Source organism: Hyperolius riggenbachi, chromosome 8 (assembly GCF_040937935.1).
Source record: "Hyperolius riggenbachi isolate aHypRig1 chromosome 8, aHypRig1.pri, whole genome shotgun sequence".
NCBI lineage: Eukaryota > Metazoa > Chordata > Amphibia > Anura > Hyperoliidae > Hyperolius > Hyperolius riggenbachi.
The window spans coordinates 31,499,230-31,571,318 of NC_090653.1; the positions used below are offsets into that span (position 1 = coordinate 31,499,230).

General features: G+C 44.2%; 3 protein-coding genes across 3 annotated transcripts; all 3 read left to right on the top strand.

The window, feature by feature from the left end:
- The first annotated feature begins 25,587 nt into the window (after positions 1–25,587).
- On the top strand, positions 25,588–27,452 carry LOC137527268 (olfactory receptor 1L6-like). Its single transcript, XM_068247773.1, has 3 exons — positions 25,588–25,609; positions 26,346–26,371; positions 26,688–27,452. Exons 1-3 carry the CDS (start codon positions 25,588–25,590, stop codon positions 27,450–27,452), a joined length of 813 nt encoding a protein of 270 aa, XP_068103874.1.
- Positions 27,453–37,902: 10,450 nt separating this feature from the next.
- Positions 37,903–38,871, top strand: LOC137527269 (olfactory receptor 1L4-like). Its single transcript, XM_068247774.1, has one exon. It carries the CDS (start codon positions 37,903–37,905, stop codon positions 38,869–38,871), a length of 969 nt encoding a protein of 322 aa, XP_068103875.1.
- Positions 38,872–60,037: 21,166 nt separating this feature from the next.
- LOC137527270 (olfactory receptor 1L4-like) lies at positions 60,038–61,003 on the top strand. The gene has a single exon (XM_068247775.1). It carries the CDS (start codon positions 60,038–60,040, stop codon positions 61,001–61,003), a length of 966 nt encoding a protein of 321 aa, XP_068103876.1.
- The last annotated feature ends 11,086 nt before the right edge of the window (positions 61,004–72,089 follow it).

Below are 72,089 nucleotides of genomic sequence, written 5' to 3' on the forward strand. Positions count from 1 at the left end.
ACTTTAACATAAATATTTGTTTTTGGAGCAATATTATTGACATTTAATGTGGCTGATTGTTGTTTTTTTTTTTTTTATACTGGCAATATACATTAATTGCTAATGAGTCACGTCAGAAGATTTACCTTACTGACGCCAAATCAGCATAATCCATTTCATTGTAGGAGGCATCTGACGTTTGTCGTTTTTCCGTTTGTTCCCCCCCCCCCCCCCCCTCTGGTCCGCTCAGTTAGGATTATTCCAACTGTAACTGCACACTTTGTGCAGTTACTAACATCTGTGCAGCCGCAGTACAGCGCAGAACACAGCAATATCCCTTGTGTCTGCAATACTTACGCAGCGGCTGTCCGTGCAGAGTGCGCACTTCAGAAGCCGATGGCTGGTTACCACAGCAACGGACAACAATAGGTGTCCGTCGCTGTTCCAGCTTCAAATTAGGGGTCCTCAGCGTGAAAGAATAGAGCCGTACGGCGCCGTTCTGCGCTGTACGGCGGCTGCACAGATGTCAGTAACTGCACAAAGTGTGCAGTTACAGTTGGAATAATCCTAACTGAGCGGACCAGAGGGGGGGGGGGGGGGGGGAAACAAATGGAAAAACGACAAACGTCAGATGCCTCCTACAATGAAATGGATTATGCTGATTTGGCATCAGTAAGGTAAATCTTCTGACGTGACTCATTAGGAATAAATGTATATTGCCAGTGTAAAAAATAAAAACAATCAGCCACATTAACCACTTCCCGACCGCCGTATGTACAATTGGCGGCCGGGAAGTGCACCCCGCAAGGACCGCCGTATTGACAAATGGCGGTGGTCCTTGTAGGGGCATGGGCGGAGCGATCGCGTCATCCGTGACGCGATCCTCCGCCTCCGCCTGGCGCCGCTCACCCGCCGCAACATCCCGCCGGCCATACGGAAGCGCCGGCGGGATGTTAACCCGACGATCGCCGCATACAAAGTGTATAATACACTTTGTAATGTTTACAAAGTGTATTATACAGGCTGCCTCCTGCCCTGGTGGTCCCAGTGTCCGAGGGACCACCAGGGCAGGCTGCAGCCACCCTAGTCTGCACCAAGCACACTGATTTTGTACCCCCCCTGCCCCAGATCGCCCACAGCACCCATCAGACCCCCCCCCCCTGCCCACCCCCCAGACCCCTGTTTGCACCCAATCACCCCCCTAATCACCCATCAATCACTCCCTGTCACTATCTGTCAACGCTATTTTTTTTTTATCCCCCCCCTGCTCCCTGCCCCCTCCTGATCACCCCCCACCCCTCAGATTCTCCCCAGACCCCCCCCCCCAGACCACCCCCCCTGTTTACTGTATGCATCTATCCCCCTGATCACCTGTCAATCACCTGTCAATCACCTGTCAATCACCTGTCAATCACCCATCAATCACCCCCTGTCACTGCCACCCATCAATCAGCCCCTAACCTGCCCCTTGCGGGCAATCTGATCATCCCCCCACACCAATAGATCGCCCGCAGATCCGACATCAGATCACCTCCCAAATCCATTGTTTACATCTATTCTCTCCTCTAAACACCCACTAATTACCCATCAATCACCCATCAATCACCCCCTATCACCACCTGTCACTTTTACCTATCAGATCAGATCCTAATCTGCCCCTTGCGGGCACCCAATCACCCGCCCACACGCTCAGATTGCCCTCTGACCCCCCCTTATCAATTCACCAGTGCATTAATTACATCTGTTCTTCCCTGTAATAACCCACTGATCACCTGTCAATCACCTGCCAATCACCTATCACCCATCAATCACCCCCTGTCACCCCCTGTCACTGCCACCCATCAATCAGCCCCTAACCTGCCCCTTGCGGGCAATCTGATCACCCACCCACACCATTAGATCGTCCGCAAACCCGCCGTCAGATTACCTCCCAAATGTATCGTTTACATCTGTTATCTTCTCTAAACACCCACTAATTACCCATCAATCACCCATCAATCACCCCCTATCACCACCTGTCACTGTTACCTATCAGATCAGACCCTAATCTGCCCCTTGCGGGAACCCAATCACCCGCCCACACGCTCAGATTGCCCTCAGACCCCCCCCCCCCTTATCAATTCGCCAGTGCATTAATTACATCTGTCCTTCCCTGTAATAACCCACTGATCACCTGTCAATAACCTGCCAATCACCTATCACCCATCAATCACCCCCTGTCACTGCCACCCAACAATCAGCCCCTAACCTGCCCCTTGCGGGCAATCTGATCACCCACCCACACAAATAGATCGCCCGCAGATCCGACATCAGATCACCACCCAAGCGCAGCGTTTACATCTATTCTCTCCTCTAAACACCCACTAATTACCCATCGATCACCCCCTATCACCACCTGTCACTGTTACTCATCAGATCAGACCCTAATATGCCCCTTGCGGGCTCCCAATCACCCGCCTACACGCTCAGATTGCCCTCAGACCCCCCCTTATCAATTCGCCAGTGCAATATTTACATCTGTCCTTCCCTGTAATAACCCACTGATCACCTGTCAATCACCTGCCAATCACCTATCACCCATCAATCACCCCCTGTCACTGCCACCCATCAATCACCCCCTGTCACTGCCACCCATCAATCACCCGCTGTCACTGCCACCCATCAATCAGCCCCTAACCTGCCCCTTGCGGGCAAACTGATCACCCACACCAATAGATCGCCCGCAGATCCGACATCAGATCACCACCCAAGCGCAGTGTTTCCATCTATTCTCTACCCTAAACACCCACTAATTACCCATCAATCACCCCCTGTCACTGCTACCTATCTGATTAGACTCCTATCTGCCCCTAGGGCACTCAATCACCCGCCCACACCCTCAGAATGCCTTCAGACCCCAGCCCTGATCACCTCGCCAGTGCATTGCTTGCATCTATTCCCCCCTCTAATCACACCTTGAGACACCCATCAATCACCTCCTGTCACCCCCTAGCACACCTACCCATCAGATCAGGCCCCAATTTGCCCCGTGTGGGCTCCTGATCACTCGGCCAAACCCTCAGATCCCCCTCAGACCCCCTTCCGATCACCTCCCCAGTGCATTGATTGCATCTATTTTCCCCTCTAACCACCCCCTGAGACACCCATCAATCACCTCCTGTCACCCCCCTAGCACTCCTATCCATCAGATCAGGCCCAATACAACCTGTCATCTAAAAGGCCACCCTGCTTATGACCGGTTCCACAAAATTCGCCCCCTCATAGACCACCTGTCATCAAAATTTGCAGATGCTTATACCCCTGAACAGTCATTTTGAGACATTTGGTTTCCAGACTACTCACGGTTTTGGGCCTGTAAAATGCCAGGGCGGTATAGGAACCCCACAAGTGACCCCATTTTAGAAAAAAAGACACCCCAAGGTATTTTGTTAGGTGTATGACGAGTTCATAGAAGATTTTATTTTTTGTTAAAAGTTAGCGGAAATTAATTTTTATTGGTTTTTTTTCACAAAGTGTCATTTTTCACTAACTTGTGACAAAAAATAAAATCTTCTATGAACTCGCCATACACCTAACAGAATACCTTGGGGTGTCTTCTTTCTAAAATGGGGTCACTTGTGGGGTTCCTATACTGCCCTGGCATTTTAGGGCCCCTAAACTGCGAAGAGTAGTCTACAAAACAAATGCTTCAAAATGATCTGTGAATAGGACGTTGGGCCCCTTAGCGCACCTAGGCTGCAAAAAAGTGTCACACATGTGGTACCGCCGTACTCAGGAAAAGTAGTATAATGTGTTTTGGGGTGTATTTTTACACATACCCATGCTGGGTGGGAGAAATTTCTATGTAAATGGACAATTGTGTGTAAAAAAATCAAACAATTGTCATTTACAGAGATATTTCTCCCACTTAGCATGGGTATGTGTAAAAATACACCCCAAAACGCATTATACTACTTCTCCTGAGTACGGCGGTACCACATGTGTGGCACTTTTTTACACCCTAAGTACGCTAAGGGGCCCAAAGTCCAATGAGTACCTTTAGGATTTCACAGGTCATTTTGCGACATTTGGTTTCAAGACTACTCCTCACGGTTTAGGGCCCCTAAAATGCCAGGGCAGTATAGGAACCCCACAAATGACCCCATTCTAGAAAGAAGACACCCAAAGGTATTCCGTACGGAGTATGGTGAGTTCATAGAAGATTTTATTTTTTGTCACAAGTTAGCGGAAAATGACACTTTGTGAAAAAAAACTATTAAAATCAATGTCCGCTACCTTGTGACAAAAAAATAAAAACTTCTATGAACTCACCATACTCCTAACGGAATACCTTGGGGTGTCTTCTTTCTAAAATGGGGTCATTAGTGGGGTTCCTATACTGCCCTGGCATTTTAGGGGCCCTAAACCGCGAGGAGTAGTCTTGAAACAAAAATGACCTGTGAAATCCTAAAGTTACTCATTGGACTTTGGGCCCCTTAGTGCAGTTAGGGTGCAAAAAAGTGCCACACATGTGGTATCGCCGTACTCGGGAGAAGTAGTATAATGTGTTTTGGGGTGTATTTTTACACATACCCATGCTGGGTGGGAGAAATGACTCTGTAAATGACAATCTTTTGATTTTTTTACACACAATTGTCCATTTACAGAGGTATTTCTCCCACCCAGCATGGGTATGTGTAAAAATACACCCCAAAACACATTGTACTACTTCTCCCGAGTATGGCGATACCACATGTGTGGCACTTTTTTGCACCCTAACTGCGCTAAAGGGCCCAAAGTCCAATGAGTACCTTTAGGATTTCACAGGTCATTTTGAGAAATTTCGTTTCAAGACTACTCCTCACGGTTTAGGGCCCCTAAAATGCCAGGGCAGTATAGGAACCCCACAAATGACCCCATTTTAGAAAGAAGACACCCCAAGGTATTCCGTTAGTAGTATGGCGAGTTCATAGAAGATTTTATTTTTTGTCACAAGTTAGCGGAAATTGATTTTAATTGTGTTTTTTCACAAAGTGTCTTTTTCCGCTAACTTTTGACAAAAAATAAAATCTTCTATGAACTCACCATACTCCTAACGGAATACCTTGGGGTGTCTTCTTTCTAAAATGGGGTCATTTGTGGGGTTCCTATACTGCCCTGGCATTTTAGGGGCCCTAAACCGTGAGGAGTAGTCTTGAAACGAAATTTCTCAAAATGACCTGTGAAATCCTAAAGGTACTCATTGGATTTTGGGCCCTTTAGCGCAGTTAGGGTGCAAAAAAGTGCCACACATGTGGTATCGCCGTACTCAGGAGAAGTAGTATAATGTGTTTTGTGGTGTATTTTTACACATACCCATGCTGAGTGGGAGAAAGATCTCTGTAAATGGACAATTGTGTGTTATAAAAATTAACAAATTGTCATTTACAGAGATATTTCTCCCACCCAGCATGGGTATGTGTAAAAATACACCCCAAAACACATTATACTACTTCTCCTGAGTACGGCAATACCACATGTGTGGCACTTTTTTGCAGCCTAACTGCGCTAAGGGGTCCAAAGTCCAATGAGCACCTTTAGGCTTTACAGGGGTGCTTACAATTTAGCACCCACCAAAATGTCAGGACAGTAAACACACCCCACAAATGACCCCATTTTGGAAAGTAGACCCTTCAAGGTATTCAGAGAGGGGCATGGTGAGTCCGTGGCAGATTTCATTTTTTTTTGTCGCAAGTTAGAAGAAATGGAAACTTTTTTTTTTTTTTCTCACAAAGTGTCATTTTCCGCTTACTTGTGACAAAAAATAATATCTTCTATGAACTCACTATGCCTCTCAGTGAATACTTTGGGATGTCTTCTTTCCAAAATGGGGTCATTTGGGGGGTATTTATACTATCCTGGAATTCTAGCCCCTCATGAAACATGACAGGGGGTCAGAAAAGTCAGAGATGCTTGAAAATGGGAAAATTCACTTTTTGCACCATAGTTTGTAAACGCTATAACTTTTACCCAAACCAATAAATATACACTGAATGGGTTTTTTTTTATCCAAAACATGTTTGTCCACATTTTTCGCGCTGCATGTATACAGAAATTTTACTTTATTTGAAAAATGTCAGCACAGAAAGTTAAAAAAATCATTTTTTTGCCAAAATTCATGTCTTTTTTGATGAATATAATAAAAAGTAAAAATCGCAGGAGCAATCAAATAGTACCAAAAGAAAGCTTTATTAGTGACAAGAAAAGGAGCCAAAATTCATTTAGGTGGTAGGTTGTATGAGCGAGCAATAAACCGTGAAAGCTGCAGTGGTCTGAATGGAAAAAAAGTGGCCGGTCCTTAAGGGGTAGAAAGCCCTAGGTCCTCAAGTGGTTAACATTGCTCCAAAAACAAATATTTATGTTAAAGTGACGAAAATAGAAGAATTTAGCCATAGTGCCCCTTTAATCTGAGTGTAGAGACTGTGCAAAATCACAATTCCATGAAATCCTCAAAAGCGATTGTCATTGGATTAGTTTCTTGTAAAAGCCACACAAAGAAAGGTTGGGGGAAGCCAACATATGGCAATGATTCTGTTAGGGCTTGTATGATAATAAATATTCCTCTATGGCTCCTCTTCAGAGCAATGACACGCCCTCCTCCAGCTCATATGTTTGCCATTGTGTAGCAACAACTAATCACATAGCGGCAGCTCAGCACAGAGTCTCCTACAGAGTAGGAGCGAGAGAGGGCTCCTGGTCCTCACAGTAACTTTATGAGGCGGCTCATGCGCTGCATAACTCGCTCTGCTGTGAGGGGAGCATCAAAATAGAATAAACCACAGCTGTACTCAGCAAGAGGATTCCCCTCTTGCATAATGGACTGCCCCAATTCCCCGTCACCATCAGTTTGCTCAGGGGACGCCGACAGTAAGTTAGATAAAGACAAAGACACGCTGCACAGCTAAAACATATGCTGTGCTCATTCTTACTGTTGTTGGCAAATTGATTTATAGTGCTTACAGAAATAGTAAAAGTTTGCTAGAATACCTTTAAGCGCTGGCAATTTTAGAAATTACTCTAAAAGCGCTTGTGCAATGACTGCCTATGAGAGTGTTCACATAAGAGCAGTTTGATTACAATCCACTTCCAAAAGTGCTGCCTGTACCATTTTCTGAGCGCTTTGGCTCAATGGAAGGTATAGGGAAATCGCAAAACGCTTGAAAAAGCGCTTTGTATAGTGATTTCCCGAGCGCTTTTAAGAATAAATACATTGTATTTATTATTTTCCGAGACAAAGAGTTCACTTCCTGACTGACGTCAGGAAGTGAAAAAACTAATCGCTGATCAAAAGTGCTTAGAAAAGAGTTTACACAAAATCGGCCAATGCTCAGAAAACACTGGAAATCGCTATAAAAAAAATTGTGCACAAAACTGCTCCACGCTTGCGATCATGCTTGTGATTTATAATGTGAACATAGCTTAAAGAGACTCTCTAACAACATTTTGAGCCTTATTTCTTCTATCCTATAAGTTCCTATGCCTGTTCTAATGTGGTCTGTCTTATTGCAGCCTTTAGTAGTTGCACTGTCTCTGTAATAAATCTTATCTCCTTTCATCTGTCGTGTCTGTCGGGCTGAGGCTGGAATGTGTGGAATGTGCAGCACTGCTTGTCATTGGCAGAAGCTTTACACACACTCTTCAAGCTCTGCATGAGTCACACAGTAAGCTAGTTCTCAGCCTATGATACTCTGGTTAGAAGCCAGTCTTTTGTTTGTAAACACTGCCTAAAACTGTTAATTACAAGCCAGGATTGCAGCAGGGAGTGGCAGAAACAGCACAGAGGGGACCAGGAGAACATAATAAAGAGAATGGTATGCTTTTTTTTTTTTTTAAGAATTTTAAAGTACAGATTCTCTTTAAGTTATGGTGAAAGTCTTGTTTAAATTTTTAATTTATACTGTTTTACTGTAACTGTTTTTGGATTGTGGAACAACTCACCTGAGTTTTCTTTAATTCTTATGGGGAAATTTGCTTTGATACAAGAGTGCTTTGGATTACAAGCATGTTTCCGGAACGATTTATGCAAACCGAGGTTCCACTGTATTTAAACATTTCACAGCAGAAATCAACAAACTGTATACTATCTGTCCCAAAAAGGGCACTACCTGGATTCAAGAGTGAAAATAGGTAAAAGCCTCTCATTGGATTATTGCTGTGTGGATGATTATGTTTCCCAAAGAACGAGCTCAGCTGAATATGCTGACTGAGCATGTTATTCCATTAGTGAATATCTTCTTCCCAGGTACAGACAGACATTTTCCTCCCTCAAAGTAAACCTATAACTTAAAAGAATACATATTTGAAAAAGTGCTCGGAGTTCTTCTTTGACCACCATGAGGGCTCCTGGTCCAGATCCTATTGTTATGGTAAGTGGAAGGACAGTCTCGCACATGTCCCAATGGTCTTATAGTCTCAGACTTGGAGGGTTAGCAGGAAACCTTTCAACACAGATCACAACATGTCAGTACTGAGCTAAAATTCTAGATATTTGAGTCTTTTCCACTCACTTGGAGTTGCCATGTTTATTTCAATAAAATCACGATCTACTCATTCTCGGCTCTCTGCTCTAGAGAAATTAAATTAGTGTTGAGCCAAAATTTGCGTAATTTTGCATTTCCTTAATTACGGACGCTAATTTTGCCACTATGACGCAAATTCGTAATTTTGTAATTGCCAATCAAAATGTAATTTGTAATTCCGTAATCGTAATTTCCATCCCTTAATTTTGCGTTTCCCCGCAGATTGGCGTTTAATGCGAAATGTTGTGATTTTGTGTTTTCTATAGAAACAAAAGTATTTTAATTGCAAGAATGGACGTAATTTTGTTTTTAATAGTAATTATGCAAATATAAGTAATAACTAAACTCAGGAAAGTCACTCATTGATTGCATTTACTAGTAATACAAAAGCCCCTAAACATGCTGTTGCTTTAAATGTATCAAGAGGCTCTACCTGCAGCCACGTCTAAGACAGGTGCTCTTTGCCAAGGTGCATTTAGTGGTCATGCATGCCAAGACCCTTGGTTTTGGGCCTTGCAATATCTGATAATGCAAAGGTCCGCTGCACGTGCTGTCGCTTTAAATGTATCAGGAGTCTCTACCTGCAGCCACTTCTAAGACAGGTGCTCTTTGTCAAGGAGCACTTAGCGGTCATGCTGAGACACTTGGTTTTGGGCCTTGCAGTATCTGATAATGCAAAGGTCCCTGCACGTGTTGTCGCTTTAAATGTATCAGGAGGCAGCAGCCACTTTTAAGACAGGTGAATCTTAGGGAAGAGCAGGAAAATGTTCCTAACAAGCAAACCCCCTCCTATCCAGGGAGAAAATTAAATTGTAGGACACCTGAAGTAAAAGTTAGATACTTAAACCTCAGTAGCGTAAAAGCTCCGGATGGTCCAGAGGGTTGTCCTATAGCTCACCATTCCAGCGTACGGATACCTATTTGGCTCAGAAAGTCATATTAGTTTCTTCTGGCTGCCAGTCATGGGCATGTGCGATTTAGGTCCGCACATGCACAGTAGAACGCAGCCCTCGTGCATTGAAGAAAAAAGCAACATATGAGCTGCTTTGTTCTACTAGGCATGGGCAGACCTTACGTGCGCATGCCCAGTCCAGATACACTTGTCCACACAGCTGGTAGTGTGACAAGCAGAGGAAGAGGGACACTTTGCTGGAGCAGTGCAGTGATGAGTGAAAATGCTGATTTTTTTATGCATTAAAAATAAATGATTTCACATTTTTCATAAATGTTCACAATAAAAATACAGATTTTTCATGTTTTGGCAAATTTTCGATCTGAAAGAAAAATTTGTTTCCTTTGACCAAAAATGCAATGTATTTTTGCAAATATTTTTTCAAAATAAACAGTGGGCTCTATTTTAAGTTATTATTATTTAGTATTTATATAATACTGACATCTTCCACACTGCTGACTTAGAGATTCTTAACCAGTAGCTGACTGATAGTAGTTTTAAAATGTCAAGTTTGTTCCTCTTAATTGACCAAATGACGTTTTAAAACATCAATTGTTGCTAACATCGCCGTGCACACAAGTCGGACTCAGAGATCCGCAATTGTTGAAAGGGAACAAGTGTCCCCTGTGCGATTCACAGTGCCTGTAAGGAAAAATGATTACTTCAATGAGAAGCCAATGATCTTTCCTGTAACAACACTGCCCTGTGTGCTTTGAACTCTGTTTAAGGCACACAGAATAGTGTGTGTGGGGACATCTAGTGGTAAAAAATAAAAAATACAAATACAAATTTTACATTTCATTTTACTCGTTATACATTAAATAAAAATAAATTAATTCCCCCTCCCCTTGCCCCCATATCTACCAAAATAAAACACTTGTTATAAAAAAAAATGCAACATTATTTGAAAAAAGCATAAATAGTTATGTTTGGGACTTGAGGGTATAGTACTGTTATTTTTGCAAATACAGGCTTGGAATTATTGATCGGGTACACAAAAATCAAAACAGAAAAAATACAAAATCCAAAAAATTTGCTTCAAAATAGTATATTGTCAACATACTGTACATTGCACTAGGGACATAATTTAAGTATTGTAATAACTGTGACAAATAGGCAGGTAAAATGTGTGGGTTTTATTTTGTAACGATTGTGGAATTCTCTCCGTGATCAGCGCACAAGACGTGCGCTGACACTGCGGAAATCCTCCACAAGCGTATAATTTGAGGGAACCCAGCAAAAGGTGCAATGCACCTGTAGAGGGAAATTCCTGTCGGCAGGTGGAGCTGTGGAGTGCAGAGGAACAGCTTCTCTGCCCTGCCACACACGCCAGACAGGAATTGCACGAAGGGAAGAAACGCAGGGCAAGATAGCCCTGAAAGAGAGAGATCAAAGCGACAGAGGGTATGTGTGTCCACCAATCTAGTCGCCACCCTGCGACGATGAACACACAACCATGAAGAACAGGTGAGAAGGCAATCGCTAGAGATGGCGATTGCTAACAGTGACACAAGACTTAATAAGCACAGATGAGGAATGTATGTATGTCCACCAATCTAGTCGCCACCCTGCGACGGCGGACACACAACAGAGGAAACCAAGTGAGAACGCAATCGTAAGAGAAGCGATTGCGAAGAGATTGAGCAAAGGGACAGATTTTATGTGTGTGCACCAAACTAGGCGCCAACCCGCGACGATGCATACACAACAGCAGATATGAAGTAGGAACGCAATCGCGGGAGAGGCTATTGCCAGAGGTGACACAAGGCTACAGCAAGGCAGAGCACGAGAGTAGCAAAGGCACAGCAAATCATACAATGAGAAGATAAGGAAAATAACAAACGCTAACTAAACGCGAACACCGCACTCATTCGCAACAGTGCACGCGTTTATGCGCGGTCTCCGCGTGTTAAGCACAGCAGAGACAAGCACGTCTAACTAACCAACGACAGACAAACATGAAACAGAGGACGCGAGCGCTTGCTTAACGGTTACCCCACCGAGCCTCCAGCAAGCGTTCGTAGCAGACAAGACAGATACACGAAAACAGAAATAAGTGAGAGAGACGGATCCACAGCACTAGCGCAAGGTGAGTGCGATCCAGGCAAGACAGATTAGATGAGATAGCTGGTAGCAACCGCTGCTCCAGCTATACTCCAAGAACAAAGGCTCAGAAAGACTTCCTGTCGACCACTGCTGGGACAGAACAATCGCAACAGACAAACAAAACATATATGCAATCCTAACTGCACTAGGGAATCTGCCTAGTACAGTCCCAGGAATTACTCTAAGCTAATCTTTAAACAATGAGCAAGGCTGACACTTCAGGAGTGTTTCACAGGACTAACCCTTATGACCAGCCCAGGTCTGTGATATCACATGGTATTTATAGAGCAAGCCTACAAAGGATGTGGCTAGGCAATCTGCATGACAAACGTATGCAAATTCCTCAGCAGCAAGCTGCAAAACTGACAAAAGGTCTCTCTTCCGGAGACCTGCAGAATGCAGACCTGAACAGTGGTCAAAAAGCTGCCTGCCTGCGCAGGCAGCCGAGCGGATCCTCACATGTTTATAGTACCATTATTTCATTTACAATTATAGGGGATGGAATTGGAGACATAGTGTAATTTTTAGTCATTTTTTTCATATGTTTTCCCTTTAAAATTAATAGAAAATAAAGTAATTACTGAAAACAAATATCACCCCCAAAAAAGCCTAATTAGGGGCAAAATAAAAACAAGATATAGATCATTTTGTTGTGATTATTAGTGATAAAGTTATTGGCAAATGAAAGGGAGGAGCTCTGACAGGTGAAAATTACTCTGGTCAATTTTGGTAAAAACCCCTTGGTGGTGAATTGGTTAATATAGAATACAGGATCTTATCAATCTCTCCTCCCGATCCTCTGATGCCACTCCTTTCTGTTAATCCCTCCATTAGCTACCAATCCCTCAAAGGATCAAGTTCTTCAAACTCCTAACAGTATCATACAAAGCTATACATAGGCTAACCATACATTTCTTCATTAATCTCCGGATATTATCCCGAGCAGAACCTTTGCTTCTCCCAAGAGACCCTCTTTTTGTCCATCCTGGTCAACTGTCCTCTCCCTCTCGCATCCAGGACTTCTCACAAGTGTCACCTTTCCTTTGGAACTCTCTCCCACAGCCTATCCATGATCCTAGCCTGGAAATTTTCAAACGTACCCTCAAGACCTATAATGTGCTATAGCTACAATTGAAAGCTCACTGCCTCGTCATCCACCAATAAAATAAACAAAATAGGGCGCCCCCCCCCCCCCTCATATACTCTGCCAAAAAGTTAGTTTGGGGGATGTTTTGGGGAGTCAATTACACAGTATAGTAAATAACAGTATGAATCTTCCATGCTTTAGATATAGATTATAGTATTTACATCAGGTGTACAAGGCATAAATCCAACTCACAAGTAAAACACCAACAGCCTGATATGTGTTTCACGGCCAAAAGCCGCTTCTCCACAGGTATACGTTATGCATAAAATCACAAGCGCACCCAGATAGGACCAACCAGTCTGTGATACCAGGAAGACTAATCTGTTTACAGGAACTCGCGCCTCCGTTTTCCGGGAAACTAGTCTTCCTGCTACCCCAAACTTGTTGGTGTATCTGGGTGCGCTTGTGATTTTATGCATACTGTACGCCTCTGAAGAAGCGGCTTTCAGCTGTGAAACGTGTCAGGCTGTTGGTGTTTTGTTTGTGAATTAGATTTCTGCCATGTACACCTGATGTCAATTTTACAATCTGTATCCAAAACAAGGAAGATTCAAGAGTAAAGATTGATACAGTTATTTACTAATACTATACTGTATGATTGGCTCCACAAAAAAGCCCCCAAACAAATGGATTTTTGACTATCTCATGTGCTATCACCTTCATCTTTTCCTCCAGTGTCTACACCTCAATACCCTCTAGATTGTAAGCTCACGAGGGCAGGGACCCACCTTTTCTTTCCTGTTTCTCTGCAATTTATTAAATGAACATTTGTAAGCTTTGGTGATCGGTACTTGTGTCGCTGGTTGTCCTGATTGTACAGGGTGTTGAACTGCTCATGTTTGTATGCTGCCCATTGTTGTAGGTTTTTGTACATTTTACATTGTGCAAAAGGTGGATCAGCGCAACACCAGGCCGCCTCCAAATGGCCTCCATCAGAGATGCGCTGAGCCCCCCCAGGAACTACAAACGCACCTTGAACCCAAACGGAAGCTCTGCATATACACCAAAAGCATGGCTTCTAAGTGGGAGCAGCTGACCAAAAATGAATGAAATTAGTACATAGCAAAGAAATGAACAGCACTACTTAAAAACAGACAAGTGCCTACCTGCAAGAGAGTGCAAGCCCCACTTGTGGGATATAATACACATCTAGCATACACGTATGGGGGGGCTCAGCACACCTCTGATTGGAGGCCATTCGGTGGCGGCCTGGTGTTGCGCTGATCCACCTTTTTCAATTTTCGATTTTATTTGGTAGCGCACCCAGGCAATGCATATGCATAGGTTAGGATTTAGTTAGTGTTAGGTCCCCTCCTATAGGGGGATGACTTCTCCGCAGTGGGAGGGACGAGTACTTAGTAGGTTGCATGCAAGCTGTTACAGGAAACCAACATCCTCCAGTGGTAGACAGGTCATGTGTATGCTCGGTGTGTATTATATCCCACAAGTGGGGCTTGCACTCTTTTGCAGGTAGACACTTATCTGTTTTTAAGTAGCGCTGTTAATTTCTTTGCTATGTACATCTTACAGCTCTACGGAAGATGATGGTGCTATATAAATAAATAAATAAATAGAGATGGCCGGAAATGCCTATTTGTGATTCTGTGGAAAGTCAGATTTCTGCCAATGCCAATTTTCATTTTTTCTGAATTTCCATCTCTCTTTTTTTTTTTTTCAGTTCTTTAGATTTCCAATTCTTTAGATTTCCAATTTTCGAGTATTTTGTTAGTATTTTTTTTTTTTTTTACACCAGAGAATGCAAAAAAAGAAAAAAAAAATGGAAATCAGAAAGAAGGAAATCGGAAAACGTCTTGCGATTAGTCTAAAATTACCGAGGTGATCCGATTTTTGCAGACAAATTCTGCGTTTTCTGATTGGTCCAATGCTTCCGAGTTCTGTAATTGGGCTAAAATTACCAAGTTGTGGTAAATTGGATTTCTGCAGAATTCCCATTTCCTGTTTACCGATTTTTTTCATTCCGATCGGAAATTTGGAAATTTCAATTTCTTGGAATCCGATGGAGCAGTCCTATAAATAAGTAAATAATAATAATATGTTATTACAGCTCTTTAATCAAAATAAGTTTATAATAAACAAAGTTGTTTTTGATAAGCTTTAACACCTCCAGGCATAATATCTGTTTCAGAGTTTAAGGGATTTTACTCCTTGTGAAAATAAGATATGTATGATAATTAACATGAATATAACATTTAAAAAAAAAGCTTGCATTTGTGCTAATCACATTATTACTCCCTTTCCCGGCATATGTTATGGTCAGGTTTTATAATTATACCATGTGGGAGATGAGGGCATCTCCAAGGACCCCTACCTGTCTATAAATAGCAAAGCTCCGCAATGCTCTATAATAGGAGCTGGAATTACACAGAGGTGTGTAGGCACCATCGCTGGCCTGATACGTACCTCTATATGTGTATCTGCAGAAGTCTGGGAGTAACTCACCTTACAGTGCAACATCTATGTTATAATGAGTGACAGGTAAGTGGCCATCAGCTTGTCCTGAGGCCGTCACACACAGAAAAACACAACTCGACATCATTTCATTTCTTTACAGAGTTAAAAGGCCAATTTCTTAAAGGACCACTATCTCCAAAAATTGTAATTTTTAGAATACATGTAAAAACATACAAATAAGTAGTATCTTTCTTCAATGAGCTATAAATTACTTTGATCCTATGCGGCATTCACTTACAGTAGGTAGTAAAAATCAGACGGAACTGAAAAGTTTTTGATTAGTCCCTCTCCTCATGGGGGATTTTCAGTATTTAATTTATTCTTTACAAAAGCAATCCCTGGAAAGGATCTCTACAAAGAAGCAGGACACCCCCACCTGTTTGCACACTATTCTGGCAGTTGGACTGAGCAACCGCTGTTCTCTAAGTGCTTTTGAAAATAAAGTAAACCCTGAGAATCCCCCATGAGTAGATGGGCTAGGCCGAAACCTGTCAGTTCTGTCAGATCTCTACTATCCACTATAACTGACAGTATTATAGGAGAAAAGCAATTTAGAGCAGATTTTACTCTGGGAGAAATTTACTTTTTATTTATGTGTTTTCAAGGATTTTACACTTTACAGTTTTTCACAGTAGTGGTTCTTTAAAGTGGGATTAAAATATAAAATTAATCACGTAACTCACAGCTTTTGATCAGTTGATTAATATAAACATCCAAGTGGAGGGGGTCCTGCATTTATGGTTACTAACTAGCGCAACCAAAAGTCATGTCCCAAGTCTTGAATAGAGATGGCATGGCCCGAACGGCTCGCCGGCGAACGGTTCCCCGCGATCTTCGGTTCACTTTCGCGGAGAACCGTAAACTTTTCCGGAAGTTCGATTCGCCCCCATAGTGCATCATGAGGGTCAACTTTGCCCCTCTACATCACAGTCAGCAGACACATTGTAACCAATCAGGCTACACTCCCTCCTGGATCCCCACCCCCCTCATAAAAGGCAGGCAGCGTCAGGCTTTTCACTCACTCGTGTGCCTGCAGTAATTAGAGAAGGGAGAGCTGCTGTGCAGAGACCTATAGGGAAAGCTTAGTTAGGCTCTTGTAGGCTTGTTAGCTGGCTCCTTGCTGATTCTTATTGCTAAAACAGCACCCCTCAACAGCTCTTTTGAGAGCTAATCTTGTTCTTGTGATCTATTTTTTTTGTATGTGTCCCACTGACACTTGTGTTGCATAGACAGCCTTGGTAATTCCTACTGTGCCACTGCCAGGCCCAGCAAATTCAGTGACTACCTGTGTGTGTGACAGGTGCACATTGTAATACCCATCACTGCATATACCTACCTGTTGTTCACTTCAGTGCACTCACCTACCTACGTGAGCGCACGCAGTGTCACTGTGCCTGTCCGGTACCTGTCTGTGTGTGACAGGTGCACATTATAATACCCATCACTGCATATACCTACCTGTTGTTCACTTCAGTGCACCCACCTACGTGAGCGCACGCAGTGTCACTGTGCCTGTCCGGTACCTGTCTGTGTGTGACAGGTGCACATTATAATACCCATCACTGCATATACCTACCTATTGTTCACAGTGCACCCACCTACCTACGTGAGCGCACGCAGTGTCACTGTGCCTGTCCGGTACCTGTCTGTGTGTGACAGGTGCACATTATAATACCCATCACTGCATATACCTACCTGTTGTGTTCAGTGCACCCACCTACCTACGTGAGTGCACGCAGTGTCATATACCACTCCGTGCATACCTGTTAACTGCACCTGTGTCACTGCACATTGTATTAGTCAAGTCACTTCATACCCCCCAATATGGACAAAACAAAAGGCAGAGGCAGGACACCTGGCAGGTCTGTTCCAGGTCACGCTGTCGTGATTTTGTGCGGCCCTCGACCAAAGTACAGTGTTTAGAAGAAGGCATGTACCATCAACCCCCAATATTGTCAGGACATAGTTAACTATTTAACACAGAACACCTCATCTTTCTCAGCTTTCGCACGGAGGCGTGACCTATCTTCCTTCTCCTGCTATGATTCGGCCACCCCACTTAACACTCAGTTGGCCATCACCACCAAAGTGCTATCACCCCAGGGCTCAGCGATGTGGACATTTTATTGTGAGTCTGCCTCAGATGAGAGCAATGCCATCTGTACTCTCTGCCACCGAAAATTGAGCCGTGGAAAGACCAAGATCCGCATAGGGACAACTACCTTACGAAGGCACATGATTACAAAGCACAAACTGCAATGGGATGGCCACCTGAGGAAAAGCAGCACATGAAGGCAAAGACACATACCGCAGTGGAAGATACCAGGCCGCAATTTTTTCTCAAAAAAAGGCGATACCTAAACTGTACCGTGATGTTGAAAGGCAAGTGGTGACATCTCTGGCACACAGCGTTGGGTCAAGGGTCCATCTGACCACAGATGCCTGGTCTGCCAAGCACGCTCAGGCCTGCCCGAAGACTAAGTCAGTCCCCACACCCAGCATCTCTGCCTGCACGCCATGTGACTGCCTGCCCCAAGACTAAGTCACTCCCCACACAGCATCTCTGCCCACAGGCCGCTTGACTGCCTTCTCCGCCACCAGCAACAGGGTCCAGGATTCCAGGCGAATTCCTGAATTTTTAAGGCCGCTGCAAGCAGCAGCCGCTATAATAATTTTTCTGGTGCGTGTACATGCCTGCCTAATTTTTCTGGTTGCACTGCAGCTGCAACAACAAAACAAAAGGCATGTACATGTGCCTATTCCCTTCGTGATCATTGCCTTGCTGCGTTGAAGGGGCTTGCGAATCACAATGAAGCAATGACCGCCGACTATATGAGTGTCTCGGGGTGTGGCACACCCACGATAATAAGGTCGTTGCTTCATTGTGGACAGACCACCCAACGCTGTGTGCCAGAGATGTCACCACTTGCCTTTCAACATCACGGTACAGTTTAGGTATCGTCTTTTTTTGAGAAAAAATTGCGGCCTGGTATCTTCCACTGAGGTGTGTGGCTTTGCTTTTGTGTGCTGCTTTTCCTCAGGTGGTCATCTCATTGCAGTTTGTGCTTTCTAATCATGTGCCTTCGTAAGGTAGTTGTCCCTACGCGGGTCTTGGTCTTTCCACGGCTCAATTTTCGGTGGCAGAGAGTACAGATGGCATTGCTCTCATCTGAGGCAGACACACACAAAAATTTCCACACCGCTGAGCCCTGGAGTGATGGCACTTTGGTGGTGGCGGCCGACTGAGTGTTAAGTGGGGTGCCAGAATCAGAGCAGGAGGAGGAAGATATGTCACGCTTCCGTGCGGAAGCTGAGAAAGATGAGGTGGTAAATAGTCAACTATGTCCTGACAATATTGGGGGTTGATGGCTAGAGATGACGGCGAACAGTTCCCGAACCGTTCACCGGCGCACCCCTCACCCTTTACTACTTCCGGGTCACTATGACCCGCAGTAGTATGGCTCCACCGGGCCGGCGGTGCGCACCCTTGATTGCGCGCCTGTTGCCGGGCACTTTCTGTGCGTGACGTCATTAGTGATGATACGCTCATGCGCAGAGAGTGCCCAGCAACAGGCGCACAATCAAAGATGCGCACCGCTGGCCCATCGCAGCCATACGGCTACGGGTCATAGCTACCCAGAAGTAGTACGGCCATATAGAGATTTGCTGGTGAACTGTTCGCTCACATCTCTATTGATGGCACGTCCCTTCTTCTGAACACTGTACTTTGGTCGAGGGTCGCACAAAATCACAACAGCACAACCTCAAACATTCCTGCCAGGTGGCCTTTTGTTTTGTCCATATTGGGGAGGATGAAGTGAAAGGTATGCACTGATTTGACTAATACAATGTGCAGTCACAAAGGTGCAGTTAACAGGTATGCATAGAGTGGTATATCACTGCATACGCTCACGTAGGTAGGTGGGTGCACTGAACACAACCGGTAGGTATATGCTGTGATGGGTATTATAAATGTGCACCGGTCACACACTTACCGTGAACAGGTACAGTGACTGGTGGTATTAAATATCACACTGCGTGCGCTCACGTAGGTAGGTGGGTGCACTGAACAACAGGTAGGTATATGCAGTGCTGGATTTCCTTCTTTCTGTTAAGGGTAAAGAGGAGAGAGGGAGGACATTTTTCTTGATGTTCATGAAGAGAAGGGACATAAAGGGGGGGACGAAATATTATTCTTGGGATTCTTGTTGGTTTTCTGGGTTTTTTTTTTCTAGTTGAAAATGTACATATATTACAGTAGAAGAGAAAATATGGAATGATTAGCATATAGCATAGAGATAAGCACAGAGCAGGGACAAGGTCCTTCAGCACCCAAGGCTGATACACCAAAGTGCGCCCCTCCATCCCTGCCACCCCAGCCGTCACACACTGATTGCTATTAGACTAAGAGGCGCCACAGGGCCCACAACCTCCCCAACACCTTAATATCTAGTTATCTGGCTTGCAGTCACTGCTATGTATCCCCTTTTCTTATTTCTTTCTGCTTCATACACAATTAGGAATGACAGCTGAATGAATTGTGCGCCTCTCCAGCCTATGCCTCGGCCCGGCCCTGGATAAGCACAAAGGACTTGAATGGAATGTATCAAACTGTAATTACAAAAATTACAAGGTGTAAAAGTGAAACTAAGAGGAATGCATGACAAAAAACTACAAGAAGTGTTCGACCCGCACAGTTCCAAAAAATAAAATATTGAATTTATTGAAAAAAGGTTAAAACATGAATGCTATTGGCAGGCTGGCAGCCAACGGCATTCATGTTTTAACCTTTTTTCAATAAATTCAGTATTTTATTTTTTGGAACTGTGCGGGTCAGAGAATTCTTGCTATTGTGACCCTGCTGGTTCACAGGGAGGAGCTAACACGTACCTTTCGCCTGGTTCACAAGTGCCTACCCATGATTGGACTGATTGACAAAAAATTACAATAAAAATATATTTTAAAAAAAAGTGGGATTAAACTATAAATATGATGAATAAAAAATTACATTAACTGTCACCCTCACCATAAATGTAACTGTAACACCTTGTTCTGTGTCCAACGACAGGCACCATGGTAAGTACTTTTCTTTTCTTTATATATATCCTGGGTGAGCATCTTTCTTGAGCTCACGTCTGCATGAAAATCGCAATCGCTCCAAAATTGCTTCAAAAACCGCAATTGCTCCAAAATCACAAACCTACTTCCTCTTTCTAAGCTTTGGAATCAAAGAGGTACATTTTCCTGACTGTGTAATAATTATTGGAGGGGGGGGGGGGGGGGTCACAATGATTTATACATTATGATCAATGTAGAATTCATTTTTTAGCGTTTGAAAATGTCAATCCGATTAATGGAATCGATCCGAAAAATTGATCAATTCTATTTATGTTATGATTGGATTAGAAAATCGATTGTCTGAAGAATAGCCTCATTAATGGCCACTTTTAGTAATATTTTTATTTTTACAGTTTATATGCAATTTAGAATGGGTACCGAAAAACTTGCTTATCCTGCTTGGGTATCAGAGACCCTTATGGATCCATCTTGCCAGATCCCTAATGACCACTGACGCATGACCAGAACTGATTGCAATCTAATTTCCGTTTCCCCCACCACAGGAATCTGCTCTGTCGTTCGTTGATCATTGTCCCTCAGCGTCCTCCATAGTAACAGAATGAATCACTAGCCTGAATGCTAGCCAAGTGTCTGTAAAGCTTTGGCCCCTGAATAGTCACCATAGTCACGTTCCCTGACCTGATGCTTGGTGAATTGAAGCCATAGTCCAGCTAATTTTCTTATCTCCCAAACTCTAAAGACCTTTAACTAGGTCTAAATGGCTGAGGTCTCCACATGGCCCTCACCTCTTGCCTTTTTTTTTCCAATTCTTTATTGAAAATGAGGTATACATAATAATACAGGTAAAAGCAAACCGAACTATAGCATTAAAGAGAACCCGAGGTGTATTTAAAGAATGTTATCTGCATGCAGAGGCTGGATCTGCTTATATTGCCCAGCCTCTGTTGCTATCCCAAACCCCACTAAGGTCCCCCTGCACTCTGCAATCCCTCATAAATCACAGCCATGCTGTGAGGCTGTGTTTACATCTGTAGTGTCAGTCTCAGCTGCTCCCCCGCCTCCTGCAGAGCTCCGGTCCCTGCCCCCATCCCTTCCCCCAATCAGCAGGGAGGGAAGGGATGCAGGCGGGGACCGGAGTTCTGCAGGAGGCGGGGAGAGCAGCAGACTGACACTATAGAGATAAACACAGCCAGCTCTGACAAGCTGTTTGTCAGCAGCGTGGCTGTGATTTATGAGGGATTGCAGAGTGCAGGGGGACCTTAGAGGGGTTTGGATTAGCAACAGAGGCTGGGCTGTATAGGCAGATCCAGCCTCTGTATGCAGATAATATTCTTCAAACCCACCTCGGGTTCTCTTTAATGGCCTTTGTAAGACCGTACATAACAGCAATGTTTACATTACAGAAAAGGACTGTCATACATGCCTATATGCATAGGCCACTAGGAAATAGGAACTACGTTTCCCATGCCCTATTCAACAATAATATATTATACTAACAGTATCTTAATAGGGGTTTAACATATGCCAAGATAGGTTTCAGCTTTACCTCTTTTAGTCTAAAAAAAAGGATATTGAAAGTTATAATGTTAATGCTAACATAGCAAAAGCCATAATATAACGTAAACTGGTCCGGTCCAGGTCCCCGTCACAGGAATCAGTAAGGAAATATCAGAATGTCTGCAGATGTGTGGTATAAACACCAAAAGGGCCATAAGGTGATCGCTCCATATGAATGCATGGGTGGCAAAGTCAGGGGTGTGTTAGTATGTCTCTCAGTTCATATGATTCTCTGTATACTGACCACAGATTCCACGTTCTGGAATATTGTTCTTGTTTGCCAAGGAGAGAGAATCTGTCATGTTCTAAACCTTGAATCGTATCTAGTTCTTGGAGTACCAGAGTGAGAGAGGGTAGGGTGGTCTTGCCCCATAGCCTTACTAGTACCGTCTTGGCCGCATTTAGGATATGCTTGACAACTGATTGTTTATATGACTCGATTTTCCAATTGTGCATGTGAAGCAAATAGAAAGAGCAGGTAAAAGGAGTGTCTCTGCCCATCATTTCCTTTACCAGCTGTTCAACTGATTTCCAGAAATGGGTAATTTTATCACAACTCCACAATATATGCAGCAGTGACCCCACTTCAGTTTTACAGCGCCAGCAATTGGGGTCTCTGTTTGGAAAGATCTGACTGATCCGTAGAGGAGTGTAATACCACCGAGCTAGTATTGTAAAGTTGATTTCTTGGATTCAGGAAGTAACGCTAGATTTGTGAGCAAAGATACACATATTGGATCTTTCCCTATTCGTGAATGTGGTTCCCAGGTCGCGTTCCTACCTCTTGCCTTTTTATATGGATGCATACTAGCTGTAAATGTTAAACCGGACCCAAACCAAACATTTTTTAAATTCAAAATATTTAGTTGCACCACTCTGACACATACAAAGATAAATAAACACTCCTTCAAGCCTATGAGCATTTCAGTGCATGCTTTTCACCCTTCTCTTTGCATAACTAGGGTTATACTGGGGGCAGCCATTAGCAATTTCTCCTTTGCCAGACACCTGCTACTCACCAGTTTGCCGGATTCTGTCCCGGCAAAATGAAAGGAAGGGAGGGGTTCCTCCATTAAATGTAAAATATTTTATATTTGTCATCATGCAGCTGAAAAAAGGCTACTATTTATTATTATAATTTAGAAAATAGATTTTATTTCTGAAATCTTGTATTTTTAGTTTGGGTCCACTTTAAATATGGGGACATAATAACCACACTTATTAGAAGGAAAACCTGATTTCACATGATTGTATGGGCTATAACAGGGCTATGGGGGCAAGGTGGCATTACTATGCACTTGGTCACTTACAAGATGGGGCAGCCCTTGCACCATGTGCACTGAGTGACTACATCTGCGATAGCACTACCAAGAGTTTGTGACCTCAATTACGCTTTAGGCATTGCCAGGATCCTAAGAGATCTGGGGACATAGAGGCACCATAGCACCCAGCATACCCCCCATTGCTGTGTGCTGTGGTGCCATGCTCGGTGCTATGGTGCCTCTATGGGGCTTGCTGGATGCTGTAATGCCATGTTGGGTGCTGTGGTGCTTCTGTGGGGCATGCTGGGTACTGTGTGGTGCCATGTTGGGTGCTGTGGTGGCTCTACTCTGCCTGGGTTACATCCGGGGCACTACAGAATAGATCCGGGGCACATGCCACTGATTTTTGGGGCTAGCGATGCCCCTGGGCATTGCAGTGTCTTAGCATCCAGGAAACTTGTGCAATTACTGCCTTTCCCAGGAAATGACCACTGATGTTGTATACTAGAATATTCAAGGACTATAAAAGCAGTAAGGACACAGAGAAAGTGGTGGTAGGTAGGGATTAACGAGCACAGTTTTATGAGAAGAGAAATTATATTCACTCATGTCCGAGGACGAGGCCAGTGCAGGGAGGCTTCATTTACTGGAAAGTCTGCTGTTTGCTGGGGCACTCAGTACTGTGCTCCATCCTCCCAGCCAGTGGCGTAGCTAAGGAGCTGTGGGCCCCGATGCAAGTTTTACATTGGGGCCCCCCAAGCACTCTATACATAACAATTGATATGGCGCACAAAAACCTGCTGAGGACAACCACAGTGTCAGAGGTGCAAAAAGAGGATGGGGAGCAGCTTGCTAATGATTTCCACTATTCAAAGTGTCTGTAGAAGTGATTATTACCAGCACAGGACCAATAAAGTGCTAATACTGTAGTTGAAGGAGGGCCCTTTGGGACCCCTCTAGCCCAAGAGCCCCGATGCGGTCGCTACCTCTGCACCCCCTATTGCTACGCCCCTGCTCCCAGCACTTAAAGGGAACCTGAGATCGGTGTTGTGGGTGTATTTATACTTATCTGGGGCTTCCTCCAGCCATATTAGGTGCATGGGATCCCTTGCGATACTCTGCAGCTGCCCCGTTATCTAGTACATATTCCCCGTAATCCGGCCAGCCACGCTCTTATGAGCTGCTTGCACCCGTCATCCTCCAGCAGCCGGGAGTGTTCTGTGTCTGCTGCACAGGCGCAGAACATTCATGGGCACGGGAGTGGGGTGGATAGTGATGATAATAATCAGCTAATTCCAATTATGCAAAATTTTGCGTACATTTTTCACAATTACACCTCTACGTAATTACAAATTGTAAATTCAATTGATTTGCATAGTCATTTGTAATTTTACGTAACATTTTGCATAACTTTTGCGTAATTTCATGCCCACTTTAGCAGTGAATAGCACAGCCCCCATACATGCTATTGACACCAAAATTGCTACATATGTTAAAGGGATACAGTAGGGGGGTCGGGGGAAAATGAGTTGAACTTACCTGAGGCTTCTAATGGTCCCCCGCAGACATCCTGTGCCCGCGCAGCCACTCACCGATGCTCCGGCCCTGCCTCCAGTTCACTTCTGAAATTTCACACTTTAAAGTCTGAAAACTACTGTGCCTGCATTGCCGTGTCCTCACTCCCGCTGACGTCACCGGGAGTGTACTGCGCAGGCCCAGTATGGTTTGTGCCTGCGCCGTGCGCTCCTGGTGACATCAGGGGAAGCGAGGACACGGCAACGCAGGCGCAGTGGTTTTCAGACTTTAAAGTCTGAAATTCCAGAAGTGAACCGGAGGCGGGGCCGGAGCATCGGTGAGTGGCTGCGCGGGCACAGGATGTCTGTAGGGGGACCATTAGAAGCCCTGGGTAACTTCAACTCATTTTCCCCCGACCCCCCTACAGTATCCCTTTAAGGAGAATAAAAATAATTTTCCAAAAAGACCTTGTAGTTTGAGAAAATTGATTTAAAAAATGCAAAGAAAAAATCGTTTTTAAAACTGAAAAATGACAGTTTAAAACCGTTTTTTTTTTTTTTTTGCATTTTCAAAATCAATTATTCTCAAAAACGACAAGGTCTTTTTGAAAAATTCTTTTCTCACTTGTACCCACTATTCTCATTAACATATGTAGCAATTTTGGTAGCAATAGCATGTACGGGTGCTTTGCTATTAACCACCAAATTCAGCACAAAATTTCCCGAAACGATGCGAATATTAGACAAAAAATGGCGCAAAATTATGAACTATTACATACCAAATTAATTACGGTATGTTTTTCTCTGAAATCTCGCATTATGATCATAATGCGTAATTGCGAATTTCGATGCAAAACTTCGGCCCACCACTGGTGGCGGAGGTGCACACAGCCGGGCCATACATGCGCAGCATTGGCTGCATCTGGCCAATTACCGGGGAGGGGGGGATTTACTACAGAATGGAGCAACTGGAGAGGACCTAATGGGGCTGGAGGAAGACCCAGGTAAGTATAAATACACCCACGATGCCCATCTCAGGTACACTTAAAGTGAATGTTTACCGTTAAAAAAAAAAAAAGTCAGATACTCACCTAAGGAGAGGGAAGGCTCGGTCCTAATGAGCCTTCCCTCTCCTCTCCCGGTGCCCGGTCCCGCGCAGGATCCCCCGTGGCAGTATTCGACCAGTTCAGTCAAATACTGTAACTTCCGCAGCCGAAGGAATGTTTCGGAAGCTTTCGGGAGCACTCGGGCTCCCGAAGACGGGCCGCTCCATACTACGCATGCGCGAGCGCCCTCTATGACGCACTCACGCGTGTGTAGTATGGAGCGGCCCGTCTTCGGAAGCCCGAAGACCTCCGAAGTCCCTGCGGCCGGCGGACGCGAACGGGGGAGCCAGCGCAGCATCGAGGGCACCGGGAGAGGAGAGGGAAGGCTCATTAGGACCGAGCCTTCCCTCTCCTTAGGTGAGTATCTGACTTTTTTATTTTTATAAATAAAAGCCCATTGGCTTTAATGAATCACAGTGGAAGTGCCGGCTGTGAAGCAGGAAGTGTAAGGAGGATACAGGGCAGCATGAAGTACAAAGGCAAGAGGTGGACTTGTAGGCAAATTAACCCTCTGTGCCATGGCCTTCACAGGCAGGTATAATTTAGCTTTTACGAAACTGTCCTTGCTCGTCCCTAGTAGTAGGTTTGTTGTCTTCATAGCTTTTTAATTTCATTAAGACTTCTTTCTGTACAGCTCAGCTACTACCAATGGACCACTTGGTAAGTAAAATATGCATGGAATAACTATCAGTTTGGGTATCCTTCATCTATATACTCTTATTTGTTCTGAAATGATGTGTTTATCTGATGTTATCTGATGTTTTTTAGGACATAACAAACACTGTGATCTCCATTTTCGTATCACATTCAACAACCGTGAAAAAAAATGGGGCGACCTGGAAATGACACAACTTTTATCCTTTTGGGGTTTTCGGAGACCCCTCATCTTGTCTACCCCCTCTTCTCATTTTTCTTGGCTGCTTATGCCCTCTGTATTGCTGGAAATATCTTTATCTCCATGTTGATTGTCTCACAGCCTCAGCTTCACACCCCGATGTTCATCTTAATGGGGAACCTGGCCTTTGTAGATGTATGTTTTACCTCTATTATCATCCCCAGGGCTTTGTACAGCCTTCTATCTGGAGACACTCACATTTCTATTCATGACTGCTTTGCCCAACTTTTCTTGTTCCTGGCAGTGGGCAATATGGACAGCTTTCTTTTGGCCATCATGGCCTTTGACCGATATTCTGCAATTTGTTTCCCCTTATATTACCTGAAAATCATGAGCAGGAGGACTTGCATGTGTTTATTGGTTATTTCCTGGATTATCGTGTTTCTTCATTCTACACTGTACACTGTATTGACTTCTTCTCAACCTCACTGTAGTAGGGTTATTCACCATTTCTTTTGTGACCTTCCCGTTATCATGCTGTTGGCCTGTTCAGGCACTTCAGACACTTTGCAGAAGATTCTCTTCACTGAAGGTCCCATCATCATCTTCAGCCCAATGCTCTTCATCCTTGTATCCTACATTCTAATCGTCAGAGCAGTGCTGACTTTAAAGTCATCTCAAGGACGGTGGAAGACCTTCTCCACCTGTACATCTCATCTCACAATGGTGATTCTGTTCTACAGCACGGTGATATTTATGTACTTTCGTCCGAGTTTCATCTACACTCCGACTTATGATCGAGACATAAGTATAGTATATAGCATCATCGCCCCAATGCTCAACCCATTTATCTACAGCCTCCGAAATAAGGAAATTAAAAATACTATCAGAAAAATTCTTAAGTAGGACTAGAAATACAGTGTTTACAGCAATTTACAATTAAACTCTACTTTTCTTGTAAATGTAATGTCAGGCAAAAGAAAAATTCAGCTTAATAATTAGCATTATCTTATACAGGGGGGAGGGGTTCAGTTCAGGACAGGTTGTCTTTCAAGAGAGTAAATTCAACTCTACATATAGTAAATAGATTCCAAATCAATTAACAATTGTTCAAAACGGAGGCACCAGATAAGGATAAAATAGTTAAAAAACCATTTAAAAAGGGGGAGGAAGTGGTGGACTTACCTCCCACAAGTAGACACAATCCGTTATTCGCTGAAAAATATCTTTATTCAAGTAGACTCTGGGATGATAGCAACGCGTTTCACAGGTTAAATCCCGCTTCATCAGGCCATACGTGGAGCTTGTAAAGATCCAGCCCAGGCATGAGTGCCTCCGTTACCTGGTCTGGATCTTTACAAGCTCCACATATTGCCTGATGAAGCAGGATATAACCCGTGAAACGCGTTGCTATCATCCTGGAGTCTACTTGAATAAAGATATTTTTCAGTGAATAACTGATTGTGTGTCTACTTGTGGGAGGTAAGTCCACCACTTCCTCCCTCTTTTTAAATGATTTTTAACTATTTTATCCTTATCTGGCGACTCCATTTTGAACAATTGTTAATTCTGGGTGTCCACCCTTGGTGGACGGGTGTTACCTCCTTTCTTCTACTTCTACGGAGAGAGACATTTTTAACCCGAGTGGGATTGGGTCTAATCTCCCCACCTGTCTATTGAGAGGTTACCAGAGGTAACCCACCTTTGTGAGTATATTCCCATATATTTACTCTTATGACCAATTGGTTTGACATATTGCACTATTGGGGCTCTTGATCTGCTTTGTTTTTCAGATTCCAAATCAAGTCACAGTAATTGCTACAGCTGTCCCATGTGCCTGTTTTGACCACTTTAAGATCTTTTAAAGTGACTGGTAACTTATACAGTTGAATTAAACAAAGGTTTTGCATTATTTAACCAAATAAATTCCTACTGGAGTCAATAAAAACGTCTAAAAATTGTGTTTCATGTGCAAGTAAATGAGGAGATGAGTTTACATTAGTTTGAGTGTTTTTGTCAGATTGTACTAAGAAGCCCTGTAATGTGTTGCTAGCACAGGTCCGACTGCAGCTTAGGTCTTTGCAGAGTATAAAATCTCAGTGGATCTTTGTAGAGTGAAAATCATCAGTGATCAAGGAATAGAGATGGCTCGAACCTCCGATTTTGGTGTGAACTTCCGCAAAAGTGTGGTTCGCTCGAACTTCCACGAACCACAATCAACTTCAATGGGGAGGCGAACTTTGAAACTAGAAACATTTATGCTGGCCACAAAAATGATGGAAAAGATGTTTCAAGGGGTCTAACACCTGGAGGGGGGCATGGCAGAGTGGGATACACGCCAAAAGTCCCGGGGAAAAATCTGGATTTGACGCAAAGCAGCTTTTTAAGGGAAGAAATCACATTGCATGCTAAATTGGAGGCTTAAAGGGGTTCTATGGCCCTTTTTCAAAATGTAATTTAACTGAGTTGTAATGTTCCTTTAATATTTATAATTCTTTTCTTCCCTATCTTGTATATAAAAAGTTATGCTGTCTCTCTAATTCTCCTAGTTAAATAGACGAAAATGTTCTTCCTGGAAGAGGCAGACAATACAGCAGCAGTTCCTCCCTGTCTGCCTTTCCCCTCCCCCTGCTACTCGTCATCTGATGAGTCATCCCTGACCTGTGTATGCGTTCCAGAGAGCAGGGGGGAGGAGGCTGACTGCAGGGAGGAGAGCTGCCTTAGTAGTAGTTTCAGCTCTGCCCGGGTGTACAGCACCGCATCTCAGCACCGCAGGATGCGCAACTCCGCGACCGAGTCATATGTCACGGAGGATGCGACTGTTTAGGCGCCTATACATAGTTACATAGTTATTTTGGTTGAAAAAAGACATACGTCCATCGAGTTCAACCAGTATATGCCGAGCACGAGAGCTTACACATGCGCAGTTGGGAACGGCTCTCGTGCACGGCAGTACAAGAAGAGAGAGGGTGGAAATCGGTGACCTGGAAGCACTTCCGGAGTCACATGGGATCGCGGCCATCTTGGGAACAAGTGATAAAAGATTTATTTTATAATTTAAGTTATTTATTGGCCGCGGGGAGCGGCGAAAATAGGACTGATAAAGAGGGGGCATAATGAGGGACACAAGTATGTCTATATCAGTGTGCTTGAAAACCATCACAGAACTTCTTTAAAGTGCTTTAAAACATCTTGCATGTGTATATATCAATCAGGGAGTGTAATTAGAGTACTGCTTCACACTGACACACCAAACTCACTGTGTAACGCACAGCAAACAGCTGTTTGTGTTGTGATGGCCGTGCAGGACTGGTGCGCACCATGGCCAGAGTGCAGGTAATGGCGGTTTTCAAGCCCACATGGTCGGGCTGAGGTAGCTCAATGACAGAACAACAGTGACTGAGTGTCCAGCTGATCGAATTTGGGTGTGCCCCCCCCCCCGAGGCACTCATATAGCCGGTGGTCATTGCTTCATTGTGATACGCAAGCCCCTTCATCGCGGCAAGATAACGATCACGAAGGGGAATTGACACATGTACATGCCTTTTATTTTGTTGTTGCAGCTAAGGAAAAATTAGGCATGTACACGCACCAGAAAAATTATTATAGCGGCCTTAAAAATTGAGGAATCCGCTTGGAGCCCTGGACCCTGATGGTGGTGGCAGAGAAGGCAGTCAAGCGGCCTGCAGGCAGAGATGCAGTGTGGGGGCCGACTTAGTCTTGGGGCAAGCAGTCACACGGTGTGCAGGCAGAGATGCTGTGTGTGGGGACTGACTTAGTCTTCAGGCGGGCAGTAGCCCTCCGGGATCCATGCCTCATTCATTTTGATAAAGGTGAGGTACTGAACACTTTTGTTACACACAGACAGGTACTAGACAGGCACAGGGAAACTGTGTGCGCTCACGTAGGTAGGTGGGTGCACTGAACAACGGGTAGGTATATGCAGTGGTGGGTATTACAATGTGCACCTGTCACACACAGACAGGTACCGGACAGCCACAGTGACACTGCGTGCGCTTCCGTAGGTAGGTGGGTGCACTGAAGTGAACAACAGGTAGTTATATGCAATGATGGGTGTTACAATGTGCACCTGTCACACACACACAGGTAGTCACTGAATGTGCTGGGCCTGGCAGTGGCACAGTGGTAGGATTTACCAAGGCTGTGTGTGCAACACAAGTGTCTGTGGGACACACACACACATAAAAAAAAATAGATCACAAGCACAAGATTAGCTCTCAAAAGAGCTGTTGAGGGTTGCTTTCTTAGCAATAAGAATCAGCAAGAAACAAGCTAACAAGCCTACAAGAGCCTAACTAAGCTTTCCCTATATCTCTCTCTGAGTCTGCGGCTTTCCCTTCTCTAATTACTGCAGGCACACGAGTGAGTGAAATGGGTGACACTGTCTGCCTTTTATAAGGGGGGGGGGGGGCTCCAGGAGGTAGTGTAGCCTGATTGGCTACAATATGCCTGCTGACTGTGATGTAGAGGGTCAAAGTTGACCCTCATGATGCACTATGGGGGCGAATCAATTTTCCGGTAAAGTTTGCGTTCGATCGCGAACGCAAACCACCAAAGTTTGCGCAAATAAGTTTGCATGTGAACCGTTCAGGCCATCTCTATCAAGGAACATAGAAGGACGTTCAGAGTGGTTATATTTAGCTGGATATTGTAATGGATAAGGGCTCTGCCTCTGATATAGGAGACCAGGGTTCTAATCTTGGCTCTTCCTGTGTAAGTCAGCATCTATTCAGTGAGGAGACCTTGGGCAAGACTCCCTATCACTGCTACTGCCTATAGAGTGCACCCTAGAGGATGCCTCGCAAGTGCTTTGAGTCCAACAGGAGAAAAGTACTATACAAATATGGTTACTATATATTTTCAGCCAAGCTCCATCTACACTCTGAGTCTTAAAGGGAAGATTGTCATGTGCATTCGTCATGTGCATTCCGGCGCGGTTCACGTGGTGTACGTGACGTCATTGGGTCTCTACTGTGCAGGCGCAGTAGTTCTGCACATGTGCAGAAGAGACCCGATGACGTCTCTACACCACATGACCCCCCGCCATGGAGCGCACAGAAGCCGACCTGGAAGCCGACCTTGCCAGGTCGGTCTCTTCACCGCTGGATGCCCGGAGGGAGAGGAGCTGCTACGAGGGCACTGATCGACTGCCAGGAGCTGGAAGAAGCCCCAGGTAAATGCAGTTTTTTTTTTATGTGCAGCATGAACCTTCCCTTTAAAGGACAACTGTAGTGAGAGTGATATGGAGGCTGACATATTTATTTCCTCTTAAACAATACCTGTTGCCTGGCTGTCCTGCTGATCTACAGTATTTGACTGAAGTAGTGTTTCAATAACACCAGGAACAAGCATGCAGCTAATCTTTTCAGATCTGACAATAATGTCAGAAACATCTGATCCGTTACATGCTTGTTCAGGGGTTATTGATAAAAGTATTAGAGGCAGAGGATCAGCAGGATAGCCAGGCAACTGGTATTGCTTAAAGAGAATCTGTATTGTTAAAATCGCACAAAAGTAAACATACCAGTGCGTTAGGGGACATCTCCTATTACCCTCTGTCACAATTTTGCCGCTCCTCGCCGCATTAAAAGTGGTTAAAAACAGTTTTAAAAAGTTTGTTTATAAACAAACAAAATGGCCACCAAAACAGGAAGTAGGTTAATGTACAGTATGTCCACACATAGAAAATACATCCATACACAATCAGGCTGTATACAGCCTTCCTTTTGAATCTCAAGAGATCATTTGTGTGTTTCTTTCCCCCTGCATCTCTCATGCACTGAAGTTTCAGGCTGCTCTTTTCTTCCTGCAAACAGCTTTGCCCTTGTCTGTAATTCCTCACTATGTGAAAGCCCAGCCAGCTCAGAGGACGATTTATCCAGCTTGTAAAAGATAAGAAAGAAGAGAGAAGCTGCTCTAATCCTAAATAACACACAGGCAGTGTGCATAGAGGGGCCTGGAAGGGGGAGTTCATAGCAGAACCACAACACTGAAGAACTTGGCAGCCTTCCAGACACAGGCTGACAAGTCTGACAAGAGAGAGATAAGTTGATTTATTACAGAGACTGTGATAGTACAAAGTGCTGCAGTAAGCCAGAACACATTAGAATAGCTTTTGGAACTTGTAGGATGATAAAAAACAGGATGCAATTTTTGTTACGGAGTCTCTTTAAAGGGAATTAATATGGCAGCCTCCATATTCCTGTTGCTACAGTTGTCCTTTAAAGCAAACTTGCATGCAGTACGCTATCACTAAATGGGCCTGATTCACAAAGCGGTGCTAACAGTTAGCACGCTGGTGAAAAGCCCTTTATCACGCCTAAACTCAGTTTAGGCATGATACGTTTAGGTGTGATAAGTTTAGGTGTGATACGTTTAGGCATGATAAGTTTAGGTGTGATAAGTTTAGGCATGATAAGTTTAAGTACCAACTGCGTTAGCACCGCAGTGCACAGCTGATCAAAAGTTTTGCGCTAGCAAAGTCTGGTGCACTTCGTATAGAGTTTAATGGCGCTGCTTTGCGTGCGGGACTTTGCACGCCATCTACACTTATCTAAACTTAGCATGCCTAAACTTATCACACCTAAACTTATCACACCTAAACTTATCACGCCTAAACTGGCTTTTCACCAGTGTGGTGCAAAGGTTATCATGCCTAAAGTCTTTTAGGTGTGATAACTGAGTTATCACCGCTTTGTGAATCAGGCCCAATGCGTGATAAGTAACATTGAAGCATACTTTTCATTGACTGTATGCTTACTGTGCAGTGCCTCTTTTCTGATCCATTGCATTGAGATCCTGCTGTCGCAGGGAGCACAACGCAACCCTCACTGTATACGTGGCCTTAGTTTAGTTTTTTAAATGTGAGGAGGCGAAGGTTAAAGAAAACCTGTAATGAGAAAAAGTTCCCCTGGGGGGTACTCACTTCGGGTGGGGAAAGCTTCCAGATCCTATCGAGGCTTCCCCCGTCCTTCTGTGTCCCACGGCGGCGGCGAAAAAGCTCCCGGAATGGCGGGGATGTAAATATTTACCTTTTTCGGCTCCAGTGAAGGGGGAGCATGTATCGGCTCCCGCTCGGAAATAGGCGGAAATAGCCAATCGCTGTTGGGGCGCTCTACTGCACAGGGGCAAGTCTCCTGCATCTGCATAGTAGAGTTGACACGACAGAGATTGCTATTTCCGCCTATCTCCATGCTGAGAGCCGCAACAGCGCCCCCGCTGGAGCCTGGAAAGGTAAATATATTAGCCATGTCGAGCTTGTCGAGCCCGGATTGCGGGACACTTCGGGGGAGCCAGCGCTGGATTGCCTGCAGCTACAGGGTAGGGGAAAGCCTCATTGGGACCCTGAGGCTTCCCCCTCCCGAGGTGAGTACCCACCAGGGGCCTTTTTTTTTGTTACAGGTTCTCTTTAACATAAAAAATGAGAGCAGATGAGCACTGAACTTATCATTGGCTTTACCAAAGGGATGAGACGTAGTGCTCATCTCAGAACGATGTTTTTGAACTATTGGTTTGTTTTTTATTTTATTTTTTAATGATCTACCTTTTCTCTGCCATTGCAGAAGTACTCTCGACCCCATCAAAAGCATCTTTGTACTTCCTGCTGATGTCTACTATTGGTCTATGCACTGACTAATGGGATTCCTCAGCAGGAAAGAATTCCATTGGTCAGTCAGTGCATAGACCAATAGGATAACGATGGGGAAATCCAAGCATCCTTTCCACAGGGTACCTTATATTACTGTAATACCAGAGAGGACGGGGCCATGGGGGTGAGCGTGTGTCCGCGCACATATTCACAGCATATTTGGCGTATTCACAGCATATTTGGTTACGACTAAGCAGAACAGGGCTTACAGGGCACAGAGTAGGGACACCAAGAGCCAAATATAGTGTCGTATGTACTGGTAGTTGAAATGAAGTATGATAGAGTAATAAGCTATACTCACAAAGCAGGGTTACCTCCAAGGCAACCACTGTATAGGCAGGTGGGGAGATTAGACCTGACCCCACTCAGGATTAAGAAGTCGCTCTCCGTAGATGAGTTAAAAAGGGGTTAACACCCCTCCACCAGTCCAGGGGTGGACTTAATATAGCATAGTATGGATACAGAGGCGCCAAAAGGATAAAAGAATCTAAAACGTTTAAAACATGAGAAGTTTATTTACATACTCCGGGGGACGATGCAACGCGTTTCGCAAGTTTGATCCTGCTTCATCAGGCAATAACAATGGAGCAATAGTTGTAAACAGAGATAATTGGCTCATAACCCATGTGTAGTCATACAATCATTAATATATACATTTAAAAATATAAATGAATATCAAACATTAGCAGTGAAATAGGTAAGAGTGTATTAAATAATGGGGGTAATGGGAATAATGACAGTGGAAAAAGTAATTGTGAGCAGTGATGAGTGAAACTACAGGGGGCGCTGGAGGGGGGTGGATGGTGTAAAGTATAAAAAAAAGTATATGGGGGTAAAAAAACGGGTTAGGAGTACTTTCAGTAAGCACCACATTTGGACAGTATGTAAGCTTTGCTACAACTCTTTTGCGTTGTGTGAAATTACCGTAGGTTTTAATTTCTGTTTGTTTGACATCTGCTTTAATTAATATTTGTTTACATATAATAATTCAGCTAGAGATAAATCTAATTAGGCGGTCTGTCTGGATCATTACCCAGGAATGTTCTTTAGGGATCTCTACCCCCCAGAGATCCCTGCTTCTTCATGGGCGTCCCTGATGTATTCCAGCGTACGAGCTCATCTATATATCATGTGTCATTAACCAACCTCGATAGCATTGTCCATGAATTCTTATAACCTTCAACATGCATATGCCTTCCTCCACTTCCAGCCATTCTGTTTTACTTATTCAAGTGCAACAGCCACTCAGTCCTTTCCCTAAAATGTTATTTATCTTACTGCATTTTTTGGAATGCTGTAGCTCAATCTGCAACAAAGAAATGTAATTTTTTAAAAACAAGCAAACAGGTAAGGTCAGGCCAATCATTTGGTGACAAATTCCCAAACGGATATCCCACGTTTTCTACTAGGTGATATTTTCACACCTTATCAATAAAATGGCTTTTAAGCCACCAGCAAGCAAAAAAATACTCAGAATAAGGCCCGGTTCACATTAGCGCTAAAAAACGGGTCTGTTCACGGATCAGAAGGGAACAGATCGGAGCGGATGTGAATGGATCCAGTGTTAACCTATGGATCCATTCACATCCGTCCGTTCTAGCTGCAGCAATTTTTCTGGACCGATGAGCCCAGCGGAATGGAAACGGAAGCTGCTGCTTTGGGGGCAATGAGAAAACTGAACGTTTCTTCACACTAGTTAAGAAATTGACCATTCTATCCTCCAAAACCCACTTTCTATCCAACAAACCAACAATCCCGTCCCACTAAAAGTCGCTCTGTTGTAGAGGGTTAGCGGGGATACATTCCTCCACCAGGGTGAACGATATTGGATTTTGAGATCGATGGAACAGAGGCACCAATGAGAATAAAATATTTAATACACGTTTAAAAATGAAGATACTAGTGGACTTACCTCCAGGGACTCAGACACAAGTTGTGTAATTTCGAAAACAGCGGTCCTTTATTAAAAAAAACAGCCTCCGGAGGCACCAGGCTCAACTGACTGGACAAACAGATGCTCCATGTTATTGCCTTTAGCCGCATCTACACGCGTAGATGCGGCTCCGATTCTCCTTATCAATCGAGCCGCTGATGCGGCTCGATTGATAAGATCCGACAGGACGGATCTCCCCACCGCCGATTCCCTGCTCGCTCCCCGCGAGGGGGCAATGGCAGGGAATCGAGCGTAAGATAAGCGGCGCCGGCGGGGACGAGCGGGGAACCGAATGCGGCGCACGCGCGGCGAGCGGGGACGCAGCAGGCACGCGCGGGGACGCGGAAGAGGCGATCCGGCGGCTAATCGAGCCGCTGGATCGCAGCCTCATCTACGCGTGTAGATGAGGCTTTAGGAAGCGGGCATGCTCGCGAAACGTGTCACATGTGGAGTAATTATGGCTGTTTTTTTAATGAAGGACCGCTGTTTTTGAAATGACAAAACTTGTGTCTGAATCCCTGGAGGTAACTCCACCACTATCTCCATTTTTAAACATATTTAAAATATTTTATTCTCATTGACGCCTCTGTTCCATCAATCTCAAAATTCAATCGAATAGTTCTTCGGGTACAGATGCACTCAGCCTTCTGAACTACTATAGAACGCGAGTAAGTCCAAGGATGAGAGCATCCGTACTGCGCATGTGTGAGTCCGACCATGTGCATGTGCAGTACAGATACGCAAATCCTTGGAATTACTCCAGGACATAAGTAGTTCTGAAGATTGCCTGAGGAGTTCCAAAGGTGCTATTTAGTTTCTTCACTGCAGATTTGCTTTAAATAATAATAGAACTCAGAGATCACAAACTCAGGTCACAGCCCCCAGGGTTAGTTACACCAGTGATGAGAAGCAGGGCCGTTTCTTGAGCAGTGCGGGCAGGATTCTCATGTCATAGTAGTATCTCACTTTGCTGGCCAGAGCTGAAGAATCCATGGTCTCCATTTCATGGGAGATACCATTTGCTGTCAGGATCTGAAAGCTGCTTATTATAGCTTCAAGATTATTATAGACCTATTTTGTACAGTGCAGCTATTCAGAGGCGTAGGTAGGGTTTTCAGCACTCGGGGACAAAGACAGTTTTTGTGCCCCCTCTGGACAAATTGTTGTGGCCACACATCAAAATGTGGTCGTGGGTGGCTTCAAATGTTGTTTAGATAGCCATATGTGTCCCCCTTCCCCCCACTCAAATAGCCAGCTATACCCCCCTTTAGAAAGCCGCATATGCCCCCTTTTACATACCCAGGTGTGCCCCCTTTAGATAGCCAGATATGCCCCCTATAGATAGCTAGGTGTGCCATACTTTAGATAGCCAGGTGTGCCACCCCATTTAGATAGCCAGATGTGTGACACTTTTTCTGTTGCTATTAATGCTTCTGCACTCCTCTGCAGAGGGAGGGAGAAAAGCAGGGGCACTTTGGGCAGCCAGCGAGCTGCCTCTCACTCACGTGGGGGTGCAGAGGCAGTGCTGAGCGCCCTCATAGTGCTGCACCCGGGGACATATGTCCCCCCTTGACAACCCATAGCTACGCCTCTGCAGCTATTCCCATCGGGTCACTCAAGAACTAACATATGCATGGCAGGACTATCTGGTTACATATCCATCACTGGCATATTCTATGTTTGTAATTTTTTAGCAGTTCCTCCAGGTTTTCCTCACAAGGTGCTCTACATCTTTGTCACATTCAGAATTAGTCATGAAGCATATGGAGCCATTTGGGAATGAGAGTCTTACAGGTGTTATTCTATTGGGGTTTTCTGAGACACCTCATCTTGTTGTCCCCCTCTTCTGCTTTTTCTTGGCTGCGTATGTTCTCTGCATTGGTGGAAACACCTTCCTCTCCATGCTGATTGTCTCACAGCCTCAGCTTCAAACACCAATGTTCATCTTGATGGGGCACCTGGCCTTTGTAGATGTGTGCTTTACCTCTATTATCATCCCCAGGGCTTTGTATAGCCTTCTGTCTGGAGACACTCACATTTCCATCTATGGTTGCTTTGCCCAGCTTTTTCTGTTCCTGGCAGCGGGAATCATGGAAAATTTTCTGTTGGCTATCATGGCCTTCGACCGATATTCTGCAGTTTGCTTTCCTCTACATTACCTGCAAATTATGAGCAAGAGGACTTGCATGTGTTTGGTGACTATTTTCTGGATCATTGGGTTTTCTCATAGTAGTTTGTACACCGCGTTAACTTCTTCTCAGCCCCACTGCAGTCAGGTTATCCACCACTTCTTTTGTGACCTTCCCGTAGTGGTGCTGTTGGCCTGCTCAGGCACTTCAGACACTCTGCAGAGAGCTGTCTTCACTGAAGGTTTCATTGTCATCTTTGGCCCAATGTTCTTCATCCTCGGGTCCTACATACTCATCGCCAGAGCTGTGCTGACTCTAAAGTCCTCTCAAGGAAGATGGAAAACCTTTTCCACTTGTACTTCTCACCTGACAATGGTGGTCCTGTTCTACGGCACGGTCATTTTTATATACTTCCGGCCAAGTTCCATCTACACTCCAACGTATGATCGGGATATCAGCATGGTGTATAGCGTCATCAACCCAATGCTCAATCCATTTATCTACAGCCTCAGAAACAAGGAAATAAAAAATGCTGTAAGAGCAATTCTACAGCGGGGCAGAAAACGTCTGCAGCAATTTACAGCTAAAACATAATAGCATAATGAATAAAATTGCTTATGTTTTTACAATATTCATTTATAAATTGTTTAGTCTGTGTTTGCCTAATATAAAATCTTTCCTCACCTGATTTACTTTCTAAAATGTATCACCGACAGCAACATCTTTACTACTGGCAGGTGATCTCTGCGGAATGTTTGTTTACTGAGAGTTCTAAAGCCAGTGGAAAATATACTAGGTCTTCCAGAATGCTCTAAGGGGAGAATTCTGCTTAATAAAAAGCCTAGACTAAGCCTCAGTGGGAGGTCGGGGCTACACACCAATATACAGCCATATATAGATATAGGAAGTGTTTCTAAAGCTGAAACAAAGATATTTAATGTAAAAGCAGTAATCCTCGATAATTTAGTGCATTATACTATATGTCACTACAGTGCCTCTTTAAGCTCTATCTTTCTAGTAATTTTGGTATCAGGTGGGGGGAGTAATCCACCTTGCAAATAGTGATTATCTGCTACATGGGACACAGGGTCAGGTTCCGAAAGGGGATTGTGTAAATTAAATTTCCATACATCAAACAAAAGTTTACAAATGAAATCACAGGGAGGCCTTGTTCACATTATAAATAGCCAGTAGGGATGCTCGGAAAATTCAGCGGAATTATGAATTCCGTGATTCCGGCCGGAATTAGCTTAATTCCGATTCCGGTAGTGCAACCGGAATTCCTATACCTCTCAAACGGAATTCCGCGGAAATTTTATAATTCCGACGGAATTTTCCGGAATAACACAAAAAATCTTCCTCCTCCTCCTCCTCCTCCTCCTCCAATAGCATATCTATTGATTTGATCATAATGGTAGTATGGTTTATGCTAGGCCAGCTTTAGCATGTAGTGTGGTTCATGGTCTAGAGGGTAAGACAGATACCTACTAGCTACTACACACGAGAGAGAGAGAGAGAGAGAGAGAGAGAGAGAGAGAGAGAGAGAGAGAGAGAGAGAGAGAGAGAGAGAGAGAGAGATTCAAATTTTTCCGACGGAATTCCGTATAGGTCGGAATTCCGCGGAACAGCTCCGGAATACCATCGGAATGAAACGGTAGCGGAATTTCAGTATGACGGAATGCGGAATTGTCCCGGAAACGGAAATGGGCTCTTCCGACCATGCCTGATAGCCAGCGATCGCGCTTGTTTTTTATAGTGCCTCGCGGCGTTTACCTGCGCGTTAGTTATTTTTTGTAAAATGCTTTTCTAAGAGCTTTTGCAGAGCATCAGTCAGGAAGTGAACTCTTTGACCAGGAAAAGAATAAATACAGTGGGCTCTATTCATAAAACATTTGCGGAAAAAAAAAAATCTTGGAGGGAAAATACTGCATCGGTATTTTAGACTTTTGTGTGCTAATTCATAAAAATGTTTACACTTGCGATGAAAGGTCGGGGAATTCCTGCACTAAACTGGCAGTGCTGCTGAGTTGTTACATTTGCTGGCTGAGTTGATACATTTTCTCTGTGCAGAGACAGAGTTACTATAAAGGAGGCAGCCCCAGCATCCCTTTAGATGTGCATTTTTTTTTAAACTGCCTCTCCTTGCCCTAAATCTGTCTATTAGTCTTTCTAAACAATCTATTTAATTGCTTAGAAGAACTTAACCGCTTAGAAGAACTTCCAGAAATGTTGCACATGCAGGCTTTATGATGTGAAATTTATCTGAAAACAGGTACCCAAAGGGTTAAAAAACATAGCCTTGGTATTCCTGGATGACTTGTTTGCTCTGCTCCACTGCTGCTGTCTGGGAGGTCTGTCTCCATTAGCTTGGCTGTCATCCGCATGCTTATCGCGTTATCTAAACAGCCGGTATTCTCCGTTCCCATTCCGCCTGCTCTAACTGTCAAAAACCTGAGCGGTTCTTGCCTTTTTCATGATTGCTAACCCAGTAAAGGACCAGCCCTTAAAGTGTTGCTATCATATAAATCCGGCATAGCGGGGTCTGAACCCCTTTATAACAGTAATTATAGATTGACGGTGTACCTTGAAATGAATCAGAGCACTCAGTATATGATTTTATATAAAAAAATTGTATTTGCTTATCATACAGCATATATACAAAATATGAACAGTTCCAAGTAGTGTTTTCTTCTAACAGTATTCCATTTTATCAAGGCTTTATAGCCGAGCGTTCATCAATCTTCTAAGTACATTAAAAAAAAGAATATAACAGTTGTGTTATGTAGAATAAGATCAAAAGTAGTCTCATCTGTATCAATAGCTGTGTATATAAGAGCTGTGTAAAACTTGTAGTAATCTTCTTAAAGAAATAGCATAAAAAATAGCTTCTAAAAAAACTTCTTGCTAACATCTTAATAGAACTTAATGCTGAAAAATGAATAAAGTAAATCACCAGAATATTAAGCATATTACCCCTTCTCTGTCATCTCTTCAGCATCTAGAGCCACTTGTGGGAAGGTAGCTTCTGCCTCATGTGTCTTCTCAGGAGATTGTTGGGCTTCTGCAAACTATGAGCTTTCAGCTCCTACTTTTATAGGGATTGGATGCAATATGGCTGCCTAATCTGGAATTTCCCTGAATCCCAGGTTCTGATTGGCTAAAGCTTCCATGGGTCAATGCTTTATCATGTTTTGAATACCTAAATCATAATATTATTGTTTATAAATTTTGATTAGGTCATTTCTGATGCAGTTGATTAAAAATGGACGTCACCAGTCATTTTGTCTGCTGGTTGACTTTTTTGCCCCAGACATTGAGACTAAAAAATGTCATTCATGACGCATTTCTGATAAAGTGTTCTCTGCTCATTAGGTTGGAATGTCTCGATACTTTCCCAGACATAAGCTTGGCCAAATTGACACTAACGCAGACCTGTGAGAGTCTTCAGCAATTTAGGGCTTATTGAAACATACAGGGCTTCTAATATACTTATTTAAATATAAAGCTTATTATATAATTATTCGTAAAACAAATAATCATATAATAAATAATTACATATTAAATATTAATAATATAAATCATGTTCTATATATTTGCCTTTCTTATGAATAAATATAATAAATTCAACCGGCAGAGGTCACCATTTCATCATGTAATAACAATCTGTAATAATAATATTAATTTTATAAGACTATGAAACTGCCAGGTGGCATCATTGAATCATCTTTAACTAATTGGGAAAAACTATTCTTTGTTTTATATTTTATAAAGCCTGTTCCCAAAACATCATGTGCTATCAGCTAGCTGAGACTAGAACACGTCAACAATTCTCCAGAATCATAACAATCTCACGAGACTACCTATCACTGGTAGAATCCAGCTTTTAAATGTATTTCAAAGTATTAAATTATATTATATAGGGTTTAACAATAACTATTTCTTTCTTTAGAAGGACTGTATTGATTATTAATATTTAGATTAATAATATCTATGTGTAATAATTAAGAAAATTGACATATTTATTTATATAATTACTGCAGTAATGTGAGTTTTAACTTGTTCCCAGTCTTTACACAGAAGCATCTTTCAAATGTCAAGGCCACAGACAAACGTACTAACATAAACAAAAATGTTCTGGCTTTTTGTAACTAGAATAATCCAATTATGAGTTTCACTGCTTGGAATATGCTGAGGTGTCACAGAGCAATATTTTAAAAAAGTACTCTAACTTTACAGTTTACAATGACATTTTGCATAGAACATTAACTACCTAACGACCGCGTCATGCCAATGGGCGTGAACGCGGCGGCAGCCCCAGGACCGCCTAATGCCAATTGGCGTCAAGTCGTGTGGCTCTAATTTACATGAGATCGCACGCACTCTGCCCGCGCATCTCATGCTCGGGGCAGAGCTCCTCCCCCTTTTCAGTCTCCGAGCAGCTATTGCAACTCGGGAGACTGTTAGACGGTGTGATCACCGTCTATTTACACCGTGCAGCACTGCACTGGGGACAAAAGAGTGATTCGGCAGTGATAGGCTGGGGGAGGGAGGGAGGCTGGCTGGGGGAGGCAGAGGAAAAGGTTTTTTAATATAAAATGCGAACATAAATATTTATTAAAAAAAAGAAAAAAAACTGGAGGGCGATCAGACCCCACCAACAGAGAGCTCTGTTGCTGAGGGGAAAAGGGGGGGGGGATCACTTGTGTACGGTGTTGTGCGGCCCTGCAGCTGTGCCTTAAAGCTACAGTGGCCATTTTAGCAAAAATGTGACTGGTCTTTAGGGGGGTTTACCACTGTGGTCCTCAAGTGGTTAAAATTTAAAACATACACATATGACAGCTTTTCCTGCATAAATAAAACCGCTAGAATTCTGACATAATCTTTATGAATTGACATTAGTGACATGTGTTGTGATAATCACAGCACAAGGCGGTAATTTCCCGCACTGCTCAGGAATGTCAGCTTTTCATGCGGAAACAGCTTTTATGAATGGACACTTTGCTAAATGGTCAGCTGTTTTGAGCATTACCGCATGCGGGAATGCTTTATGAATAGAGGCCAATGTATTTATTCTTAAAAGCGCTGGGGAAATTGCTATACAAGCACTTTTTCAAGTGCTTTTTCCCTATAACTTCCATTGAGCAAAAACTGTCAGAAAATGGTACAGGCAGCACTTTGGTCAGCGGAAAGCAATCAAAACGTGCAGATGAGAACACTCTCATAGGGAATCATTGCACAAGCACTTTTATGGCGATTTTCAAAATTGCCTGCGCTTAAAAAAAAACACCAAAAAATCCCTAGGTGTTAACAAGCCCTGATTGTTTTTTGTTCCATATTCACATTTTGACCTCTTTAGTAAGTTAATGTGTTATTCATAATTCCTAATTTTTGTTAATAAAGGATTATTACAATATCTGTTAGTTTATTTGTTGTTTGTGTCTGTCTGGTCCTGTTTTACCATCACTAGAGGGGGGCGGTTGGTGTGAGAAGAGGAAAAGTGATGATAGAGTATCTGTAATTTTACCAATATTCTACTAGCCGCTTCAGCCAACACCTAAATTACTGTGGCTCCCTTTTTCAGTGTATGCCTCATAGGCACCTGACATAAAATTGGCACTATTACTATATACATAGTGGCTCCTGGCTCCGTAAAGCTGGCCCCCCGACAGTCAGCACAAATAAAAATTCTATCATGTTTGGTTAGTGCTACATTTGTGCCCATTTGTGCTGCAAATATTGCTGCTTACATTTCGAAAGATAATAGCAATTATTTTTGCCCTGAACAATATCATCACCCATTCCCCTCACAGCAATTTATGGACTTAAAGTGAACCAGAGACAAAGCACCCTCATGTATTTTACCATATATATCAGTGGGAAAATTAGAGAAAACACCTACCCTGCTTTCTGTTTCATCCTTTACTGCTCAGCCTGCTTGTTAACAGCCCTGATAAAATCCCAGACTGAGCATTCAGTCTGGCTTTGCTCAGGAATATAGTTGAGTCATTATAGCAGAGCCAGAAGGGGGCAGGCTTGGGCTTGAAAATACATCAGAAAAGACAGATTTAGCTATGATGATTCCTGAGCAAAGCCAGACTGAATGCTCAGTTGGGGATTTTATCAGGGCTGATAAGAAGCAGGCTGAGCAGTGAAGGATGAAGCAGAGAGCAGGGTAGTTGTTTTCTCTAATGTTCCCACTGATATATATGGTAAAATACATGAGGGTGCTTCGTCTCTGGTTCACTTTAAAACTGCTATGGCTAGATACTGCAAAAATCATCATTCTATAATTTATTGTTTTTGAGCTATCCAATTTTTTCTAAGGTTCAAATGTTCCCTCGGCCCCCTACAACATTGCAAAGGCTAAGTGAGCTTTTGACCTTTATACAAGCTTGAATATCTCAAAAACTATTAAAGAAAGAAATATGATTTTGCAGCCAATGGGCACAAATGTAGCACTAACCAAACATGATGGCATTTGTATTTTTTCTGTTTGTAGGTGTGCTGGCTTCATGGAGCGGTGGCCCCTCCCTCCTTTCTGTCATTAGAACCATGTTTAAAAATTATGAACATTATATATACCCCATCCAAAAGTCTATAAATCCATCTTAATTTATTTATTTTTTGCTTGAGATCTGCTGAATTGCTTCATTTATTGCTTATTTATTTTTCATATTTCGACAGAAGCCATTTTAATTAGTGTGTCTCACTCATTAGCTAGTAGCGTCTTCAGGGATAACAGTACTCCAGAGTACCCATCTCTTCAGTTCCTGGGGTCCCCTGATGTATTCCGGCATACAGGCTCATCTCTATATTATGGGTATCATTATCTTTGATAACACTGTCTACGATTGTCTTGCAACTTGTATATTTCTTCTTCCACCATCACCAAATTATTTTTTATTCAAATGGAATATTTACTCATTCTTTTAGTTAAAATCAAAATTAACTTATCAGTTGTTTTATTTCTTGTCTATCTGAATTTTTATGTTCTTGAATTCTGCAGGTCGTTCTGTAACAAAGTCATTTTAATTTAATTTAGGTTAGCTAAAGCAAAAAGAAACGTTCTCTAGAAACCAGAAAATAAACAATACAGGTAAAAAATAGCCCCAAAGAGTGCTGCAAAACTAACCAGTGGGACGTTGCGCTGTAATGCGACATTAAAGTCACAATGCAGCATTACAACGCAACGCAAAAAAAGGTGGTGACGCACATTAATGCTGCATTACCGTTGCATACAGTAGGTACAGTAAAGCAGACAGGCAGTAAAAAATATGCTTCCCTGTACCTGGTAATGTGTGCATTTAGAGGTAACGTACTGCAGCAGAGCATTTCCATAACGCTACATGTTACAATGCGACACTAATGTGGCACTGTGAACATCCCATAGGATTAGCATTGCAGTGCAGTAAGCTGCGTTATACGAGTTTATAACGTCCCACTGTGAATGAGGCCTGAACATAACTGATGCTTCAAAGAAAAAATACCTGTATATACTCACATATAAGCCGACCCGCGTATAAGCCGAGGTATCCACTTTCCCCCCAGTAACCAAGAAAAATTGATTGACTCACGTATAAGCCCCCTCCCCAGTATAGCTTTTTCCACAATAGCCATATGTGCCCCAGTACAAGTCAGCCCCCCCCTCCCCATAGCCAGATGGGCCCCAAGGATGGTACAGCTGTGTCTCAAGATGTCACTAAATGGTGTCATAGATAGACAGTGATTGCCACATCATTGCACCGCTAACACATTGCTTGTACGCTACGCTCCACAAGCCAGGGCACACAGATAGTCCTGAGCAGCACACTCTGCACACTATGTTGCAGGGGATGAGGGGCACGGACACAGCAGGGAGGCAGCTGGCAAGAGCAGGATCACTAGTGCACGATCCTTACACTCCTCTACCAGTAACAAAACCTACTCCACCATCCATTCTTCCCCACTGAGTCGCATATAAGCCGAGGGGGGGGGGGGGGGGTTCTGGGGGGGGACTTTTCAGCACATTTTTTGTACTGAAAAATTCGGCTTATACGTGAGTATATACAGTACTTCTTGTATACTATAAGTAAAAAACATTTTTAAAAATATTATAAAGTGAATGCATGTGTTTTTGTTTTTTTATTTTATTTTATTATGAGGTTTATTACCAAACACTTCAAAGAAAACATCTTTAATATTTAATTGCATATTTTTTAATCCATAGTATCACTGATAATTTATTTTAAATAAGATTTCTATTAATAAGATTAAGGCCTGGAACCCACTAGCAGTACATTACTAAGCCATTTCAGCAGTTGTGATTTGAAAAGCTGTTGCTAATGTGTAAGAGCTTTTCAAATCACAACTGCTTAGTAATGTACTGCTAGTGGGCTCCAGGCCTCAGGCAGGGTTCACACTCAAATTTGCCTATGTTTTGAGAATGTGTGAAAATGCGTTAACTGTTCATCCAATAAAAGTCAATAGAGAAATGCACTTCTTTTGCAATTCGTGTTTTCGTGTTCAGGTTTTTGCATGTGTGAAAAAACACACTTTTGCAGCATAAATTTGCACATCACATGCAAATTCCCATCGACTTTCATTAGCCATTCTGAAAAAAATGCATGCAAAAATTTACACACGATTAAAAATTTTAATGCAAAAAATGCAAAAAAAAAAAGTTACGTTTTCTGCAATGATAAGCGTGACCCTGCATAATAGTTATATAGGTATGTACCAATGGTAAGGCTTCTTTAACTACTTTTGCCTTTTGGACATTCCTGTTACGTCCAAAACGCTGCTACTGCTCTGTTGCGGGCAGCTGCGGGCGGCTGCGCGCAATCGTGTGCGTGACCGCACGCTCTCATGCCACCGCTTGTAAGCCCAGAGATCAATGAATGGGAGCACAGTTCCCATTCATTCATCGAAGTCCCTGTTAGAAAGACCAAAGGGCTTCTTTCAGAAGCTGCGATCTTTTCTAAAGAAAAAAAAGTTTCCCGTCCTCCCTTCACTTCCTGTAAGTGAGAGAGCTCGCTTACAGGACTAAAAAAAAATGTTTTGACTGTGGCCATCTTGTGGCCAAATAGTAAAACTACATCTACATACATTTTTTTAAAATAAATACAATTTATTACATTTAACCACTTCAGCCTTCAGTCGTTTTTCACCTTATGCATCCAAGCAATTTTCACCTCCCATTCATTTGCCAATAACTTTACCACTACTTATCACAATGAATTGATCTATATCTTGTTTTCTACGCTAATAATTAGGCTTTCTTTGGGTGGTACATTTTGCTAAGAATTATTTTTTTCTAAATGCATTTTAATGGGTATATTAAAAAAAAAATGGAAAAAAATCACTATAGCTTTAAAATAATACATGTTACCATAATTAAAACCCTCATATTTTATTTGCCCATTTGTCCCGGTTATTACACAATTTAAATTATGTCCCTATCACAATATATGGCACCAATATTTTATTTGGAAATAAAGGTGCATTTTAACAGTTTTGCGTCCATCACTAAAAATAGTAATATTCCCTCTTCACATATTAACAAAGTTCAGACCCCTAGGTAACTATTTATGTTTTTTTTATTTTTTTTTATTGTCATTTTTTTTTTATTAAAACATTTATTTGGGTATTTGGAGTGTGGGGGGTAAACAGTTAATTTTAACCACTTCCGGATTCTCGGAGCGTATATACACGCCCCTGAATCCTGAAGTGTATACCATGGAAACGGCCGCTCGTACGAGCAGCCGTTCCATGTCAGCTCACGGAGGGTGTCTCCGTGAACACCCTGCGAGCCGATCGGCGGCTCGCAGGGTAAATGTAAACACACGGGGAAGACCTTCCCCGGTGTTTACATGTATACGGCGCTGCTGCGCAGCAGCGCCGTAGAGGAGATCGGCGATCCCCGGCCTCTGATTGGCCGGGGATCACCGTCATCTGATAGGCTAAAGCCTATCCCATCAGGCGCAGGACGGAAATCCGTCCTGCGCCGCTCACAGGGGGAGGGAGAGCGAGGGAAGGGGAAGGAGGCCAGGAAGCGCTGCGGAGGGGGGCTTTGAAGAGCCCCCCCCCCCCGCAAGCGCAAGCAGCCGGCGGCGATCAGACCCCCCCAGCAGGACATCCCCCTAGTGGGGAAAAAAGGGGGGAAGTCTGATCGGCCTGGCTGCTAGCTGATCGGTGCTGCGGGCTGGAGAGCCCACGCAGCACCGATCAGCACAAAATAGCGTGGTAGGGAAGTGGTTAAACATAAAATAAAACTGTGGAATATCTTAAAAAGTCATTTTTAGGAGAAGGAAGATAGATGCAATTGTTTTATTTTATTCGTTTATTTTCGCCTCGGGTGTCCTTTAACTTGTCTATGCACCTGCAAGTCACTTAGCAGATATCTAAAGCTTGAGGAGAGTTGATTCCAACTCGAGGTTGTAAAGCAAGTTGTTGCACCCGCAACACAGAGAAAACTGCAATCATCTGATCTGCATCACGTAGGGCCCGATCCAGTTCACTTTTTCTCCTGGGTTTTCTCCTAAGAGATTATTTTCTTCTTCTGTTTAAAATAACTTTTCAGCACTCTACAAGGGAAAAAGTACCAAAAAGTAGGTGGAAAAGTACTGTAAAAATTATTCTGAGTATTTTATTGCTTGCTGGTGGCTCAAAAGGCATTTTATTGATAAGATGTGAATTATCACCTAGGAGAAAACTTAGGAGAAAAGGTTAATTGGATCAGGACCATTTTGTTTAAAATCAGTAGGGTCGGTCTACTGCAAGGTTACTATAAATACTATAAGGTTACTGTATAACAAGTTTACTATTTATATATGTTACGGCCAGAACCCGAAGTTTCACCACTTCTAGTTCTGGCCGGCCACTTCGGGTTCTGGCCGGCCAATGCGCGAAGTGGCCGCTGCGGCCAATGTTAGAAATGGATTGTTTCCTCTGACGTTAACGTATCTTCTGGCCGCAGCGCAGCGTCCAAACGTATAACAACTTAGTGAATTTATTGCAATTCAGCCGGCGGCTTTTTTTTTCTGCCTCTCTATCTCTCTCCTCTTATGGGCAGCCGGCGAGGACATGCGTGTCCCCCCGGAGTCGTTCGTGGAGCCAGGGCAGCAGAGCGGGGAGGCTGCAGACATCGCTTCTGCCAGCACCCGCTCTGCAAGAACGGCAGGATAACCCTGCCACGACGAACGATTCCGGGGGGACACTCGTGTCCCCGCCGGCTGCCCATGTGAGAGCGAGAGAGGCGGGGGGAGAAGGAGAGAGGGGGGGGGGGGGGAGAAGGAGAGAGAGGCAGAGAAAAAGCCGGCGGCAATGTAACAATTCAAGCCGCCGGCTTTTTCTCTGCCTCTCTCTCCTTCTCCCCCCCCCTCTCTCTCCTTCTCCCCCCCCCCCCCTCTCTCTCCTTCTCCCCCCGCCTCTCTCGCTCTCCTATGGGCAGCCGGCGGGGACACGAGTGTCCCCCCGGAGTCGTTCGTCACGGCAGGGTTATCCTGCCGTTCTTGCAGAGCGGGTGCTGGCAGAAGCGATGTCTGCAGCCTCCCCGCTCTGCTGCCCTGGCTCCACGAACGACTCCGGGGGGACACGCATGTCCCCGCCGGCTGCCCATAAGAGGAGAGAGAAAGAGAGGCAGAAAAAAAAAGCCGCCGGCTGAATTGCAATAAATTCATTAAGTTGTTATACGTTTGGACGCTGCGCTGCGGCCAGAAGATACATTAACGTCAGAGGAAACAATCCATTTCTAACATTGGCCGCAGCGCATCGGCCACTTCGCACATTGGCCGGCCAGAACCCGAAGTGGCCGGCCAGAACTAGAAGTGGCCAAACTTCGGGTTCTGGCCGTAACATATATATAAAATTGTATGTATGTATGTGTGTGTGTGTGTGTGTGTGTGCGTGCGTGCGTGCGTGCGTGCGCGTGCGTGTGTATGTATGTGTGTATGTGTGTGCCGCGATCACTCGAAAATGCCCTGACCAATTTGAACGAAACTTGGTATACAAGTCCCTTACTACCTGGGATGATATGTTCTGGGGGTCTCGCCCCCGCCCCCCCCCTGCACACCTGGGCGGAGCTACAAACAGCAAATCAGATTTCACCCATTCATGTCAATTGAAAAAATGGAAAAGGCTGCCATTCTCACAGTAATCAAGCCAGAGTCCTCACACATGGCACAGTTGGTCACTTGGTGACCGTGGTTACAAATCCAGGAAAGATGGGCAGAGCATGAAACAGGCAAACAAATTTCAGCCATTCATTTTAAATGGGAAAATGTAAACTGCAGCCATTCTTACACTGTTACTGGCAGGATTTTCAAACTTGCTACAGTCGTTCATTGGGTGACTGGGATCCAAATTCACTAAAGGGGCGGGGCCAGAAACAGCCACTCAGATTTCCTTGGTGGATAAACTGCTTCTATTCACACATTTTTGATGCCAGGAACCTGAAAGCTGACAAACTTGGTCATAGAGTGACTGTGTGTCAAGGTTACAAAAAGTGGGTGGAGCCAAAAACACATTTCACTGGTAAAATAAAAACTGCAGCCATTCTTACACGGTTAATAGCAGGGTTCTCAAACTTTGCCCTATTGGTCACTGGGTGACTGGGATTAATAATGAGGAGAATGGGTGGAGCCTACAACAGCCAATCACAATTCTCCTGTTGATTTTCAAGGGAAATATTTAAATTGCTGCCATTCTTACACTATTAATAGCAGATGCCTCAAACCTGGTACAGTTGGTCACTGGGTGTCTGGCGGTTCAAATTCATAAAGGGGGCGGAGCAAAAGAAACCAATTAGATTTGCTTAATTTTAATCTGAAGATACAAATTATTGATACCAAGTACCCCAAAGCTCAGTAATTGAGTGACTGTATGTCAAGGTTAGAAAAGTGGGCAGCAAAAACAACTAAATTTTTTACATGGGAAAATATAAACTGCAGCCATTTTTACACTGTTAATGGCAGGGTTCTCAAACTTGACACAGTTGGCCACTGGGTGACTGGGATTAAAATTCAGAAATGTGGGTGGAGCCTACAGCAGCCAATCAAAATTCACCTATTGATTTTCAAGGGTACTATTTACATTGCTACTAATATTACACTGTTAATGGCAGAGGCCTAAAACCTGATACAGTCAGTCATTGGGTGACTGGGGTCCAAATTTACTAAAGGGGATGGAGCCGCAACAAACAGCTAATCAGATTTGGTAGATTGATTTCAGCCATTCTGTTATTGGCAAGGGTTCTCAAACTTGACACAGTTGATCACTGGGTGACTGGGATTGATATTCAGAGAAGTGGGGGGAGCCTATCAAATCAAAATTCACCAACTGATTTTCAAGGGGAATATTTACGTTGCTGCCATTCTTACACTATTAATGGCAGAGGCCTCAAACCTGCTGTCAGGTGTTTGAGGATCACGTACCTGATTCTTCGGATACCGGCGTGTGGAGTGCAGCTTCCCTCGCCGATTGCCCGAGGTTGAAACAGGAAGAGCAGGGCAGTGAGTGGCAGGACAGCTGTAGTTGGTAATATCAACTGGAATGCTCCAATTATAGGTGAAGGCTTCTCCTGATAATGGGACAGCAGAGTATAACCAGGCGGATAGCAGGAGTCGGCAGCAGATTGGGTTTTCAGGCAGGCCAATGTCGGTAACAAGGCGGGTAGTCGGGCAGAGCAGGATTCGGCAGCAGTTCGGGTTCTCAGACAGGCCAATGTCGGTAACCAGGCGGATAGTCGGACAGAGCAGGATTCGGCAGCAGATCGGGTTCTCAGACAGGCCAATGTCAGTAACCAGGCGGATAGTCGGACAGAGCAGGATTCGGCAGTAGATCGGGTTCTCAGACAGGCCAATGTCGGTAACCAGGCAGATAGTCGGACAGAGCAGGATTCGATAGCAGTTTGGGTTCTCAGACAGGCCAATGTTGGTAACCAGGCAGATATCGGATAGAGCAGGATTCGGCAGCAGATCGGGTTCTCAGACAGGCCAAATTTGGTAACCAGGCGGATAGTCAGACAGAGCAGGATTCGGCAGCAGATTGGGTTCTCAGACAGGCCAATGTTGGTAACCAAGTTGGTGTACGCATGTGCGTACGTGTTTCCGCGTCATGCCAGCGCACGAGCACAAAGCATCCGCGTTCTACCACGGACCATCATACGCATGCGACGGACGCCCGCTACGTGCACCAACACACCCCTGGAAGAAAGACATGACGATGCACACAAACGCGCCGGACACCCGAGAGTACACTGCTGCCTAGCCGATCACTCAGTACTGTGACACCTGCTACAGTCAGTCATTATGTAACTGGGGTTCAAATTCACTAAAGGGGCAGGGCCACAAACAGCCAATCAGATTTCTTTGCTGGATAAACTGCTTCCATTCACACAATTTTTATGCAAGGAACCCAAAAGCTCACACACTTGGTCATTGAGTGACTGTATGTCAAGGTTACAAAAAGTGGGTGGAGTCAAATACAAATTTCACTGGCAAAATGTAAACTGCAGACCTTCTTCACTGTTAATGGCAGGGTTCTCAAATTTTGCACAGTTGGTGACTGGGATTCATATTCAGGAAGGTGGGTGGAGCCTAAAAAAGCCAATCAAAATTCACCTATTGATTTTTAAGGTAACTATTAAAATTGCTGACATTCTTACACTGTTAATGGCAGAGGCCTTAAACCTGATACAGTCAATCATTGGGTGATTGGGGTCCAAATTCACTAAAGGGGGTGGAGCCACAAACAGCTAATCAGATTTGGTAGATTGATTTAATCCATTCTGTTATTGGCAGGGTTATCAAACTTGACACAGTTGGTCACTGGATGACTGAGATTAAGATTTTGGAAAGTGGGTGGAGCCCACAACAGCCAATAAAAATTCATTTTTTTAATTTTCAAAGGGAATATTTAAACCATTCTTATACGGTTAATAGCAGATGCCTCAAACCTGGTACAGTTGGTGACTGGGTGACTGGGGTTCAAATTCAGAAAGAGGGCGGAGCCACAAACAGCCAATCATATTTGTTTATTTTTCAATGGGAATATACAAAGTATTGATACCAAGGACCCCAAAGCTGATAAACTTGGTAATTGAGTGACTGTATGTCAAGGTTAGAAAAAGTGGGCGGTGCCAACAACCTAATTTTTTTTACATGGCAGGGTTCCCAAACTTGACACAATTGGCCAATGGGTGACTGGGATTAATATTCAGAAATGTAGGTGGAGCCTACAACAGCCAATCAGAATTCACCTATTGATTTTCAAGGGGAATATTTACATTGCTACCATTCTTACACTGTTAATGGCAGAGGCCTCAAACTTTATACAGTCAGTCATTGGGTGAGTGGGGTCCAAATTCACTAAAGGGGGTAGGGCCACAAACAGCCAATTAGATTTGTTAGATTGATTTCAGCCATTCTGTTATTGGCAGGGTTCTCAAACTTGACACAGATGGCCACTTGGAAAGTGGGTGGAGCCTACAGCAGCCAATCAAAATTCACCTTTTGATTTTCAAGGGTAATATTTACATTGCTGCCATTCATACACTCTTAATGGCAGATGCCTCAGATCTGGTGCAGCCAGTCACTGGGAGACTGCCAGACTGGGGTTTAAATTCTGAAAAGGGAGCGTGCCAAAAACAGCTAATCAGCTTTGTTTAATTTCAATGGGAAAATGCAAGTTATTGATGCCAGAGACCCCACAGCTCATAAACTTATTCATTGAGTGACTGTACGTCTAAATTAGAAATAGTGGGCGGAGCCAAAAACAACTAACTTTTTACATGGGAAAATATAAATTGCAGTCATTCTTACACTGTTAATGGCAGGGTTCTCAAACTTGACACAGTTGGTCACTGGGTGACCGGGATTAATATTCAGAAAAGTAGGTGGAGCCTACAAGAGCCAATCAAAATTCACCCATTGATTTTCAAGTGGAATATTGAAGCTGCCATTTATACACTCTCAAACCTGCTACAGTCGGTCATTAAAGGACATACGAGGCGAAAAAGTGCAAAAAAGTTAAATACCTGCATGAAATATCAATGCACGGAGGACGCCGTCCGCGCCCTCCGTGCTGTGCAGCCGGGTCCCCGCAGCTCAATGTCCTCCCCCGGGCCGGTCCTGACCCCACAGCCATGGTCGGGCTCTTCTGTCTTCACTAAAATGGCCGCTGGAGCTGGCCGCGGCTGCGCAGTCCGCATATGCACGAGTGCAGCTGCGCAGCTCTAGGACCTCCCCCCGATCCACGCTACTCTGTTGAATGGATCGGGTGAGGCCCTAGAGCTGCGCAGCCGCACTTGCGCATATGCGGACTGCACAGCCACGGCCAGCTCCAGCGGCCATTTTAGTGAAGACAGAAGAGCCCGACCATGGCTGTGGGGTCGGGACCGGCCCGGGGGGGACATTGAGCTGCAGGGACCCGGCGGCACAGCACGGAGGGCGCGGACGGCGCCCTCCGTGCATTGATATTTCATGCAGGTATTTAACTTTTTTGCACTATTTGGCCTCGTAAGTCCTTTAAGTGTCTGGGGTTCAAATTCACTAAAGGGGCAGAGCCACAAACAGCCAGGTTTCTTTGCTGCATAAACTGTTTCCATTAGCACAATTTTGATGCCAGGAACCCGAAAGCTCTCAAACTTAGTCAATAAGTGACTGAGTGTCAAGGTTGCAAAAACTGGGTGGAGTCAAAAACAGATTTTTCTGGGAAAATGTAAACTGCAGCCCTTCTTCACTGGTAATGGCAGGGTTCTAAAACTTTGCACAACTGGTTACTGGATGACTGGGATTAATATTCAGAAAAGTGGGTGAAGCCTAAAAAAGCCAATCAAAATTCACCTGTTGATTTTAAGGGGAATATTAAAATTGCTGACATTTTTGCACTGTTAATGGCACAAGCCTCGAACCTGATACAGTTGGCCATTGAGTCACTGGGGTTCAAATTCAGAAAAGGGGACAGAGCCACAAACAGCCAATCAGATTTGTTTCATTTCACTGACAAAATACAAATGATTAATGCCAAGGACCCCAAAGCTCAGAAACATGGTTATTGAGTGGTTGTGTGTCCACGTTACAAAAAGTGTCAGAGCCAAAAACAAATTTCACTGGGAAAATGTAAACTGCAACCCTTCTTCACTGTTAATGGCAGGGATCTCAAACTTTGCCCAAATGGTCACTGGGTGACAGATTAATATTCAAGTGGGTGGAGCCTATAATAGCCAATTAAAATTCACCTGTTGATTTTCAAGGGGAATATTTAAATTGCTGTCATTTTTACACTGGTAATATTAGATGCCTCAAACCTGCTACAGTTGGTCATTGGGTGACTGGGGTTCAAATGCTGGAGAGGGGTGGAGCCACAAACAGCCAATCTGATTTGTTTAATTTTTATGGGAATATACAAATTATTGATGCCAAGGACCCCAAAGCTCACAAACTTGGTCATTGAGTGTTTGTGCGTAGAGTTAGAAAAATTGAGCGGAGCCAAAACCAGTCAAATACATACATGGGCAACCCTGGGTCATCAGTGGGTGGAGACAAATTCAAATTTCACTGGAAAAATGTTAACTGCAGCCATTCTTACATGGTTAATGGTAGGGTTCTTAAACTTTGCACAGTTGGTCACTGGGTGGCTGGGATTAATATTCAGAAAAGTGGATGGAGCATACAAAAGTGAATCAAACTTCACCTATTGCTTTTCAAGGGGAATATTAAATTGCTGCCATTCTTGCACTATTAATGGCACAGGCCTCAAACCTGGTACAGTTGGTTATTGGTTGACTGGGGTTCAAATTCAGAAAAGGGTGTGGAGCCACAAACAGCCAATCAGATTTTTTTTAATTCCAATGCAAATTATTGATGCCAAAGACCGCAAAGCTCACAATCTTGGTCATTGAGTAATTGTGTGTGTTTGAAAAAGTGGGTGGAGCCAACACCAGCCAAATACATACCCGGGCAACGCCGGGCAATCAGCAATAAGTAATAATAATAAAATGCAGAAGCCTCTGGCATTTTCTCACTCTGTCTGCTGCTGATATTAGTGAGAGAAGGGAGAGACTTTGGAGAGATAGGGAAAGCGATAGTTAGGAGGTCTGTTAGCTTGCTCCTTGCTGATATTTATTGCTTAAAAGCACCCCAAAAAAGCTCTTTTGAGAGCTAATGTTCTTGTGATGTGTTTTTTTTTTTGTGTGGCCCACTGACACCGCATATACAGCCCTGTCTGTCGCAGCTGGCCTTTGCTAATTGCTGTACTGTGCCAGGCCCAGCACATTCAGTGCCTACATTTTCACTGCACCTGTGTGACTGCACATTGTTATACCAGCAGTCACTGAATACCTTTTCACTGCACCTGTGTGACTGCACATTGTTATACCAGCAGTCACTGAATACCTTTTCACTGCACCTGTGTGACTGAACATTGCTATACCAACAGTCACTGCATACCTTTCACTGCACCTGTGTGACTGCACATTGTTATACCAGCAGTCACTGCATACCTTTTCACTGCACCTTTGTGACTAAACATTGTTATACCAGCAGTCACTGCAACCTTTTCACTGCACCTGTGTGACTGCACATTGTTATACCAGCAGTCACTGCATACCTTTTCACTGCACCTGTGTGACTGCACATTGCTATGCCAGCAGTCACTTCATACCTTTCACTGCACCTGTGTGACTGCACATTGTTATACCAGAAGTCACTGTATACCTTTCACTGACTGCACCTGTGTGACTGCACATTGTTATACCAGCAGTCACTGCATACCTTTCACTGCATCTGTGTGACCACACACTGTTTTATATACCAGTCACTGCATTCCTTTTCACTGCACCTGTGTGACTACGCATTGCATTATACCACCAGCAGTCACTGCATACCTTTCACTGCATCTGTGTGACAGCACACTGTTTTATATACCAGTCAGTGCATACCTTTCACTTGAATGGATGGCAGACTTTCCCTCCATAACAGATTCTCGTTATAGGATTTCAAGTGTATTCATCTCATCATTATACAGCAGTCAGTGCATACCTTTCACTGCATCTGTGTGAATGCACATTGTATTATACCAGCAGTCAGTACCTTTCACTGCATCTGTGTGACTGCACATTGTATTATACCAGCAGTCAGTGTACACCTTTCACTGCAACTGTGTGACTGCACATTGTATTAGTCAAGTCAGTGCATACCTTTCACTTCAACCCCCCAATATGGACAAAACAATAGGCAGAGGCAGAGCCAGAGGCAGGCCACCCGGCAGGTCTGTTCAAGGTCGTGCTGACGTGATTTTGTGCGGCCCGCAACCAAATTACAGTGTTCAAAAGGCACGTGCCATCAACTCCCAAGATTTTCAGGACGTAGTTGACTATTTAACACAGAACACCTCATCTTCCTCACAGAAGCGTGACATATCTTTCTCCTCCTGCTCTGATTCTGGCACCCCACTTAACACTCAGCCGGCAGCCATCACCAAAGTGCCATCATCCCAGGGCTCAGCGGTGTGGAAATTATTTTGTGTATCTGCCTCAGATGAGAGCGATGCCATTTGTACTCTCTGCCACCAAAAATTGAGCCGTGGAAAGACCAAGACCCACGTAAGGACAACTGCCTTACGAAGGCCCATGATGAAAAAGCACAAACTGCAATGGGATGATCACCTGAGGAAAAGCAGCACACAAAAGCAAAGCCACACACCACAGAGGAAGATACCAGGCCGCAATTATTTCTCAAAAAAGGTGATACCCAAACTGTACCGTGATGTTGAAAGGCAAGTGGTGTCATCTCTGGCACACAGCGTTGGTTCAAGGGTCCATCTGACCATGAATGCCTGGTCTGCAAAGCACGGTCAGGCCTGCCCGAAGACTAAGTCAGTCCCCACACACAGCATCTCTGCCTGCACGCTGTGTGACTGCCGGCCCCAAGACTAAGTCGGTCCCTACACAGCATCTCTGCCTGCAGGCCGCTTGACTGCTTCCTCCGCCACCACCAACAGGGTCCAGGACTCCAGGAGGATTCCTGAATTTTTAAGGCTGCTGCTAGCAGCGGCTACAAACAGAAAGAATAATCATTTTTCTGGTGTGTACATGCCTGCCTAATTTTTCTTGCTGCATCTACATGTGTCAATTCCCCTTCATGATCGTTACCTTGCGGCGGTGAAGGGGCTTGCGTATCACAATGAAGCAATGACCTATATAAGTGTGGGGGCACCCCAAAGTTAATAAGGTTGTTAATTCATTGTGGACAGACCAAATTCGATCAACTGGACAGTCACTGTTGTTCTGTCATTGAGCTACCTCAGCCAGGCGACCATATGGGCTTGAAAACTGACTTCGCCTGCACATTCGCCATCGTGTGCACCAGTCCAGCATGGCCATCACTACGCAGACAGCTGTTTGTGGTGCGTTACACAGTGAGTTTGGTCTGTCAATGTGAAGCAGTACACTAATTACACTACCTGATTGATGTATGAACACGCAAGATTTTTTAAAGCACTTCATGCCTCCAATTTAGCAATGCAATGTGATTTCTGCCCTTAAAACCCTGCTGTGCATCAAATCCGTAATTTCCCCCGGGACTTTTGGCGTGTATCCCACTCCGTCATGCCCCCCTCCAGCTGTTAGACCCCTTGAAAAATCTTTTCCATCACTTTTGTGACCAGAATTAGTGTTTGTAGTTTTGAAAGTTCGCCTGTCCATTGAAGTCTATTGCGGTTCGCAAAGTTCGCAGGTTCGTGAACTTTTGTGGAAGTTCACGTTCGAGGTTCGCGAACCGAAAATCGGAGGTTCGAGCCATCTCTAATCCCTAATTGGGAGTTGAGTCCCAATACTTTTAGCAATATTGTGTATCAATGTACTCCTTCTGACCTGCTGGATGCTGTACACATTTTACCATTTTAATTTTATTTATTTATTTAAAGGGCAATAAACCAGTGATTTATATGTGCAATCACACAAGTTGACCTGTAGAGTAAGCTTTCTTCAAAAGCAAATATAAGTCATTACGCTTCTATCTGGCTGAGCAAAGACTCCTGATAATAGGACAGTGCTGAAAAGTTCAAAACTCCATTATTTCTACCTACTGAATAAGTTAGATCTTACATCACACAGGCATGGCTACTGTTTACATTTAACAAATAAAATTGAAGTCCTTACGTTGATAATAAGAATGTGAGACTCAAGTAAGATTCAATGTATCATTGCTACTACAAATACAATTCATTATTTCATAAGTTTATTTTCAGCTCAGGTTTGCCTTAATCAGGGCTGGATTTCTAGGAAGGCCAGGAAAGGACATGTCCATGGTTAAACCAGTGATTGCTAGTCAGGGTGTTGGACAGAATGCTGTTGGGGGGAGGGGCGGTGGTTGACAGCGGGCCTTGGGTGCTGGAAAGTCGATATCCCTCCCTGGCTTTAAGCATTGTTTCATCTCTAAATATTGTACTCATAATTATTTGTGAATAATTATCGCATTGTCCCTCCGGGAACTGATAACCAATATCGTATGATAATACGTACGCAAAATGAAAAAAATGTATCTGTAGAACCAGTAAGGGAACAGAAGAAATATAATAAAAGTAATCAATATTTATTTTATTATTTCTGTACAGTACTGGCTTGACCATTGGTTCATGTATCCATCCTCTGCAGGCTCTTATTTATGCTGTTAAGTAGGTGTTAAGCCAGATATCTGCTTCTTTTGTAGACAATTGTTCCTCCAGGCTTACCACGCACTGTGATCTCCATTTATTGTCACATTCATAACTGGTCACAAAACTCATGGAACCACGTGGGAATGAGACCTCTACAGGCTTTGTCCTGTTGGGGTTTTCTGGATCACCTCATATTTTTATCCCCTTGTTCTCTTTTTTCTTGGCTGCGTATGTTCTCTGCATTGGTGGAAATACCATCCTCTCCATGCTGATTGTCTCACAGTCTCAGCTTCAAACACCAATGTTCATCTTGATGGGAAACTTGGCCTTTGTAGATGTATGTTTTACCTCTGTCATCATCCCCAGAGCTTTGTACAGCCTTTTGTCTGGAGACACTCACATTTCCATCTATGGCTGCTTTACCCAGCTTTTTTGGTTCCTAGCAGTGGGCAGCATGGATAGTTTTCTGTTGGCTGTCATGGCTTTTGACCGGTACTCTGCAATTTGCTTTCCTCTACGGTACCTGGAAATCATGAGCAAGAAGACTTGCACGTGTTTAATGATTGTTTCCTGGGTCACTGGGTTTCTTCATTCTACTTTGTACAATGTGTTGACTTATTTTCAGCCCCGCTGCAGTCAGGTTATCCACCACTTCTTTTGTGACCTTCCCGTTATCACGCTGTTGGCCTGTTCAGGTACTTCGGACACCCTTCAGAAGGTTCTTTTAACTGAAGGTCCCATCGTCGCCTTTGGTCCAATGCTCTTCATCTTTGTATCCTACATACTCATCATTAGAGCAGTGCTGACTCTGACGTCATCTCAAGGAAGATGGAAGACCTTCTCCACTTGTACATCTCATCTCACAATGGTGGTCTTGTTCTATGGCACGGTGATCTTTATGTACTTTCGGCCAAGCTCCATCTACACTCCGACTTATGATCGGGACATCAGTATGGTGTACAGCATCATCACCCCAATGCTCAACCCATTTATCTACAGCCTCAGGAACAAGGAAATAAAAAATACTGTAAGAAAAATTCTAAAGTGGGACACAACAGTTTTGCAGAAATCTTCTATTAAGCTTCATCTTTAAATGTGATGTCAGATATTGGCAGTAATCTGCTGTGTAAATATTTTTGATCTGATTCAAGTTTTACTTCATTTAGACCAGTGTTGTGTTTCAAGGTGGGCTTGTGTAAATTACATTTCCATACCTCAAATAAAAGTTGCTATGGTTGTGTTCTATGTTCATATTTAGCAAAACAGGTAATTTCGGCTCCAGATGTTTAGCGGCGAAACTGGGCGCAGCCATAGCACTAGTGATATGCAGTGCGAGGCTTGTAAGAGTAATTCGGGGATTCGGAGATCACCAGACCCTGATTAACATCTCTCTCCAAGTTGCTACAACTCAGAGGGCGAATAGTATTTAACGCCACCGGGGAGTTTAGCAGCAGCAGGGAGAGCCGTCATTCGGCTTGCCCTACGCCCAACTGCTCAGCACTTGTATAATATGTACTCTATATTTAGACCTATTTCTTATCCTCTAAAGGTGGATGAGAAAAGAAACTTCTCTACGGATTTATGAGTACTCAGAGTTTTTAGGTTTAGGTGTTGTGTCTTTGAAACAGACACGTCATTGAATTTTTGCATAGTTTAGGGCTCTTTCACACTACAGGCAGCGGTAAAAGGCTAAAACACTGCGTTTTGGCTGCTGGCGTTTTGAAGGCGTTTTTAAAGCATTTTAACGCCAATACATTAGTATCAATTGTAATGAGAAACGCCGCGGTCAGCCTTAAAAAAGCTCCTGGGAGCTTCAAAACGCAACGCTCCAAAACGCAGCGTTAAGTGTGAAAAGTAAAATGAAAGTCTATGGACTTTCATTTTACCTAGGAAAACGCCAACTTCGGTTGTGGCGTTAAAACGCCGAAAAAGCCCTCTGGTGTGAAAGGGCCCTAAACCAATAAATTCCAACTGCAGTCTTTAAAATTGTCCCTAATTATGTTTCACGTGGATATGAATAACCCTGGCCTTTGCTCCAGTGCCGTAGCTTTGCTGATGGTGTGTAAGCGTCCCAGAAGATGACCCAACGGGATCATGTGACTGAGGTCGACACCGTCCTGGCAGAGCACTGGGGATGGCACTGGAGGGCCCAGCACTGGAACGGCCAGTAGGTGAATGTGATGGCTCTATTGCACAGGTGTCAAAATCGAGGCCTGGAGGGCCAGATCCATGCCAGTGTTTAGGATTGACTGAGAAAGAGAGGAATGTGTTCTACCTGATGGATCACACCTTTCCCGATTGAGACCCATCAATTAATTTGAGCTGTCTCAAAAATGAGTGAGGACCTCGGCCCTTGAAGGACCGTTTTGAAATTTCTCCTCTATGGGATAGGGCTTTGACCAGTACTACAAAATATCTAGATAGCTCATGAGGATCCAAAACCAGTAGGAAGTATCCTATCTAGGAAAACTAGATGTACTTCATCCTTGTAGACACGGCTCTAACCCCCAAAGCCATAAGTACTGGTAGTCGGTATAGCCAATTCATGGTCAGATTACGATATTGGCCTAGCAAACATTTCCCTATATTACATAATACATTTACCTGGAGGCTGAAAGACTCTTTACTCATTAACGTAACCCTAAAAAAGACGAAACTACCCAAAAACTTTCATTTAAATCGATATGTTGAATTAAATTGCAAAGTAGGTACACAACATGATGCCATTTAGTTGGCTCACAAATCCTAGATTAGAGGTATGTTAACTGCTCTGCGACCACCTAACGCCGATTGGTGTCAAGTCCTGGGGGCGGAGATTAGCATGAAATGCGCGCATGCACGATCATTCCCTGCCAAAGCCTGCCAGCTGCAATCGGAGCTGGCAGGCTGTTAAACAAAATGCCGTTTAGCATTTGTACAGCGCTGTGATCTAGCGCGGCATTGTACTGGGGACAGCTCTGTCACTTGGCTGTCCCTCTGATTGGCTCGCAATCTAATCCCTCTCATGGGCTGATGCCTATGAGAGGATATTGTACTGATTGGAACTTGGGGGGGGGGAGGGAATAAAAAGCCGTTTTTATTAAGATAAAAATAACAATAAAATTTAGTTTTAAAAAAAATCGCAGCTGCAATCAGATCCCACTAACAGAAAGTTCTGTTGGTGGGAAGAAAAGGAGACAAGATTAATTTGACTGCTAAAGCTGTATGGCTAAGGTATAAACTATTTAAGCTGCAGAGTGCTGAATTGTAAAAAATGGCCTTGTCACTAGGGGGTGTAAGCCTGTGGTCCTCGAGAGGTTAATACAAAATGCTACAAACATCAAGAGAAAAAAAATTCAGTGCTGAACAGCCTTGAAAAGGAAGCTGAATTGACTAGTTAAAGCTATCTAGAGATGATCGCAATATGCCAATAACGATTTCATGACATTGCAGATAATTTTCAGAATTAAGTTCGCAATAAAAAATCACGATCACGAAAAAGTATGTGAAAGTTCACTTAAAGGATACCCGAAGTGACATGATGAGATAGACATGGGCTGACTCAGTCCTGACTCAGACAGGAAATAACTACAGTGTGACCCTCACTGATAAGAAATTCCAACTATAAAACAGTTTCCTAGCAGAAAATGGCTTTTGAGAGCAAGAAAGAGATAAAAAGGGGAATTTCTTATCAGTGAGGGTCACACTGTAGTCACTTCCTGTCTGAGTCAGGCCTGAGTCAGCCACTTACATACCTGATATTTAACTCTTTCAGGCAGAGAAAGAAAAAAAAGGAACACATGTCTATCTCATCATGTCACATGTCCCTTCGGGTATCCTTTAAGACTATATGCGTCATTTTCAAAATTACGATAATTTCTTTAATTACGATTATTTTCATGATAGCTAATTTGATTACGATTATGAAATTATGATTGGATGAAAAATGATAACACAACATTTGGAGTTACAAAAAAATGAATGTTAAATTCTCTGAAAATTACGAATTACGATTTCATGTCATAAATGCAAATGACCTTATGAAATTAAGCAAATGCAAACTTTTGGCTCATTACATAACCAAAAACTCCTCTCCCTTCACTAGAAAAAGTATTTAAAGTTATAAAACTACTGACATCATTCTAGCCAACCAGAAAACAGCATTAACATGGACAGGCAAAAATGTAATAACTAAATTAGTAAACCAAATAAAATGGTTCTTCACATACATAGACAGAAAGAAAAAAACATAAATCATAAATTCATTAGATAAAACACCAGATTATCAAAAGGTTTATAAAATGTTTGTTTATGTTTATTTCTAACTTGACCTTTTAACTTCTTAGGGACCGCCGCAGTTTAAATCTACGTTGGGCGGGTGGCGATGCGGTTCTGACCGGACATAACTCTACGTCCCATTCACCGCGTGTCCCCGCCCATTCCCGACGCTCTCGCCGCTCTGCCCCCGCCACAATGTGCTGCCCCGCCGCCTCTATGATGGCAGAGCGCTGTGAGCCAGGCAGGAGCTGTTTTAATTCGCTCCTGGCCCTGTCATTACTGTAAGCCAATCCCATTGGCTTACGTTGAGTGACAGGGTCAGGAGCCAATGAAAACGGCTCCTCACCGGCGCACAGCGCTCTGCCGTCATAGAGACGTCAGAGAGAGCAGCCTGCGGCGGGGACAGAGCGGCGTGACCGGCGGAAGCGACGGATTGTTGCGGCGATTCATTGGTATGCGGCGTTTTACCGTACCAGCAGCCTCTGGTCCTTAAGGGGGCAGAGGCTGCTGGTACCGATACCGAAGTGCTTAAAAAATGCAGTAGGCTGAAATAATGGCTTGGGCCGTTATCTCCACAGCATACCACCTCCTAAAATACTTCAGGAGACCTCAGACCACCTGCCTGTCTGAAAAATAAGAAAAGCCCCAAACCCTGACATCTTCTTTATACTTTATTTAAAAAAAAGTTTTGATAAATTGTGGGCAACAGTTAACAAAATCTTCCAATAATAGACAGACAAACTGAACTTCTTACAGGCTTAAAGGATACCCGAAGTGACATGTGACATGATGAGATAGACATGTGTATGTACAGTGCCTAGCACACAAATAACTATGCTGTGTTCCTTTTTTTTCTTTCTCTGCCTGATAGAGTTAAATATCAGGTATGTAAGTGGCTGACTCAGTCCTGACAGGAAGTGACTACAGTGTGACCCTCAGTGATAAGAAATTCCCCTTTTTACCTCTTCCTTGCTCTCAGAAGCCATTTTCTGCTAGGAAAGTTTTATAGTTGGAATTTCTTATCAGTGGGGGTCACACTGATGTCACTTCCTGTCTGAGTCAGGACTGAGTCAGCCACTTACATACCTGATATTTAACTCTTTCAGGCAGAGAAAGAAAAAAAAGGAACACAGCATAGTTATTTGTGTGCTTGGCACTGTACATACACATGTCTATCTCATCATGTCACATGTCACCTCGGGTATCCTTTAATATCAGTAATCCCCTACCTGGAAAGTTCTGAGGTTAAGCTGAGACTTACAGTATATGAGCCAATTTCACTCCTGTGACATAGGCCCATATGCAATTCACTGTTTCTCCTACGTTTTCTCCTAGGAGATAATTTTTCATCTTTGATTTATAACTTTTTATACCTTTGCAATGGAAAAGTACCAAAAAGTAGGTAAAAAGGTACTTTTTACGAACTTTATGCGAGTTCGATCCGCCCCTTATACTACATCATTGGGCTAAACTTTGACCCTCTACATCACAGTCAGCAGACACATGGCAGCCAATCAGCCTGCACTCCCTCCTGGAGCCCCCTCCCTTATATAAGGCAGCAGCGTCGGCCATGTTCTCACTCTGTGTGCTGCTGTATTAGCAAGAGAAGGGAGATAGGTTGCTGCAGACATAGGGAAAGCTTAGTTAGGCTCTTGTTAGCTTGCTCCTTGCTGATATTTGTTGCTGAAAAGCACCACCAAAACAGCTCTTTTGAGAGCTAATGTTCTTGTGATGTGTGTTTTTTTTTTTGTTTTGTGTAGCCCACTGACGCTGCATATACAGCCCTGTCTGTCGCAGTTGACCCTTGCTAATTGCTGTACTGTGCCAGGCCCAGCACATTCAGTGCCTGGTGTGACTGTTGCAAATTGTATTACAATACTAGTCACTGCATACCTTTCACTGCACCTGTGTGACCGCACATTGTTATATCAGCAGTCACTGCAACCTTTTCCCTGCAACTGTGTGACCGCACATTGTTATACCAGCAGTCACTGCAAACTGTTCACTGCACCTGTGTGACTGAACATCGTATTAGTCAAGTCAGTGCACACCTTTCACTTTATCCCCCCCCCAATATGGACAAAACAAAAGACAGAGGCAGAGCCAGAGGCAGACAACCCGGCAGGTCTGTCCAAGGTCGTGCTGACGTGATTTTGTGCGTCCCTGAACCAAAGTACAGTGTTCAGAAGGCATGTGCCATCAACTTCCTAGATTGCCAGGATGTACTTGACGATTTAACACAGAACACCTCATCTTCCTCAGCTTCTGCACGGAACCGTGACATATCTTCCTCCGCAGCCACCACTGCTACTACTAGCACCACATCCACCCCATTTGACACTTTGCAGGAGTTATTTGGTGGGGAATTAACTGATTCACAGCCATTATTGTTACAAGATGACGGCGCTAAGCATGTCACACCACCACCTCATATGTCTGAGTTAGGCGCCAGTATGGACAAAAGGTGTGAGGATGATGAAGTACCTGTTGTTGGTGCAGTTTTGGAGGTGTCTGATACAAGCGAAGCTGTGGAGGAGGATTATGATGATGATGATGATGATGATGATACTGCCATGGATGTCACGTGGGATCCTAATAGGCATGATGACCAGGGGGACAGTTCAGAGGGGGAGTCAGAGAGGAGTAGGAGGAGACGAGTTGCTGAAAGAAGCAGGGGGAGCTCATCGACAGAAACATCTCGTGGCAGTGTCCGGCGGCATGTATCGCCACCTATGAACTGCCAGCCAACATGCCCTTCAAGGTCAGCTGCTGACGCCACCACCAAAGTGCCATCATTCCAAGGCTCAGCAGTGTGGAATTTTTTGTGTGTCTGCCTCAGATGAGAGCAATGCCATCTGTACTATCTGTCACCAAAAATTGAGTCGTGGAAATTCCAAGACCCACGTAGGGACAACTGCCTTACGAAGGCACATGGTGAGAAAGCTCAAGTGGCAATGGGAAGACCACCTGAGGGAAAGCAGCAAACAAACGCATAGCCACCCTCCGCCTCCTCTTCCTCCTTCAGCTGCAGCATCTTCAGCCACATTATCCCTTGCACCTTCACAGCCACCCTCCTCCACTCTGCCTCTCACCTTGAGCGCTTCCTGCTCCTCTGCCCACAGCAGCAGCCAGGTGTCCATAAAGGAATTCTTTGAGCGGAAGAAACCAATGTCTGCCAGTCACCCCCTTGCCCGGCATCTGACAGCTGGCTTGGCGGAACTGTTAGCTCGCCAGCTGTTATCATACCAGCTGGTTGACTATGAGGCCTTCTGAAAATTTGTGGCAATTGGGACACCGCAGTAGTGTTGGGCGAACAGTGTTCGCCACTGTTCGGGTTCTGCAGAACATCACCCTGTTCGGGTGATGTTCGAGTTCGGCCGAACACCTGATGGTGCTTGGCCAAACCGTTCGGCCACATGGCCGAACTAAGAGCGCATGGCCGAACGTTCCCCGAACGTTTGGCTAGCGCTGTGATTGGCCGAACGGGTCACGTGGTTCGGACCCGAACGCGCTCTGATTGGCCGAACGGTCACGTGGTTCGGGTAAATAAATACCCGAACCATGTCATATCTCCGCCATTTCTCTGTGGGTTTAGCTTTGGGTAGGCAGGCAGGGTAGTTTGCTCTCCAGCCACGCTAGCCAGGGTCCCCCCCAGTCATTGTGTGTTGCTGCTGGGAACAGTAGTACACCGCTCACTCAGCCACACTATATATAGCATGGTTTACTGCCACTGTGTACCTCGCTCAGCCACACTATATATAGCATTGTTTACTGCCACTCTGTGTACACGGCTCAGCCAGACTATATAGCATTGTGTGTACTGCCACTGTGTACCTGGCTCAGCCAGACTATATAGCATTGTTTACTGCCACTCTGTGTACACCGCTCAGCCAGACTATATAGCATTGTGTGTACTGCCACTGTGTACCTCGCTCAGCCAGACTATATAGCATTGTTTATTGCCACTCTGTGTACACCGCTCAGCCAGACTATATAGCATTGTGTGTACTGCCACTCTGTGTACACCGCTCAGCCAGACTATATAGCATTGTTTACTGCCACTCTGTGTACACAGCTCATCCAGACTATATAGCATTGTGTGTACTGCCACTCTGTGTACACCGCTCAGCCAGACTATATAGCATTGTTTACTGCCACTCTGTGTACACCGCTCAGCCAGACTATATAGCATTGTGTGTACTGCCACTCTGTGTACACCGCTCAGCCAGACTATATAGCATTGTGTGTAATGCCACTCTGTGTACACCGCTCAGCCAGACTATATAGCATTGTTTACTGCCACTCTGTGTACACCGCTCAGCCAGACTATATAGCATTGTGTGTACTGCCACTCTGTGTACACCGCTCAGCCAGACTATATAGCATTGTTTACTGCCACTCTGTGTACACCGCTCAGCCAGACTATATAGCATTGTGTGTACTGCCACTCTGTGTACACCGCTCAGCCAGACTATATAGCATTGTGTGTACTGCCACTCTGTGTACACCGCTCAGCCAGACTATATAGCATTGTGTGTAATGCCACTCTGTGTACACCGCTCAGCCAGACTACATAGCATTGTGTGTACTGCCACTCTGTGTACACCGCTCAGCCAGACTATATAGCATTGTGTGTACTGCCACTCTGTGTACACCGCTCAGCCAGACTATATAGCATTGTTTACTGCCACTCTGTGTACACGGCTCAGCCACACTATATAGCATTGTTTACTGCCGCTCTGTGTACACCGCTCAGCCAGACTATATAGCATTGTGTGTACTGCCACTCTGTGTACACGGCTCAGCCACACTATATAGCATTGTGTGTACTGCCACTCTGTGTACACGGCTCAGCCACACTATATAGCATTGTGTGTACTGCCACTCTGTGTACACCGCTCAGCCAGACTAAATAGCATTGTGTGTACTGCCACTCTGTGTACACCGCTCAGCCAAACTATATAGCATTGTTTACTGCCACTCTGTGTACACGGCTCAGCCACACTATATAGCATTGTGTGTACTGCCACTCTGTGTACACCGCTCAGCCAGACTATATAGCATTGTGTGTACTGCCACTCTGTGTACACGGCTCAGCCACACTATATAGCATTGTGTGTACTGCCACTCTGTGTACATGGCTCAGCCACACTATATAGCATTGTGTGTACTGCCACTCTGTGTACACCGCTCAGCCAGACTATATAGCATTGTGTGTACTGCCACTCTGTGTACACCGCTCAGCCAGACTATATAGCATTGTTTACTGCCACTCTGTGTACACGGCTCAGCCACACTATATAGCATTGTTTACTGCCACTCTGTGTACACGGCTCAGCCACACTATATAGCATTGTGTGTACTGCCACTCTGTGTACACCGCTCAGCCAGACTATATAGCATTGTGTGTACTGCCACTCTGTGTACACCGCTCAGCCAGACTATATAGCATTGTTTACTGCCACTCTGTGTACACGGCTCAGCCACACTATATAGCATTGTTTACTGCCACTCTGTGTACACGGCTCAGCCACACTATATAGCATTGTGTGTACTGCCACTCTGTGTACACCACTCAGCCAGACTAAATAGCATTGTGTGTACTGCCACTCTGTGTACACCGCTCAGCCAGACTATATAGCATTGTTTACTGCCACTCTGTGTCTGCTGGGAACAGTAGTACACCGCTCACCCGCCACTGTATAGCATTGTGCTCTGTGTCGCTGCTGGCAATAGTGGTACACCGCTCACCCACCACTGTATAGCATTTCTGTACTGCCACTGTACTGGTGCCAGTCAGCGTGTACTTTAAGGATAAGTGAAATGAGGAAGAAATCCGGTGAAAGAGGGAGGGGCAAGGGAAGAGGTGTTTCCCCTGACGGTTCACGTACAGGCCACAGGGGAGCACCCAAGAAAACCCACTCAATACCGCCCATGTTGTCCAGGACAACAACCCTCACAGATCCAAAAGAACAGGACCAGATAATTACTTGGATGACCTCTCAAGCGTCCAGCAGTGGGTTAAGCAGCACCAGCACATCACGCACGAGGTCCGAGTCCTCAGCCAGTTACAAGGAGCCAGTGGGCACAAAGCTGACACAACCGGCAGCGACACCACGCACACAACTGCCAGATAACCAGTCCGATGAATTACCTCAGGACACAATGGGGTATTCGCAGGAGCTATTCCCAGGCCAACAAACTTCCACCTTTGAAAGGTCAATGGAGTGTAATGATCGCTGCTGCAGCAGCTATTGCTGGAAGTAGTGCTGCAGCTCAGGCAGTTCTGATCTATTTCCATGCAAGTTGCATAGCTTTGTCTGTCTTTCCCTGCTGTCAGCTTGTGACTGATTATCATTCACCTGTGTGGGAATCTGCATGTCTGCTCCCATTGGATGACCTCAGTATAAAGATCTGCTTCCTGCAGGGTTTCCTTGGGTTTTCATAGCTTCAGCTTAAGCCTGCCTTGCTGTCGCTTTAGCCCCCGATCGTGTTTATTGTTATAAAGATACTTTGCTGGTCTTTGCATCATATATTGGTTCATTGCCAATATATATGCATACCAGCACGTTTATTATTTTCCTTGTATTTGTGTTACGTTAATACATCAGTGTCGCTGATGTATACGTACACGAACTGTTTATATCCTGTGTGCAGTTAGTCAGCTTTCCAGCACGTTTTGGTAGGTTGCGCGTACCGGGACCACCCGTGCTGAGGTAGTTACCCTGCTCCTGGTTCTGTTTGTGGATTGCGTTCATCTCTGCGAAGAGATAACGAATCCTTCTGAATCCTGTTCTGTTACTGTTTGTGGATTGCGTTCATCTCTGCGAAGAGATAACGAATCCTTCTGAATCCTGTTCTGTTACCGTTTGTGGATTGCGTTCATCTCTGCGAAGAGATAACGAATCCTTCTGAATCCTGTTCTGTTACTGTTTGTGGATTGCGTTCATCTCTGCGAAGAGATAACGAATCCTTCTGAATCCTGTTCTGTTACCGTTTGTGGATTGCGTTCATCTCTGCGAAGAGATAGCGAATCCTTCTGAGTCCTGTTCCCTGTGTTACTCCATTCCTAGTCAGCGTTCCTGCTTATGTCATATATCGGTTCATTGCCGATATATACATATGTTAGTCAGACGTTACAAATAGTTTCATTGATAGCTGTAATTGTAATACGCTAGGAAAACATACTTATTGTATATTTATCTGTGTTACGTTCATCTATCTTAATCCTGCTGTTTTCTGACTATCCTGTCCTGTCTTTGTGAGGCACGCCATCGCCGCATCGCATTGGCTGCCTCATTCCAGTCTGTCTGGTTTTGGACGCTTGCTGTCGCTAAGTAGCCGCTAGCTAGCAAGCGTTCATTCTGTCTACCTGTCCTGATCTCCTCAGTTCTGGTTTATGCGCTCAGCGCTACTTTGCGCTGAGACGTTATAACGAACGAAAGCATTGTTTGTGGCTGTCAGATCTGCACCGGCTCTGTGCGCCACAATCTCCTATTGGAGTCAGTCCTCCCCTCCACTATACTAGGGATAGCCTGTTTCCTTGTGCTAGTGTGTGTACCTCCTCCACGCCAGCTCATGCGTTGCATGCTGACTGTGGAGAATACACCACCAAGCCTTACATTATGAAAACCCCATTACCAATCCCCATTGTGGGGGGGATTCCCAGAAAGTATGACACTGTTAATTATGGTTCCTGTTCCTTTAAGAAATTTGAAGAACTTAGCTCTGAAACAGAAAATGAGTTTTTCTCTGAATGTGCCAGGTTCCTGACCAATCCTGATCTCCAAGCGACTCCTGTTTCAACCTGGGCACTCCAACTAAGTTATATTTTGTTTAAAGGGGAATTATTCCAGTGGGCATTTGATGTTCTCAATCATTCCGATTTGAAAGATAGACCGCTGGAATTTCTAGCGTTTGTG

Bases quoted from the DNA above. Each gene is read 5' to 3' on its own strand.
- LOC137527268 (XM_068247773.1), top strand. From the start codon at position 25,588: ATGGGGCTGGAGGAAGACCCAG. The intron at 25,610-26,345 runs GTAAGTATAAAT...CTTTCTGTACAG, and splicing joins GGGGCTGGAGGAAGACCCAG to CTCAGCTACTACCAATGGAC. The intron at 26,372-26,687 runs GTAAGTAAAATA...ATTGTCTCACAG, and splicing joins TACTACCAATGGACCACTTG to CCTCAGCTTCACACCCCGAT.
- LOC137527270 (XM_068247775.1), top strand. From the start codon at position 60,038: ATGGAACCACGTGGGAATGAGACCTCTACAGGCTTTGTCCTGTTGGGG.
- LOC137527269 (XM_068247774.1), top strand. From the start codon at position 37,903: ATGAAGCATATGGAGCCATTTGGGAATGAGAGTCTTACAGGTGTTATT.